Below are 54,770 nucleotides of genomic sequence, written 5' to 3'. Positions count from 1 at the left end.
GGGGATTAAGTATTAGAGCAAGTTGTGTGAGTTGAAATTCTTCAAACACAAGGTATGTTCTTCATCTCATCTCTTGTGTTAAGTGGATGTGAAGGTTTAGCAAGTCTTAAAAGTGGAAAGAGTTATGGGAAAAAGTTCAAATATGAATATTGATGATATTTTGAGTGTAGAGTAACTTGAGCTATAATTGTTAGCATATTATGAGTACAATCTTGTTATGAGGGGTACTAATGATATTGACAAAGTGATGTATACAAGAGTATAAGGGGTTGTATTGAATTTGTTGTTATGGATTGTTTATGAAAAGAAGTTTTGGGATGGAATTGAGTATAATTTGAATATAATCTTTTGATTATGGGATTGTTGCTATCGATATTTGGGAGTTGTTTATCATATGGAGGAAGTGGTTGGAACAAAGGAAATGCTGCCCAATTTTCGTTAGCTCTTAGTCATTTTAGTTTAGACTCAAGTATGCTTCCAATTATCTAATTTTAGTACGAATCTCTTGAATGTAGAGTCGTGAGCTTGGAGGGAAAACGTTTAGTCGATAAAGTTAAAGAGACGTAAAGGTATATAAGGCTAGCCCCTTTCTTTCAAAGGCATGACTCCTATACTATGATTCTTTTATATTTCTATGACTTCCTCATATCCCAAAGTTGAAAGCTAAAGATTTCTAAGAGCTTCCTATGAGAAAGGGATGAGATATGTTCTATGATAATGACGATGATTATGATGATTTTATCCATCGAGATTCTAAACTTATGAAATGATGCTATAATAAGACTAATGATCCTATTGCATGATTTTCTTGATATTACTCATTGTTGGTAGTCTCACCTCATAATACTAGTTCCTTCAAGGTGAGACATGGCGATCATGATTATTCCATAATATAATCGGAGGTTACCGACCTTACGTCACTCCGATAGAATTGTAGCTTTTAATTGGACTCTTATGCATGCTTATTTTTATGTATCATTTACACCGGGCCTAGTTGGCCGGGCAGACACCACTTCGGTGTGCGGGCATGGATGATGATAGTTACACCATGCCTAGTTGGCCGGGCAGTCACCACTAGTGAGTGGCGTGAGATGATTACCCCGGACGCGGGCTGGTGATGATATTATGTTATGTATGTATGTATGAAAAAAATATTTTCTTAAAAGGCTAAGCATGCATGGTATTCGCCTTAAGAGGCAGTTTGATATACAGGTTATCTCTTTCCCTCATGTTTCCTTATTGCTTTACTACATTATGGTTCATGCCTTACATACTCAGTACATTGTTCGTACTGACGTCCTTCCTTTTATGGACGCTGCGTTCATGCCCGCAGGTAGACAAGGAGATGGACCGGATACCTAGGATCTCTATCAGCAGTCTTATAGGAGCACTCCACTACTCCGGAGTTGTCGCTTGTTGGTATATTTTTTGTGTACATATTTGGGGCATGGCGGGGTCTTGTCCCGTCCTTATGATTCTAGTAATCTAGTAGAGGCTCGTAGATACATGTGTGTGGGTAGTAGATGTCTCATGATCTTATTAGTGCATGTTCGGTACATCATTTTGTAGCCGTGTGGGCCTATGTATATATGTATATAGATGTTTGGGAAGTAAATGAAGGTTGTCTCGTAATGGGTTTTATGATGAGAGCGGTGTATGTTCAGATTGAATGTGATGACAAGTGAGTTAGGTGGTGCTCGGTAGGGTAGCTCCAGGTACCCGTCATGGCCCTCTAGCCGGGTCGTGACACATGTCCTTTTATTTATTTATTTATATTTATTTATGGCCTTTTTAGATGAAAAATGGCCTTTTAAGTATCATTACTTGTCCTAAAACTCTTTTGATCATGTTTTCAATGGATGAGGACTCTCATATGATTTATTAAAGTGTTATTATAATGTTTAAATTGTGATATGTCATTTTTTATTTTATTTATTTAAGGCTCTTTTTAGACAAATATTGGCCTTTTAAGTATCATTACTTGTCCTAAAACTCTTTTGATCATGTGTTTAATGGATGAGACTCTCATAAAATGTATTAAAGTGTTATTATAATGTTCAAATAGTGGTATGTCCTTTTTTTTTAAAAATAAATTATTCATGGCTATTTAGACAAATATTGGCCTTTTAATTACCATTACTTGTCCTAAAACTCTTTTGATCATGCATTTAATGGATGGGGACTCTCCTATGATATATTAAAGTGTTATTATAATATTTAAATAGTGGTATGTCCTTTTTAAAAAAATTTATTTCTGGCTATTTAGACAAATATTGGCCTTTTAAGTACCATTATTTGTCTTAAAACTCTTTTGATCATGTGTTTAATGGATGGAGACTCTTATATGATATATTAGAGTGTTATTATATTGTTTAAATAGTGGTATGTCCTTTTTTTAAATAATTTATTTGTGGTTATTTAGGCAAATATTGGTCTTTTAAGTACCATTACTTGTCCTAAAACTATTTTGATCATGTGTTCAATGGATGGGGACTATCATATGGTGTATTAAAGTGTTATTATAATATTTAAATAGTGGCATGTACTTTTATTTATTTTATTTTATTTACTTATGGCTTTTTAGATAAATCTTGTCTTTGGTCTATACATAACATGTGGAAAATAATTGACCATGCGTGAAGTCGAGCCTAAATGATAACTGTTAGCTATTAACGACGGTCGGTTTATGGTATACCTATCCATGATCCCTTAGATTTGTGCAATTTGGGGTTTGGGGTTTGTGGTTTTATTTTTTTATTTTTTTGTCCGTACACTCTTCGTCATCACTATCAGGATCATCTTGTCGCTTGCTCATAGAAATCCAATTCCAACATTTTGAGGTGTCCTCTCATTCACCCATGTAATCACCACCTACTATAATATATTCTGCAATCGACGCCATAATAAATCTATAATAAACTGCAATTATAGTTTATGACTGCAATCGATGACATAATAAATCGATAATAGACTACGACTATGGTCTATGACTGCAATCGACTCCATACTAAGTCGCTGGGGACTGATTTTCTGATGAAAAGCCGGAAGTTTCGCCGGAATTTTTACCGGAAACGGGATCTGAGAAGTGGATAAATCGGGAGCTTTTTGAGGGAAATATTTTTTTTAAATTTTTTTTTGGGGTAATTAAAATGTTGGGGGTTGGGAGCCAAAGTGTAATTTTCAAAACTTTGGGGTTGGGATTTGACACAAGACATCTCTGACATGCTTACTTCATAAATGGTGACCAAAACACTAATTTTTGAAGACTTGTGGCCTTTTGGCAAAATAATTTTTCAATATGGCCTTTTGGCCAACTCCCAAAGATTCCAGCTAAAATGGTAAATACGTAAAAAGCATTTTAAACGTAGTTTTAGTTGTGCAGTTTTGTAATGTTTATAGCTTTTGCTAAAAGCAAGGTTGGTAAAGCATGAAGTCAAGAAAAAGAATATCTAGTCTCCTTTTATTTCGCGTGTTTTAATTGGATATAACTACAATGTTAATCTTTTTGGGTGCTAAATATAATCCTTAGCTAAAAATATGTCACAATTGCTCTGAATTGTATATAGGTGTCAATATCCCTTGATAATATGACATCGTAGTGAAGAAATTGCATGGTTTCCCTTCAAATGAGTTGGTTTTAAGTTTTGTGCTTAATAATCAAACTTATGCCTCGTGAGACTGTTTTTTAAGGACATGGGGCATAACTTGTGACATATTATGATGCGAAAATAAAAACTTATATCCCACAAAAAATTATTTGTTATAAGAGACTAAAATTAAAGACCAACACAAAATAGGGCCATAAGTGCCAACAACCCCATTGTGGTATGGGCAATTTGTAGGATTGCCCTTCCTTTGGGGTGGTCTTTTTTTAAGGCCTCAAATTGGTTGCTTTAATTTTTTAAAACGCGTTGCAATTTTAAGCTTTGCATAGAAATCATGAGGTTCTGGGTCCGCTCAAGCATAAGATTAAAAAAAAAAAATTCGCAATGCAAGGCAAAAGCAAGGCTTGGACGCGTGTTTGCCTATACCGGCATAACCTTGTTAAAAAATAACTAAAGTTATGCCGATACCGGCACAACTATAAGTTCCGCCTTATAAGTCAAAGTTTATGCTTTGAGGAAAAGTTCCGCCTTAGGGGCATAACTAAAAGTATGCCACATAAGGCGGAACTTTTTCTTAATGCATAACTAAAAGTTTGCCTTATAAGACAAAGACTATGTCTTAAGGAAATGTTATGCCTTATGGGGCATACTTTTAGTCATGTCTTAACTAAAAGTCTACCCCATAAGGCATAACTAAACTATGCGCTTATAGAATGTACGGACTTTTAATTAAAGCGTAACTAAAAGTAATTAAAGGCATAGTTATGCTAAAAGTCCGCCCTTTAGTTATTTTTTAACAAGGTTATGCCGGCAGTGCGTACACGCGTCCAAACCTTGCATTGCGAAAATATTTTTTAATTTTATGCTTGAGCGGGGGTTCAAACCAGAGGCGGATCCAGGATTTAAATTTTATGGGTTCAATCTATAGATTTTTAGCATTGAACCCATTATATTTTTAAAGTTAGGGGTTCATATCTACTATTTATTGCAATTTTAATAATTTTTTACATATAAATTTTGGTTCCGCGTCCAAAGTTTGGAGTTCAGTTAAACCCCAACCTTATAGGCTACATACGCCTATGGTTCGAACCCAAAACCTCAGTATTCGCCCACCTTTTTAAGCGAGGGGTAAAACGTAAAGACCACAAACATGAGAGGCAATATATAAAGAATACCCCAAAGGAAGGGCAATCCGCGCAATTTTTTGTTGTGGTATAACCCTCAAATATATGAGGTCCAAGCCTCCAAGAGAGTACAAAAATCTGCAGGGCTTTGATATTTTTTACGTCTTTGGCTAAGGCTGCTTTAAAGTTGCAAATTTGTCTATTGGGCTTTATTCCCCTTAGGCCTTAACCTAAAAAAAAAATATCTAGACATTTTCCCACTTATAAATATGAACGTTAGTCTCTTCAAAAACTCAAAATCTTGAAAAAAACCTTATCTTTCTATAGTCAGTACCTTAGCCATTATCTCTATAGCAACTCAACAATGGCTTCTTCCGTTTCTTCTCTTCAATTTCTCTTTGTCACCCCACAAACCCTTTCTTCTCTAAAACCCCACCATTCCACTTCAACTTCATTTTCTTTCTTTTCTTTACCATCAAAGAATCTTTCTTTATCTTCTTCAACAACAACACCTTCTTCTTTTAAGCCTTTTGAGTCATCTTCTAGGTTTGTACGTAACGTGACGTTGTCTGAATTTGACCAACTGGAAGACGATGTTGAAGAAGTGGAGCAACCTAATTTCTCACCAGACCTTAAACTGTTTGTTGGTAATTTGCCATTCAGTGTTGACAGTGCTGCTCTTGCTGGTCTTTTTGAACGTGCTGGAAATGTCGAAATGGTTGAGGTAAATTTAGCTAACTACTCTGTGGGTTTCAATTTGTTTGTTTTACTTTCCTTTTTAGTTTTGTTTAAACAAATCTATTTTTTCTTTTTTTGATAACTCTTTAATTCTAACTTTCCACGTGACATGTTTGAGACCACAATAGTAAAGAGTGTTTTGGTACATTTTAAGACCACAAAACTTAGTTTTCTTTAATTTCTTAAATTCCGTGCCAAGTCAAGATAGACAAACAAATTGAAACTGAGGGAGTTATATTTCCATATTTCTGTAATTTAGCTAAAAGCATATAATTAAGTAAGTAAAAGTGTGACCTGTCATAGCAGATATGAGTTCATGGTGCAAGTTTAGGATAAGGTATTTCCATGTAATTGGCCTAAGATAAAAGAATTAGGCACATGAGGGAGCATGTTGTTAAAACATACTTAATTAAATAATTAAGTGTCTTTGTTATAACAGTTTAAGCCTTTAGCTGAGTTGGTTTACTCAATGTAACACTTAGAAAGAGTAGTAAGCTTTGATTTGAAGTGGAGTGCCTTTTAGATATTTCTTTGACGTGTTGTGTTGTCCATGCTTGGATGTTATTAATGGGAAATGAGATATTTTAAGGTTCTTAATGTATAATTAACTGTATCCTCAAATGTAGCACAAGGGTTATCTGGGAGGATGATGAAGTACTGAAGTTGTTACAATTGTGCAGGTTATATATGACAAGCTTACAGGAAGAAGCAGAGGGTTTGGTTTTGTGACAATGTCTAGTAAAGCTGAAGTGGAAGCTGCTGAACAACAATTCAATGGATATGTAAAGTCTTTGCCCATTTTGCTTGCATCCATTATATCTTCAGGCTCACTTATATTACAATGTCTGTCTAATGTTTCCATGGTCTTGGCTATCTTGAAGGGTGATAAAACAAGCTTTAGTTTTTACTTTTGTGGTGATAAGTGAATACAACTTGCAATACTAATTAGCTGATGAAATTTTTTTGGGTTAATAACACTTGGTTTCTTAGTTATTAGTAAATTTTGATTTAATACATGTGATGTCTTACTAAGCACATTTAACCTTCAAGTACTTGAAATGTGCACTTTTGATCCCTTTGCTTGTACAACTATATATTTAATTACCTATGTATTATGTTAAAGTTGTTTTGTTACTCCATATTTGAGGGCTAAGTTACTCGGACTCTTCGAAAGTGTTGCCGCACCCGTGTCGGATCCTCCAAAAATACATTACTTTTGAAGGATCCGACACGCACCCGACGACATTTTAGGCGAGTCCGAGTAACTTAGTTTGAGGGTAATGTATTTCAACAATAGGCTAAATATAAGATATTTCTACAAAGGGACTGAAATCACACATTTTAATTACTTGAAGGTTAAATGTGTTGAGTCATATATCACAAGGACCAAGATTAGAATTTACTAAAAACTGAGGGACCAAAATACTATTATCCCAAAAACTTTCTAGTTTCACTTTCAATTTGTCATTTGTGTAATCTAAAAATCTTGTCTTTCCAAAGAAGTGCTTGGACATGCATCCCTTTCAACCATTTGTTTTAGATTTCTAAGCAAATGTTTCTGATGTAACTTTGCAGGAAATCGACGGGAGGGCATTGAGGGTGAACTGTGGGCCACCGCCAGAGAAAAGGGAGAATTCTTTTGGAGGTGGACGAGGTGGAAGAAGTGAGAATTCTTCTTTTGGAGGTGCACGGGGTGGTGGGAGAAGTTTTGATAGCTCCAACAGAGTCTATGTAGGAAACCTTTCATGGGGTGTCGATGATCTCGCACTAAAAGAATTGTTCAGTGAGCAAGGCCAAGTTGTGGATGCCAAAGTAGTCTATGACAGAGATAGTGGTAGATCAAGGGGCTTTGGATTTGTAACATACAGTTCCGCTAAAGAGGTCAACAATGCAATCGATAGCTTGAATGGCGTTGTAAGTATATTCTTACCAAGCCTGATTACATATCTTAATTTGTGGGTTGATATACACATGCCTGTTCTCAGTATTTGTCGATACTTGTTGTTATTGTCCATTAGGTATCTGAAAAGAAGTGTTATGAATTTGTTCACTGCTGCAGTTTTTTGCATCTTTCCTCCCATATCTGTTGGACTAGTTGATTTATGTTTGATTTCTTCATCAGGCTGTTCTGATACTAATACTATGCATCTGTGTGATATTGTGGTGCAGGACCTTGATGGCAGGTCCATACGTGTAAGCGCTGCTGAAGAGCGTCCAACCAGGCGTCAATTTTGAATGTGTTAAAACTACATCTTTTTGGCTGGTATAAAAGCTTGAGGTAAACAACTAACACGTCCTGGTTTCAAATTTCTGCATAGTCTTTTCCAAGGCATAGCTGAGAATGCATCAATATTTATTTTTTAAACTTGAATGGATTTAGTAACCTCTGATGAAATTGTCCACTCACACCCTTCACTCCAACAAGGGTCTATTTTTTTGATAATGGTACTATGAAAGTGAAGAAAAAGGAGGATGAAAATTGAAAAAGCTCAAAATACCATATGCACAGTGTCTTTCCCCTCTTAATCCCGTGTCCATTTACTTGGTTATTTTTTAGGTTCAGCATTCCTACAGAATGTGTTTTTGTTCTTACAAATGTATAATCTACATGGCAGGGCCTGGAAATGCACATCAACTGTGTGCACCTTCAACACCTGCTACTTTCACACCAAAGTTGGTACAAAATTTTGGTATCTGCATCTAGACTAATGAGAGTATTCACAAGTATATTTTCTTTTACAAGTGTATGTTCTAAAATTGCCTCGGGAAAAGATTTCGACCTGTAATTTATATCCATTAGCTGATAATGGACTAGACGATGACATGTTAGATCACTTTTTGGGATGTATCTTGGTGTGAGCCATTCTTACGGCACAAACTTAAGAGTCTTCGAAACTTGATTTGTTGGACTAAGGAGTTTGGTTATCATAATGGAACAATCAATCCCAATATAAAATCCCACATGACATAGTACAATGTTTGGTTGGCCGTATAAGAAAAAAATAATCACTATATAACTAATATAGGGTTTGTGGTATTAGATAATACTAATATTAGATTATGCGGGATAAAATGTGGAATAAGAATATGTATTAGCAAATGTGGAGATTAAACTATTTAAAGACATTCTCTTTTAAAAGTAAAAATTCATGTATACCAAGTCCTTCACCGTTCCTGTTCTACAATTCCTGCGTAAGCTCATAACTAGTAAGTGAATCAAACTACCGCGAGGTTGAATATCACCTCAGGTTGAGGCCTCGAACTAAATTCTAGTCAAACAGCGGAAATAACTGTGATAGAGGAGAGTTTTTCATGCTTGCTAGCTCAAATTGCAAGTGGTGTGTGTGTGTACATATATTGGCTAACAAATTGCTTGTATCTGCCATGCCTCTTACTAGAGCCTGGAAATTGTTAAAAGAGTGACTCTCAGCTAGCTCAAAACCTTTTTGATTGTGAAAAATCAGAATTCAGAAGGCATTGAGAGTTGACAATGGTTTATGCTCTTTGCTACATTCAAAAAGCTTAGTCCAAATTATTGAGCATTTACTTGGAGTATGCGTGATGGCCTATATACAATTCCCCAGATGCAATCACATCGAAAATTCTGTCGCTTGGCTTGAATTTTCTCCTTTCATCAAGAAGCAATCATCTTATCAAACTCTCTTGCCAAAATGTCCTCACAAGGACGCTACTAAATGTGTTCTACACGAAACAAATAAGTACAGGGAATGTCTAAACTTACTAGAATCTGACTTGTTCATAAAAGCATTGCTGGGTGAGGGTGTACATGGACCGGGTTGGTTCGGATTTTTTAAACACCAAACCAAACTAATTGCGTCGGGTTTTAAAATTTATACACCAAACCAAACCAATAAAATTCGGGTTTTTCAACCTCGGGTTTTCTCGGGTTGTTCGGTTTTCTCGGGTTTTTTGGGTTTTTTTACGAAATAATCTTGATACAAAACATATAACTTTTACTTTAAATATTTCTTTAGTCCTAGTAAGATATAATTATATAATTAAGGTGTTTCTTAAGAAAATAACACAAAATGTGAGAAGACTGACGACATTGTATTAAAATATTCAACAAAAGCTAATATAATCGGTTAAAATAAATATTGCTAATTAGCAAGCCATAAAAGAAAATGACCATAATCTAAAAATACTTAGTCATGCTAAAATAAGTATTAATTATATGACAAAGAAAAAAAACTTAAGTTATGTATTTTTACTCTCTAAATCAATTATGCAAAACTAAAGACTAGATATCCATCATTATTGTCATTTCTAGTGGTAAATTGAATTTCTTTTGTTAGGATTAGTGTTAAGTTGGTTTGGTTTTGACTTTATTTGAGTTTACTAACATCCATAGGATATAAAACTTATTGACATTCAAAATTCGAGTTCAAATAATATGATAATAGATAAAAAATTATGAAAAAATTTAAGAAATATTTATAAATTACTTTGCAAATAAATATTTTTATGTATAAAATATTTTAAAAATTGAATACATGTAATGTCGGGTTGGTTTGGTTCGGTTTGACTTTTTTTAGTTAAAACCAAACCAAACCAATTATGATCGGGTTTTTTTTTCCAACACCAAACCAAGTCAAACCAAACCACTAGTCGGATTTTTTTCTCGGTTTGACTCGTTTTATCGGTTTGGTGCGGTTTACTTTGTACACCCCTATAATGCTGGGTATGTCCTAGATATTCTCTACATGACAACAATACCCTATGACATAGCGTCTAAAGTGAAAGGGACATCTAATCTTCACGTGCTTTGTACTCTAATAGTTCATTCACCACCCTGTAACTATATAACCTGTTTTACTGCTTTTCTGGAAACCATATACTCGTCTTGTAGAAAAGCAATTGTAGCTGGCAATGCTGCATTCCAATTGATAGCACATAGCCAGAAAGAGCAAACAAATATATAGAATTCACTCATCCTATTAACAAAAACCCTCAATCTTGTCTTTGTCAAATGTCGGACCAATACCCATGTAGATAAAAACTTTCCCAGAATTATTGAACTGCTTTTTTATTGTACTTGCACCTTGAGTTCTGTTTTTCTAAATTTTTCCTAAAAGTTAAAGAAATCCACCCTTTTAAGTACCTCAAAATTTCACTGTCCACCACTGTTCTTTGTTTGAACATGCCTATTATCTACTCAATACGTTAACAATTTGTTAAACACCAGGACGATTGCAAACCATAGCATACATAGAAAACACAGTAAACCACGTACAGCTTCAACTAGAGTCTCCATTTTTGTGATTTTTGTGCTCATTAACATGTGGAGGATGTAGCTTCAAGGGCTTTACTGAATTCAAGTCACACTCAGATTTTCTTCCACAAAACACGTTCCACTTTTTCTTCGTTTTTACCACCTTCTTAAACTCCTGTTTCATGTTGTTGCACTCTTTTTCTAGCTCTGCAACACGCTCTCTCATGTCATTGATACTTGATCCTCTGCCATTTCCTGTGTTTGTGTCACAGTTGCCTCCACGGAGAGAAGTTTGGGAGTTGTCAAGATTATCAGAGACGAAGAACCATCCTGATATTGATGTACGTAGCCGAAGTTGTTCAAAGAACAAGACTTGAACTATGACCCTAAGAGGTAGCCTTTCGTTTTGAGCAGCGTGTGTGCAAGCTTCTAACGAGAGCTTTTGGCAATTCATCAGTCTGCAGATTTGCTCTCTTTCTGAGTCTGTGAGCCAAGGATGTGCCTAAAATTGAAATGAGTAAGCAAGTGTGCATAAGTAAAGAAGAGATTAAGTCCAACACACCGACAGTACAAAAATATTTACATAGTATCAGAACACTGAAAATAATACATGTAAATCTCAACAATAAACATTAGTGGGTAATCTAGTAAAAATGGTAACTAACTACTATCATAGATTAAACTACACTGATAGTGTAAAAGAAAGTAAAGTTGACTTGGGAAAAATAGGTACAGAAATGAATATTGCCAATTCAAGTTCCTACTTTACCATAACTGTGTACTACAGTACTAGCCAGGGGCGAAAGTAGCCTTTTGGCTACGGGTTCATACATAACTTTTGACATGTAGTATAGATATATATGTAAAAACATACTAAAATCACAATGAATTCAATACTGAAAATCTTAAAAGTTGATCACATTAAATTAAAATTCTGAATTCGCCTCTGGTACTAGCTATTTAGTCAGTATTTTGACTCACTGAGATTTTCAATGCTGCTACCATGTCTGATTTCAAAAGAATCATTTTCAACCCCGATAGCAAGACACAGTGAAAGTAAGAAGGATCATGTATCAGTTAATGGAAAATATACCTTCAAATATATATCGATTGCACGATAGATACCATCAGAAAGTGGCCTTGCAAAATCTGGGATTGTGGCAGCAAGAGACTGAAATTTCGGGAACTTGAAATTAACATCGGGCGCCACCTCAGAAAGATATGAATCCACCAGATTCGCCACCCTTGTTAATGAAGTCAAGGAATGTGAACCTTCCATCGATTGGTTTTCTTCCATAATACATGGAGAAGGTGCAGAAGAAGCCTGGTCTATTGATATAAAATGGTCCAGAATTCTCTGAAAACAGTCTATGTCATATAAAGTCTCTACTGAATATCCCATATTTGGTATTAGCAAGTCATCTAGTGCGGATTGATCCAACTGCAATCCCACTCTTCTCTCCAAGTTTTCCCTGCAGGATGGACTCGCCTGTAATATCATAGCGGAACGGAGCAGCCTAAGAAGAAACCTGTAATGAGACATAATAAAGTAATTAAAGGTGTGCTCTTTATAACAACTTAAGCTTCTAAACAAGATAGTTCACACAACTCAATGTAAGTGAGCAAAAATAGATTGTCCCAAGAACATTTATATGTAATTGGAGGAGGGGAGCATGGGTAGCTAGGGAAGAGACAATGAACTTAGAATGCTACTTATGGAACTTGTTTTCCATTTTCCTCTAGGCAAGTCAATTTCCTAATTCTTGAGGAACTTTTTTTGCTAGAGAAAAATATTTTCCAATACATTTTGATCAACCAAACATGGAAAAATTGGAAAAACAGTTACTCCATACAAAACACACCCTTATGGCCTTAAGTTCAAATCTCACCGCCACCCAAAAAGGAAAAAAGTGGTAAGACATACAATTTGATTAAGTAATTAAAAATATGATCTCTCTGACTGTTTAATAACCTGGTTTCTGTTACTCCTTTCTGATTTGGTAGCAACTCCATTATCTCCTCTAAAAGTGCCCTTTGGTCTGCCTCTGATGGAGTGGAAATTGTTGACCCTGATTTATTATGGCTAGTAGCATCCTTGAAACTTGCTTGTCTATTCATCAAGGGAATATATTTCTTGGCATAAAACACAAGGGCACCCGCTACATTTTCCGGCCTCATTCCTCCCGCTTCAACCGCCTGAATCAACCGTTTGTACAAAGGTAAGCTAAGGAACGACACGTCTTCATACCACCAATCATCGGTCACGGGCTGTGTATTCGATCCGGTGCATATACCATTCCACACATCCGCGCCTGTGGTACCCTCGTGACCATTTTCGGACATAGGCCAGTTAAACAACTTTGTATCAGTACAAGCTTTCATTGCTAAGGAGTTTATGCATCTAGACACAATATGAAGCTCTTCAGCATGTGGTAAAACTTCTTCACATGTTTCAAGAGCCTTTATGGTATCTGTCCAATTCCCAAAAACATCGTTAAGAAAAGCCTCCGTTTGTGCAATGAGATTTCCATCACTATATTCATCTATCATTTGCAGATACTCCGATGCACATCGAAGACTCACTATGTTTAAAGGAGTTAGTTCTATTTTGACACCATAACAGAATTTGGCTACTAGCTCAAATGCTTTAGCACCACCAGGTATGTCACTGAGCTGCAGGATGCAAACTGATGCGTCGTCGTTGCATGATTCTTTAATTAGCTTTGCTAGTAGTCCACTTCTTGATATCAATGGGAACTGCAAAGTAACATGCAAACAAGATAAGGCAAAAACAATACATTTGAATAAAACAATACTCCCTCTGTCTCAATTTATGTGACACTCTTTCCTTTTTAATTAGCTCCAAAAAGAATGACATAGTTTTATATTTAGTAAACAATTTAACTTTAAACTTCCTATTTTACCGTTAATGAGATGGCCTATAGTCATATGAAATTACAAATATGTATGACTTGTTTTAGACCACAAGTTTCAAAAGTCTTTCTTTCATTCTTAAATTCCATGTCTAGTTAAACAACTTCACATAAATTTTGGGACGTGGGGAGTAATTGATTAGAGAAAGAAAAGGTGTACCTTGTGTAGATAAAAGGACATTTCTCCAATTTCAATTGTAACATCACTGGGAAGGCCTGATGTGCAATGCCTGATGAAGTTCATGATTAAAGTTCATAATTCAAAGAAAACATTTCTAACTTTGCTACTTGCAAAAACGAAGAAAATCAATCAATGTTTGTAGTTTGGATTGTTTTACCTTATTTAGTCTACATATTCAAGAAACCAAATGGTCCATATATGGAATTCTGTTTCTTGTGATTTATACATTACTTACCTAGTCTACCGCAAAAAAAATAAGACCAGAAGAGTCAAAATTCTAACTAAAAACCAACCGAACGCGATTGAACTTTTAATATATGCTGAAATGCTTATGTGAGGCTGAACTCCTGTTAGGGAACAGAGAGATTATAAGCATATGTTTACTTTTTTATGTCAAATTTGGTAGCTTTCACAGGGTCTGATACAACAAGAACTACGATACTTGGCAATATTGTTCTTATTATTATCACAGTTATTGTTAGTTTTACAGTAGTCACTCCAAAATACACATTAGAAATTATAGCACAAAAAAGTTGATAGAACCTAAAATATAGTAAGATAAAGCAACAGTAATTCGATTGTTGAGGAAGAAGGTGTAAAATTTAAGCCCATTAACATAAAAAAAGATATGAAAACCAAATCACCAAAGATTATGGTTAGATAAAATACAATCCCTCCACCCTTGATAAGATATCTAAGGTTCGAGCCTCGAGAATGGAAGAAATATTAATAGGGTGCACTTTTACTTTTAATAGGCCTTATGCAGCACGAATCCGATATTAATCAGGCTCTCACATCAGATGAATATCGGGTAAAAAATGAAAGGCTGAAAAGGCCGGACTTACCAAGCCTGGCCTTCACGACGGAAGGCCTCGGATTTCGAGCCAAGTTTCACAAATGCCATGTATCCAAATGGAAAATGCAACAAGTTGTTTTCAAGACCGACAAAAGTTTCTTTTCTCTTATACTGAGTTGATCCTCTCTGCTGCAAACTTACACAAAAATGAAGTGTCCTCTCGCAGAAAATGAAGATAAACACACAACATAATTAGAAGAAAGGTTGTAAATCATGATAATCTAGGATTCGGGGAAAGGATATTTGAGAAAATTATTATACGTTATTTTTTTAAACAAGTTCTTTTTTTTTTTTTTTTTTTTTTACATGTGTGTTACTTTTAATAATTCGGATTAGAGTGCAGCTACACTCTGTGTGATGATAGTAGATCCGTTTCTGCAGGTAGCAGAAATATTTTTGCATGGAGAGGGAGCATTTTGTACCGAGTCTATGGTAGTAGCGAAGAAGAGTAAAAATCGGATTTTGGGTTTTCGGCAGTTGAAAACAACTGTTTTCCTTTTCCTCTTATTTCTGGCCGGTTAATACTCAGCATATTCACACCTAACGGCAAAATGCGAAATCAAAATTTTCACTAAGGGGTTCAAACTTTGTAAAAGTGAACACCTGAAGAAGTAGAAGGGGTTCAAGATCTACTAAATATACATAAAAAATCATTTTATCCATATATAACCAGTGTAATTTTACGCAAAAGGGGTTCAGATGAACCCTTTGGCTATGCCTGGCTGCGCTCCTGGGCGGAACCAAAACTTTCACTAACGAAATTTAGAAATAAATATATGAAGAAGCAAAGGGGATTCAGAACATTTATTATACAACCATAAAATAATTTAATTTTATATATCATATAATTTTATGACAAAGGAAGTCTCGATGAAGCCCCTTGCGCCCTCTGGGTCAGCGGATCAATGCTTCTTTCAACTTGCAAGCGAAGACTACTATAATCTACAAGGTTGTGAAATTTATTAGACGTTTGAAAAATGTTTGGTTTTTTAAATTGGAAAAATGAGTATTCGAAAGTGAAATTAAAAAATAATAGTACTGTATTTGGTTCCTTCAAAGACATACGCTCGTTTATTTAGTGCTTGAGTTAGTAGCCAGTAATCAAAATGATATACGTGACATAATCAATTAGTACTAGGAGTTGATTAATGTCAATTAAATACTTCCATGCATGATCCCAAAATAGTTAAAGTAAAATAAAAAGCTATATCAAACATTACAACGTTAAGACTAAGAGTGTGATTGGTCTGTTTTCCAATTTTCCCATATTTGGTTGGTCAAAATGTCTTGGAAAACATTTAACAAGTTCCTTGAAAATGAGGAAATTGACTTTCTTAATGGAAGTAGGAAAAACAAGTTCCACAAGTAACATTACAAGTTCATTATCTCCTCCCCACCCACTAACACCCTCAACCCCTACCCCTCGACCTTCCCATACACGGCCATCCTCGAACCCCCACTCCCCACCCCATACACCACCCTTACACCACCGAAACTACCCCACCCCACCCCACCCCACCACTTAAGCACCCCCTCCTAGCCCAACCCCTACCACCCCCACTACCTCCCTCTCCACCCCTCTAACCACGTAACCCCAACCCCTACGTCTCACCTCCCTACCACCAACCCCTATCTCGTAACTTTGCAAAACTAGGCACTTTGTGAAAGTAGTAACTTTCAAAAATAGCAACTTTACAAAAGTAGCCGCTTTAAAAATATTACTTGTGAAAAGTAGCTACTTTTCAAAAATAGTCATTTTGCAAAAGTAGTCACTTTTAGAAAATAGCCGCTTTGTGAAAGTATATACTTTTTAAAAATAGTCACTTTTTGAAAGTAGCCAATTTTCATAAATAGTCATTTTGTGAAATTAGTTACTTTTAAAAACTAACTACTTCGCAAAAGTAGCCATTTTAAAATAGCCTCTTTTTGAAAGTATTAAAATAATCAATTTTGCAATGTTCCCTTTCTAAGATAGTAGCCACTTTTGTAAAGTAGCCATTTTCAGAAGTGACACAAAAATGACTATTTTTCTAAAGTTGCAATTTTTTGAAAAATGACAAAAAAGTTGCTCTTTTTGCAAATTTGCATTTTCGGTCGTTTTGCAAGAAATATATTTTTGCAAAAATGACTTTTTTATGACACTTTTCAAAAAATGACCTATTTTACAAAAATAGTCATTTTTATGTCACTTTTAAAAAATGGCCAGTTTACAAACATAGTCACTTTTTTGATTTTTCTTTCAAAGTGCAAAGTAGTCATTTTTTTTGTTGTCTTAGAAAAAGGCCACTTGCAAAGTTATGCACATATTTGGTTATCTTATAAAAATAGCCGCTTTGTGAAAGTAGCATCTTTTACAAAATGCAAGGTGGCCATAGGGAAGGCTGGTATTGTTGTTGTGGGGGAGGGGGAGTGGGTAGGAGGTGGGAGGTAGTGAGTTAGGGGTTGGAGGTGCGTATGGATAGGGTGTTGGATTGGATATATGTCAAACCAAACACTAGAAAATGTTTTCCACATTCAACCAAACACAAGAAAACAAGTAGAAAAATCACTTGTTTTGCCAAGAAATTATTTTCTAGGAAAACGTTTTCCATCATACCAAACGCACCTAAGTGAAACTGGTGTAATCCTTAATATTTGAGCTAATGTGGATCTCCTCTATTACCGTAAAACAAGATGCTACACGTATTTGTAAACAGGAATTTATTTGCTAAATTAATTAAGGAGTAAGCTGTCATTTTCCATTAAGAATCTGAATATTACGAGTATTATGGTTTTGGTTGATATTGATTTTGTATTAACAACTGCATAACATGTCAAATCTGGATAGGCAAAATCAACTAAAAGCTTAAAGAAGAAAGTAATATGTGTCCATTTGATCTAATTTGAGGTGAGTTTCATTTTGGGCTTCTACCTTATTGATGAAGGCCTTTTTAAACTGGATATGAGGCCTCTTCTTTTGTGCAGATTAGCCCAACTTCTAACTGTTATTTCCAAGAAAATGATATAATTATTGTAGACTCAACCTCTAATCTAGCAATAGAAAGATTTGAAATCAAGATACTCTTGAACCAATCAAAAAATACCTTTACAAAAGAATAACAAAGCAAAGAATTTTTGGGAGCGTACATTGTGTAAATTACTCAAATAGCAAGGCGGCTAAAAATATTTAGCTCCCCTAGCCGTATCCTTTTTACCCCACACAAGTGTATACTGATGTATAACAAGTATATATTATATGCATACTGATTTTACATATATAAATTATATAGTCATCATATTGGCTAAATCTTGTAAGAAATAAAAATTAAGATTTTTTTTAAAAAAATTGCCCACTTTTAAACTTACTGTATAGTGTAAAAATAATAGAATTTATGCATAAACTGAGATCACGCTAAACATGAGAAATTAACTGAAGTAGGTGCAACTTCTATGACTCAAAAGACAAACAACGAAATTATCCATTTTCATATGAAAGTTATGAATGAGTGATAGAGCGATCTTATCTCAACAAACAACAACATATCAGGTGTAACTTCTGATGATGCGAAAAGGATAAAGTATCTTCTTTGGGAGGTTGAGAGATTGTTTCCAAAAGAACATAACTATCTCAAGTTACCAATATGACAATGAAGCCATACGAATTTCACTTTGAAGACTATCAACGTGGCATGAGCTATTATAAAGTGCCCATGTCGTTTCACTACAAAAATAATTAAAATATTACTAGTCCGTTCTCGTTTGAGAACACAATATTATATCGATCTACTGTTCAACAATTGGATTTTCTTATAATTTCTTCTTCATGCGTTAATTCAGATGCTATAAAAGTTAAAATGACAGTTGTAAATGAGGCATTATATATTGGGTTGCGTAGGATGAAAATCACACGTAAGTCATGTCGCAATATCATGCATTGCTTACGTGTATCCATGTGTTTTTTCTTTAAGCAAAATCTGACTGAAAAGCTTAAATGTTCACACTATTATTTTTTTCCCTTTTTCTATTTGGATTGGACCTAAATACTTCCAATAATTTATTAGTAGTAAAATATATATAAGTATGAAATATGCCTTTTGACCGAAAAAAGAAAAAAAAACTATGAATTACCCCTCCCTCCTCAGGCCCCTAAAATTTGTTCTATCTTGTTACAGGCATTAATTATTTGAGAAACAATGCAAACAATTTTTTCCTTCTGTTATCTTTTTGTTTCCTAGTTAGAGAGGCTAATGGAGTAATTGTACACTAATTATTTGCAACAGTCAAGTTAGCAAAAGATATCTCTTCTTCTTCTTTTAAATCTCAAAAAAATAAAAAAAAAAATAAAAAAAAATAAATAGAGATACTTTTCTGTGAGTGAAAAGATTTTCTGAATTTTGTAAACATGTTTGTTTTGTCATTTTCTAAAAAAGTTTATCCGAAAACAAAACAATCTCAAAAGGTAAATATTCCAAGAATCTCTTTTTAAGTTAAAACTTGTCTTTTTTTATTTAACCTGGGAGGCTGGGACTTTTCTATATTTTATGTCCACTCATTTTATTTAAGACATAAAGTTGGTATCTTTTTCAATTTATTTCGTCAATTTCGGCTAAGAACTTAGAAGTCAAGTTTGAACTCACACCCGAAAAGCTAGCCCATATGGAAGAGGATCGTCCAAGCCATATAAAGAATTCAGGGTTCTCATCCTTCACAGATGTGGGATTCATTCCATTCATCACCCCGTCCCCCCTTACGCCTAGACCTTTTTCGGACTGGAGCGTGCATAATCACAAACCAGGGGTATTTCCACCCCGTACCGCCACCCCCACCCCCACCCCATGTCGAATCACACCTGACTCTAATATCATGTTAAATTAGGCTTTCAGCCTAACTCATTCCTCAAAAGCTAGCTCATAGGGAGAAGAATTGCCCAAGCCACATAAGAAGCTCAGAATTCTCACCCTTCACCGATTTGGGATTCATTTCCTTCATCAAACTTCTCAGGCATTCAAAATTACAAAGTAATACCCTCCAACCCCCTTATAAATTCATGTAACACTATTTTTCTAATAATTCATTTTAAAAAGAATGAGACACTTTTATATTTGAAGACAGTTAACTTTATACTTCTCGCTTTATCATTAATGAAAAGTTTTTATACGCAATATTATAGCATATACAAGTCTCAAAAGATTTATAGCTACACTAGTACTACAACATTTTTAAATTCACAAATTTTAAAGATATTCATTATTTTCTTAAATTTCATATCAGATTCAAACTGTGTCATATTTCTGAATATCAACATAGGACTACACTGGGTATGTTATTGTATTCAAAAATACCCCTCTACTTTGGAAAAAGGGCTAAAAATATCCTCCGAACTTATTTTGGATCAAAAATACCCCTCCCGTCATTAAAGTTTTTAAATATCTCACTGTCTTGATGGAAATTATCCCCGAAATAACTTAGAAATCATTTTCTAAAGCACAGCTCCGTCATTTAAAGCCGACCAAACTAAATAATAACCCAAAGATTCCATTACCAATTCCCTCAAACTTCAAACCTACGTATTGGGGGAATAAGGGGGGATTATTTTGGGTTCAGCTTTAAATGATGGAACTGTTTAGAAAATGATTTGGGTTATTTTAGATAATTCACAAGACAGTGGTATATTTGAAAACTTTGGATGGGAGGCTTTTTTGGCCCAAAAATAAGTTCGGAGGATATTTTTAGCCCTTTTTCCAAAGTAGAGGGGTATTTTTGACCCTTTTCCCTATTATTAATATAGCTATTTTTGTTTATTGGGCAAAATAAGTGGTCCACAGAGAAGAATAGGTGCGTGATTCACACAGTGTGGAAAGACTTTTGTTGGAGGGTTCCAAAACGACACAGATTCTGAAGAGAGTCGCATACAAACGGCCAAACGAAGCATGTCATCTTACGACCACCTATATATGTCCATACTTTTGTTTTGACATTTATATAAAAGAAAAGATTAGTCAACCTTCTCTGTTTCCACAGAACTCTCACTGCGGCACTTCTATGTGACTACAACTCGCCCCACACAACGTAAAACATTACTAACAGTATTAAATTACTAAGATTATTAGCAAGAGTTTAAATATAAATTTGATTGAAACTTCAATCTCTTAAATTTTCATGTCTCTCTACGTCAAATAATTATCTTTTTACTTTTTGCTGCTGATAAGTTACAAGTTAGTACTCCAAGATGATATGTTGGCAAAAACTTGTGGATATCTCAAGGAAGTGTCTTCATGAATTAGGAAAAACACATTTTTCCTAGCAAAAAAAAAAAAAAAAGGATTTGCGCATATAAGAGAGTTGGGTTGTAAGGCAAAATGGGTTAATATTACTTTATTATTTTTCTCAATTTATAACTATAGTCGCGGTTGTTGAATCCTGAAAATTACTCTTAATTATATTACACCACATTATATTGGCGAAATATCTTTAAATGATAGGAGTCGTTTATACACACCCCTCAAGCTAAATCTGATTCTCCATATATATATTAATGTATGATATAGCTACAAAAAACCATCATGTCATGTCTAAATTAAGGTGACATTTGCACTATTTTATTGTCTTGGCTCCATGTGAGTTTATTAGTACTTATTAGCTGTCTCTGTATGGCGAGGAGTGGAGACAACTTAGTCGTATGGTGTAATATCAAGCACTCGAGGGCCATTTTTTGCATTAACTAAGAATTACAATTGGAGTAGATTTTTGAGTTGTAAAGAGGTTAGTGGAAGAGTTCCACTAATGTGGTCTCACCGATCCATTTTTTGAACTTTCTTTCTTACGAAACAAAATTTGGGTGGGTCAGGTCAGAGGTGTAGGGTAAGTTTGCAGGCAGATATTGCAGGCAGATATATGGATGTATTTATATGGTTAAAGAGTACCTTTCTGGGTGTTGTTTTATCGTCAGTGCATAATAATGTGTCAAAAGACTAGACCCATATGGACCTGGTATTTTAATTTGCTCTGTTTTGGCCACGTCTCATTTTGAATATGCAACTGTTATTTTCTTTGTCTTTTGAGTATACACATTTGATGGCTGGAGATGAATCGGAAGTTAAACAGTGAGAATTCTAAATATTTTTTAGGGAGGGGAGAGGGATTATAAAGATGTTTCCTAGAAGTATCGACGTAATTTCATAGTCATTAAGTCTGAATGCTATATGAAGAATATAAGTGAGATGATGAAATAGAAAAACATTGATATGTGAGTATTTCCGACTCGTATATATATCTATATATATATATGGAGTACGGACATGGTACATGATATGTAAGTATTTGTGACTCCTATGTGTGTGTGTGTATATATATATCATATATATATGGAGTATGGACATGGTACATTATATATCGCATGAAGGGACGGACCTAGAATAATGGCGGCCAATGCATACACGTTAACATTCTAAGAAAAGCATATTTAATTCAATTGACTCTAAATTATGAATTCACCTCTGATCACATGATTCAAAAGCGTAGTTTGATATCGTTGAAACATGCTATTTTTATACATTCAGAAGTAGGATCGTCAGAAGCCTAACCTAATTTAGGTGTAATTATTTGAGTAAGAATATTAACTCAAATTATTATATCTACATGTACCCAAATACATAAACATTGTAATGCAACTTTACAAGTCAAACAGCACTATTTGTATGTTCACTTAACACAACAAAATCTTCCAAGCAGTATGAAATTAACCACATATAAGAGTTGAAAGCTGCCAAGTGTTTCAATTTTTACACCGTACCCCATGCATTATTATGTGTTTTATTTTTTGTCCTTGTAATATCTCTTCTATGGACAGTCGATACTGGTTGTCGCATTCATGCAAATTCAACTCTGGCTCCATTCACAACGTCCTTTTTCATCTACATTTTCTAATTTATTCTGTAGGATCTAACTCATATATATTGAATTTTTTTACACTTAATGTCTATTTTAACATGTTGTAGTAAGTAATTTGCTATATTTTTAGGTTTTTGATTTCACTTATTATAAACTTTTTCTATGTAGTTATTTTTTAGGTGATTTACGATTCAATTCTCGTAAATGTATATAAGTTAAACTATATGGGTATTTCATGTTGGCATTATACCTTTTTCGGCATTGTTATTTTTTATAATGCAAAGAATAAAGAATTCTTGTGGGTTCCTTTTTTCCAACTTTTTCTTTCTCTTACGTGAAAGACCAAAAATACCGTATATGAAGATGGAAAACATTAGGAGCACTTCATATACTAATTTCTTCTTTTGGGATTCGTTGAGTTTCCTCCATACTTGTTGAGTTGAAACTTGGCAATCACAGATGTGCGCTGCTACCGCCGTCCAACTCGGCTGATGCTCATGACATGTGACATCAAGGCAGTGGCTCGACAAGACACAGTATTTTGATCTTATCATTTCTTACTATTTTTTATTTATTTCTGTTCTACATCAATATTCTAGTATTATCCAAAAAACTGAAAGCAAATTTCTATATACAATATTGATCAATGGCTATTTCTTTGGACAATACTTTTCCTGATTTCTTAACTTGTGTGTTTTGGACAATGTTGGTCTTAGGAACTTCTGATTTTCTTCGAACAATTTGAAATTGATTGTGTTTTATTTAAAGAACCTCCTATTGATGTTTCTAACACTATTGTTGGTTCTAGCACTATTGTGGTTGTTGATGATGCTACTAAAAAAGATTGAAAAAAATAATAATAAAACTGTTAGAGGACATCTGCTTAACCAAATGACCAACCTGGTTTTCTTTTTATTTGTTATTTATAAATCTTCTAAGGATATATGGGGGCAGTTTGAAAACTAAATATGGTGTTGATAATCTAGGGAAGAAGAAGTATGCTATTGAGCAACGGGTTTAGAGTCCTAGATGGTTGACAATAAGCCAATTATGGAACATGTTCACGAGTATAAGAACTTGACTGTTGACGTTCTCAACGAGGGCATGAAGATGTGTGAGGCTTTTCAAGTCAATGTTCTGCTTGAAAATGTTCGCCTTTCTAGAGTGATTACAGAAACCAACTGAAGCATAACAAGAAAAACTTGATTCTCTAAGAACTGATCAATTAATTACATAGGGACTGAGAGGCAAATCATCTCAAAGATAAGATGGATGATCTTTCTCTTAATTCTTCTAAAGCTAATTTTGCGGAATCTTCTAATACTTTTATAAAAGCAGGTTCAAACAAAAATAAAAGCACGTTTTGAAAAAGGCATGTGAAGAAGCACCCTCACTTAAACAAGATAGAGAGTCAAATCCAAATGGTAAAAAGACCTTGTATTGTCTGTGAAAAACTTGGTCACAAGGCTGCACAGTTCTATCAAAGATAAGGGAAAAACTCAAAGCAAGGAGGACGAGCTCCTGTCTAAGCTCATCTTGTTGAGGATAATAAAGTGATTGTTATTGTAGTCATCGAGAAAAACCTGGTAGCTAACAAGATAGAGTAGTACTAGACACAAATGCTTAAAGACACCTTTGCGCTAACTAGGAGTTGTTCTATCACACGTGTAGACTCACTTACACTAACTCAAGCTTCATTTGTTTGCACTTAATGGAGGTTTGAATCTAAATTATTCAGATCTATCCTATTAAGTGCATTTGTTTTTGTTAAAATTTTACCTCTTATTCGGTCTTGAAAGATTTGATTCAGTCAGATCTGGGGTAAAGTCTTATAATCCTTCGGAGCTTAGCACACACTTTTTCTTAATTATTAATTATTAATTTTGTATTAAATGCCTTGAAGAAAAACTGACACCAGAACCCTTTAAACCTGATTCTTCCACAACCCTTTTTACCACTATCTATTATCTTTTGGAAAATAACACCGCATCAAATCTTATATCTTCATCGGACTTTGGTTTTTATGTCTTCCACATATTCTTCAGGTGAAGAGGCATTCTTCTATGTAAATTAACAGAGTCATTGAAGATAAAGAATACTATCATGAATAGATACTTTGGGTCTGGTTTAGAATACAAGGATTAAATTATGGCAAATTATAAGTCTTTGACCTTGAATGATTTTGGTGCTATTAGTCTTTACTATTTTGTTCTCTTATTTCATGACAAATTCTGATGGGATTAACCTTTTTCGTTCGAACTTTTGGTGGTATATAGGAACACAATATATAAGAGGAGAGATGAGAAAAGAAAGGAGAGGGAACAATGTTTGGGAGAGAGGCCCCAACGTACAGGCTATTGCTTTTCAATCAAATCTTGCTTGCATCTACATATTGTTTGTAGTTTATATATATTGAATTGTTATCAAGATGTTATTTCAAATTTAAATTTTATGATTACATTTTATTACAATAATCCTTTTTTATCGATATTTTTTTTTAGTAATTTAGATAGTTCAATAATTGTATCAAATATAAAATATCTATTTATATCTTTAAACACTTTAATGTATCTCTCAAATAATAATTTTGGGGTTATTCTATCTAATATTTTCTTGATATAATGTTTAGTTACTTTTTTATTTGAATTACATATTTATTATGTTTAAATATTAATATATTATGCACATTCAAATGATGAAAAACAAACAGACTTAATCATTCAGTCTTCATATCTATAAACAGAATCTTAATATTCAGATATTGCAATCATATTCAGAGATGTTAATCTTACAAAAAAACAGATGAATCCTTAAAGTACTACTAGCAAACATCTACCAAGTAATCGTACAACCAAACTCTAACCCAACTAACCAAACTTTGAACCTGGAGTTAGGCAAAAGTACAGTTAGTTAACGCCCGTAAAAAGTTAAACTTCTTCCTAGCCATGATTTACTAAATTTTTACTTTCATTAATATGCCTACTTAATTAAGCACAGCATTTGCCTTGCTTTTAATTTTTTGTACTGTTGAGTGTTGACTTCACCTTATTCACTCACCATCACATCTTGACATAGTCAAATATCAGGATAATTACAATAAACTATTCCAACCTCTCTTATAATTAAATCAAAGAGAATAAATATATTAATTTTTTATCAATGGAAGAATTATAAATATGACACCGGAGACATGTAAGTACATATTATTAAATAAAGTGAATTGGGTAGCTTGCTTTAAGATCTTTGTTGTTTTGTTGGCTTCTGGAAGATACAGTATGCTTTTCAGATCCGAAGAAAAAGGTCAAAAAATCATTATTTAATCATGAAAATAGAACTGTAAATAACACTTCTAAAGAGAGAGAAACCAAGAAAAAGACTGCTACAGTACTTCATCCATATTTTGACACATAAATAAATGTCAACATGCATATATATAGTACTCCACATGGTTGTATGAGATGAATCATGAGTATTTCTTTTTTGAAACATAAAGCTGACAAGAATTTTTTAGCAAAAAAAAAAAAAACACATCAAGTCCACCTCTTCCGATTTTCACTAGGGTTCTCTTTTTTTTTTTTTTTTGGTGAATTGTTAGTGGTTTCTGTTTTTTTTTGTTGGTGCTAGAGAAACAGTGTCAAAGTTGGTTCTTGGAGAAGTGAATTGCTATTAGTTTGGATTCTTGATTTTGGATTCTTTTTTCTTGCTTGATTTTGTACTCAAAGGTGAGTCATAGCAGTTTAGACTTCAAGATTTTGGATTTTTTTTTTGTTTCAAATATGTTTTGCTATTCTGAAGAGATCATTGAATTCTTTTTTGTGTTAAATTTGCAGCAATTCAACAAACTTTTTGAGTTTTGGAGGTACTTTTCAAGAATTTGACTTTCAGATACTTATGAGTGGTTCAGATATAGAAAGGTATGAATATTTCTAATCCATTCAAGTTGAATTTATTTATTTTGTTTACTTTTGTTTCCTTCTATTTTGGTTTTCCTATTGGTACAATATACCTAAAGACTGTGTTCAATATGATGATAGTAACATATTCGATTACAAGTGTGAAAATAAGTCAATTAATGAAAAGGGTGTTTTGCATTTCTACAGAATCTGTTAATTTCGAGATGATTACTTTTATGGATTCAAAGGACAAAGTAATGGAAGAAGCGAACTTGTTAGATTCTCAATTGTGGCATGCCTGTGCTGGTACTATGGTGAAAATGCCCGCAATTGATTCGATAGTGTTCTACTTTCCTCAGGGACACGCAGAGCACGCGTGTGGAAATGTAGAATTTAGGAATGACATTAGGATTCCATCATACATTCCTTGTAGAGTCACGGGTATTAAATACATGGCAGAACAAGAAACCGACGAGATTTTTGCCAAGATTAGGTTGACACCTATTAGTCATAATGAAGTCGAAATTGCTGACGATGGGATGGTTGCGAAAATCGGGTCGGATAATCCGCATAAACCCCCTTCATTTGCTAAGACATTGACTCAATCAGATGCGAATAACGGTGGGGGTTTTTCTGTCCCGAGGTATTGTGCAGATACAATTTTCCCTCTCTTGGACTACGATGCAGATCCTCCTGTTCAGACCCTCATAGCGAAGGATGTTCATGGGAAGACATGGGAATTCAGACATATTTTCAGAGGGACACCAAAGCGTCATCTTTTAACGACCGGTTGGAGTAATTTTGTGAATGCAAAAAAGCTCGTTGCAGGTGATTCAATTGTGTTCCTAAGGGCTGAAAATGAGGACGTTTGTGTAGGCATCCGCCGGGTAAAGAAGGGAATTACAAGTGGTGGGTTTCCACCTGGTTGGATACCATATGAGAATAAATTGATGAGATATGGGAATACGAACTTGAACGAGAACTTGATGAACAGGAGAAAAGTGAAGGCAGAATCAGTTATTGAAGCTGCAAATCTTGCAGCTATCGGAAAGCCCTTTGAAGTTACCTTCTATCCCAGTGCTAGCACTCCGGAGTTCTTTGTGAATGCGTCGCGTGTGAAGGCAGCATTGCAGATCCCTTGGTGCTCGGGGATGAGGTTCAAGATGCCCTTTGAAACCGAAGACTCAATGTTGAGCTGGTTCATGGGAACTATATGTTCTGTTCAAGCTGCTGATCCCACTCGATGGCCAGATTCGCCCTGGAGGATTCTTCAGGTAATATGATCTCTATTCAGTGTATCATGTTATGATCTGTCATACTACATCTAATGTAACTCGTTAGCATTTTTGTTAAAATCATTTATTACTTCCCAAACTTTGTTAAAGAGTCGGTGGGCTAGGATTCTAATGTGATTGACTTTCCCGTAGCTTATATAAATTTTGGCTTTTGAATTACAGCAAAAGATGCTTTTCTAGTCTCCCAAAGTAGCTTACTATGTGTTTCTGGATAGCACTAGGATAATTGATAACCACCTTCTTGGCATCAAACTACCGGAAATGACCCACAATCAACATTAAAATGATGAAACTGCTAGCAAAATATCCTTCTTGAAGGGTTTGATTTAATGTCATTATCATCAATCTCTCAGTTATTAATCTGCAATTACTGTCACGTTTATTTTTAAATGTATTACCCTTTAATATAGAAAAACATAGACTCCTGTTGCATGTCAAGGATAAACCAGTGCCAGATTCTTAGTTCCGACTGAACCAAGTGGTTCAGAGTAGACTGGAGATTGCTTGATGTTAAAACTTAAACGTTCCCCAAGGTTAGAGGCTGTCATTAAACATGCATAATTTATAAGAGGTCCACTTCTTGGGTATTTTGCTGTTTCATGCAACCTTACAAGCCTTCATCACTCTAATAGCTGAATGGGGAAGTGTAGTGGATCTTGTTTTTTCTAGCAGAGAAACATTTACCCTGCATTTAAAGATCCAAGATAACTTATACTATTCTTTGATGCATTATATGGTTTTGGTTTGGCCATATTTTTGTTGGATTCTCCATAGACAGTTAGAAACGTAAGACTAGTTATATTTGTTGCAATATGTATTTGCTAGTGCATATCGCTGTATCTCATTGTTCTTCTGACATTATGTTTAGGCCCTTTAAAATCATTTGAGAAAAAGGAAAAAAGCTCCATTTTGATTGTGAAACGTGTTTGCTCTCTGCTGGAGTTGCTGCAAATTATACTCTTGTGTCATATGACCGTTAAGTCGTCAAATCCACATTCCTTTAAACTGGTTCTTGGTCGAATTAGCTATTTGCTTATAAAAGGTTCAATGGTTTAAGAGCTTTCCAAGTTTTCGCTTTAAGATTTGATGTGGGTCATTTCGGACAGATTGACACTAAGGAGGTGTTGTTCAACTACCTAGTATCTCCAGGTAAATCTTGTAGGCTGCAGTCGATGACCGTGTAAAAGTAGGTTTTAAATGTCCTACAAAGACATCTAGTTATGTGTTCGTTCTTGTTATTGTTACGTTAATTGTAAACAATAATGTTAATTCAGTCGTGTTTAGTCATTGAGCTTTTCGAAAAACCCATTAGGCAATAATTTTATACATCTTTTTGCTGGCTCTTTCTTTCTCTTCCTTAGGATTCAAGTCCATCTAGACCCCACTTGTGGGATCACACTTGATATGCTATTGTTATTAAAATCTTTTCTAAGGAAAAAATTCTCTTTTTCTTATCTTTGTTATTCAGTGAGCTTTTATGCTACAACGAGCATTTTGATGAGTTGTGACCTATGTTACTCGGACTCTCCTAAAATGTCGTCGGGTGCGTGTCGGATCCTTCAAAAGTAGTGTATTTTTGGAGGATCCGACACAGGAAATCTTGATAACACTTTCGAAGAGTCCGAGTAACTTAGGTTGTGACCTCATGAAGTTAGAGAGTTGGGATAAGTGTTATGTGAACTCAATTGAACAATAACCGCAAACTTTATCTGTATGACTCTGTATAGTATTCCCTTGTTCAATCCTTTACCAAGTGGTAAAAGATGTTAGGTGTTATTTTCCAAATAGGGAGCTGATTTACCCAATGATTCTTTTTTTTGGTAAACTTTTAGCAAATGATAATTCATTTCTAATGTTCAATTCAAAGTTCACTCTTTATGCTTCTTTAATATGTTTAGCTCTTAGTAAAGGTGTATTGTTGCAGGTGACATGGGACGAGCCAGAATTGCTTCAAAATTTGAAATGTGTCAACCCATGGCTTGTGGAATTAGTCTCAAACATGCCCGCAATCCACTTTTCTCCCTACCAGCCTTCACTAAAGAGACTTCGATTACCTCAAGATTCATATTTTCCTTTTAATGGTCATCTTACTATGTCAGGTTTTCGTGGCAACCGCCTTTTGAGGCCCAATGGCCCCTTTGGTTGTCTTCCTAACGACACCCCTGTCGGCATGCAGGGAGCCAGGCATGCTCAATATGGTTTATCATTACCGGATCTCCACCCCAATCAGTTGCACTCAAGTCTGTTTTCTCTTGGTTTTCCTCCACATGATCATGCAGCTACAACCTCTACCCCCTCTAATAGTACAATGATTCCCAAGCCAAGTAACAACCATCATATGTCTTGTTTGCTAACCCTTGGAAGTTCCACCCAAACTGTGGTGAAATCTGACTGTGAGAAAGCACCACAGCTCGTACTCTTTGGTCAACCCATAGTTATTGATAATCAGATCTCTCTAAGCAGCCCAGGGGATACGATTTCTCCTGATCGTGCAGGGAATAGTTCTTCCGATGAGAATGCATGTAAAAAAGGGAACATATCTGATGAATCGGTTATGACATTTGATCACCGCAGCCTACCAGACTGCTTACCATGTGAATCATTTCAATCAAAGCATACTGTGGAGATTGAACACTGTGAAGTTTTCATAGAATCAGAAGATGTAGGAAAAACATTGGATTTATCATTGTTGGGATCATACGACGAGTTGCACACGGAGTTGTCCAATATGTCAGGCATTGAAATTTTAGAGATGCTTAATCAAGTCATTTATGAAGATGTCACTGGTGCAGTGAAGCAACTTAGTGATGAACCATTTAGGTATGTGTTTAACCTCCCTAAGTGTGATACTCTATACTCCGACTTCACAAAAATTTACTCGAATATTTCGCAGTGTTGGTGTTGTAAGGAGCTATCATTGATGCCCTTTTTTTGTGTGTTTGCATTTATTTTGCAGTGACTTCGCGAAAATAGCACGGAGGTTAACAATTTTAAGGGATGCAAGCAATGATAATATAGGAGCTAGGGAGTAGAGACATCTCCTTTTTCATATCAAACTGTATAGCTGATGATTGTGAGCGCTATTTTGCAACTTTTCAGTCTAAATCTCCTTATGTTGGTCACATTATATTTACTAGGTTTCACGATTATTTTACGTTTTGTTTTCAGACAATACCTAGAACAAACATGATATGTGCTTTTTGTAGGCTGTCTGCTCATTCTAGAGTTGTTGATGAAGCCTTTTAAGAAGAGGCTGCTTTTAGCGTGTTTGTTACTTGATGGTGGAATTGTTTGTATATGGTTTTCAGTGTAGTGCATTTAGTGCTTTATGTACAATTTAAAATTTGAGAAACATAAACTACCATGTTGGCTTTGACTCTTGATCAATTATTTCTTGATAAAAAATTCATGATCATACTCATGAGCAAGGCGGGGCTAATAATATAATCAAATAGGATTATGTTAAAAGAAAAAATTCCACGAGTTACATTTTATTTCAATGAATGAATTTGGAATAATTCGAGTTGACTTTGTTAATTGTGTTAATCTAATAATATAATCAAATAAGAGGTCAATGGAAAGTGATGAAAATAATATACAGAGGTGAGGAATATGCGAGTACATGGTAATTGTGAATTGAACCTTGGTAGAAACATTGGAGTCCGGAGCCAAAATGGCTTATTTTTACGGCCATTACACAAAAATGGTATGCCTTTTTGTTTTTAGACCAAAATGGGTATTTCGTTGGTTATCCAACGAAATACCCACACCTTACTGTTCATCCCCGAATTATTTCAGTCAAATTTTTTTTTTTTTTTAATTTTGGTGCATTTCGTTGGTAGTCCAACGAAATAGCATTAAATTTTTTTTTTTTTTATTTCGGTTATACAAAAAAGCGAAAGTAAAAATAAAAATATTTTTAAGCTATTTCGTTGGCAGTCCAACGAAATAGGATAAAAATATATATTTTTTTTTTTAATTTCGTTTTTGCTAGCCAAATTGTTAGCCAAATTAAAAAAAAAAAATTTAATGCTATTTCGTTAAGCATTTCACGAAATGCAACCAAATTAAAAAAAAAAAATTATATTTCCCTATTTCATTTTTGTATAAATGAAACAATTTTTTTTTTATTTCGTTTATACAAAAATGAAATAGGGAAATATAATAATTTTTTTTAATTTCGTTAAGCATTTCGGGAAATGCTTAACGAAATAGCATTAAATTTTTTTTTTATTTGGCTAACAATTTGGCTAACAAAAACGAAATTAAAAAAAAAAAAAAATTTGTCCTATTTCGTTGGACTACCAACGAAATAGGATAAAAAAAATATAAATATTTTTTATCCTATTTCGTTGGTAGTCCAACGAAATAGGACAAAAATATTTTTTTTTTTTAATTTCGTTTTTGTTGATGCTGTTATCAAATAAAAAATTTTTTAATGATATTTCGTTAACCATTTCACGAAATGCAATCAAATTAAAAAAAATTATTATATTTCCCTATTCATTTTTGTATAAACGAAACAATTTTTTTTTTTAATTTCGTTTTTTGTGTAAGCGAAATAATTTTTTTTTATTTCTTTTATACAAAAATGAAATAGGAAAATATAATAATTTTTTTAAATTTGGTTGCATTTCGTGAAATGCTTAAAGAAATAGCATTAATTTTTTTTTTTATTTCGTTTATATAAAAACGAAATAGGAAAATATAATTTTATATAGAACCTGATATTTTTTTTAACGGACAATAATGTAGGCTCAATACATCAAGGATACATAGACGTTCGGATAGTCATTTTAGGGGTTGAAAAGGTGCCTGAAGTAAGTTTTGTTTGACTGTAAGGTTATTTTAGTCAACTTTATATGTCGAGAAAATTAGTCGACTTTATTTTCAAAAATTGAAACGCGAAGTGAAATTGACATTCACAACTACATTACCCTGGGATTTTTACGTTGAAATCTATTGCGTATCATCATCTTATAAGTGAATAAAACTGAAAATTTCAGGCCAATTTGGGGGAAAATTGAAATTGAATGGGATAAAAGGTGTTTTTTTAAAAATCGGCTCGGCCGTGGCGGTTTGCCCTCATAGATCTCGAAAAAATACGCAAGTTCAAAAAAAAAAATGCGTAAATCGGACGTCCGAGCGCAAAGTTATGACCATCTAAAGTTTGACCACTTTACAACTAGTTTTTCACCTTATATTTTTTAGAATTAGAATTAGATTTATATTCAAAATAACATTATGTCTTGATTAAAAAATAACACGCTTAAATCAAAACCTTAAAAATAAAACACTTAAACCTTAAACAAAATTTACTTCGGCTACCTTTTTCAACCCCTAAAAACGACGATCCGAACGTTTACGTATCCTTGATGTATTGAGCCTACATTATAGTACGCGAAAAAATATCGGTTCTATATAAAATGTTGACGTTTTAGAGTCTTGACACACGACTAATCGTCGGTCAAAGTATGAAAAAACACTAAGTTTTTTCAAACAAAACTTACTTTACACCTTTTCAACCCCTAAAATGACTATCCGAACGTCTACGTATCCTTGATGTATTGGGCCTACATTATTGTCCGCAGAAAAAAATATCAAGTTCTATATAAAATATTAACGTTTCGGAGTCTTGACACACGACTAATCGTTGGTCAAAGTTGAAAAAAACACTAAGTTTTTTCAAACAAAACTTACTTCGGGCACCTTTTTAACCCCTAAAATGACTATCCGAACGTCTACGTATCCTTGATGTATTGAGCCTACATTATCGTCCGCAAAAAAATATCGTGTTCTATATAAAATTATATTTTCCTATTTCGTTTTTATATAAACGAAATAAAAAAAAATTAATGCTATTTCTTTAAGCATTTCACGAAATGCAACCAAATTTAAAAAAATTATTATATTTTTCTATTTCATTTTTGTATAAAAGAAATAAAAAAAAATTATTTCGCTTACACAAAAAACGAAATTAAAAAAAAAAAATTGTTTCGTTTATACAAAAATGAATAGGGAAATATAATAATTTTTTTTAATTTGATTGCATTTCGTGAAATGGTTAACGAAATATCATTAAATTTTTTTTTTATTTGATAACGAGATTAACAAAAAACGAAATTAAAAAAAAAATATTTTTGGCCTATTTCGTTGGACTACCAAAGAAATAGGATAAAAAACATTTATATATTTTTTATCCTATTTCGTTGGCAGTCCAACGAAATAGGACAAAAATATATTTTTTTTTAATTTCGTTTTTGTTAGCCAAATAAAAAAAAAAATTTAATGCTATTTCGTTAAGCATTTCCCGAAATGCTTAACGAAATTAAAAAAAATTATTATATTTCCCTATTTCATTTTTGTATAAACGAAATAAAAAAAATTGTTTCATTTATACAAAAATGAAATAGGAAATATAATTTTTTTTTAATTTGGTTGCATTTCGTGAAATGCTTAACGAAATAGCATTAAAATTTTTTTTTTTTATTTGGCTAACAATTTGGCTAGCAAAAACGAAATTAAAAAAAAAATATATTTTATCCTATTTCGTTGACTGCCAACGAAATAGGCCAAAAATATTTTTATTTTTACTTTCGTTTTTTGTATAAACGAAATTAAAAAAAAAAAAATTTAATGCTATTTCGTTGGACTACCAACGAAATGCACCAAAATTAAAAAAAAAAAAAAAAATTTGACTGAAATAATTCGGGATGAACAAGAGTGTGGGTATTTCGTTGGATAACCAACGAAATACCCATTTTGGTCTAAAAACAAAAAGGCATACCATTTTTGTGTAATGGCCGTAAAAATAAGCCATTTTGGCTCCGGACTCAGAAACATTGAGAAGATCAATGATGTGGATCAAACCTTGGTAGAATGCTAGCCATGTGTTTGCAATACATTACCTCGGATGTTATCGTAAACTTAAATTATAATATGAAGATTAAAGTAGTTTAATTTAAAGATCTCAAATATTTTTTAGGTTAAAAAAATAGTACTTCCTAACCAGGTAACCAAACAACTCCTTAAGTTTCCGTCACTATCGGTTAGTAATTTTATGAGTTGAGCTTGGAATTTCACTTGGAATCTTGAGTTGGGAGACTTGGGGTGTTGGAACAATGTAACCATGATAGATTTGGTAAACTTTAGCAATAATAGAATATAAAATTGATATGAGTAATGTTAATTATGAATTATTATGGAGTTATTTGATTAACAATTCCTAGGTTGAGTTTGTAGGAACTGGTAAAATACTAACCGCACATGTTACACCAAATTAAATAATTTAACTATAAGTGAGATACATTCATCCAAGTGTCAGATAAATTTTTATCATAGGAAAAAATTGTAGAGCTAGGATTGATGGGGAGGAATAGCCTAATTAAGGCCATTTCGAGTGGCTGAATGGCTGTACATATTTAATTAATTACGAGTTTTTCTCCTAATCTTTGATTTGACAATTTCTTAGGAGCATCTCCTATTTAATGGCTCCTTCATCATTAGCTTTAGTGTCCTGTTTTTTCCTCTTTAATTCTCTCTCTCTCTCACTCACTTTATTTACAGAAGCTTTTAAGGTAAGTTCTTTTGTCGCTCATCTCGATCCTTTGTTTCCTTCTTTTTCATTTCGTTTTCCTTTATTCCGTCCATCTCGAAAAAGAATGGTGAAATTCGAATTATGATAATTTACCATCTAATTTTCTTTTTAATTAGAATGTTTAATATATATATTAAAACACTGCCAAAAAATGACGAAGTTTGAAGAACAACGATCCTCGACATGCACTTGTTTTGAGTGTCTATTATCTTCTATTTGTATCTCTGAATTATCACAAGTTGAAATATAGTTAGAGCTCTATTATGTGTTTTGAATTTACATTGGATACGGTTAATATAAATTTTGTAACATTTTCTTACAATAATTGTACCTTTTCCTTTTGATAAAAAGTAAACTACATTTTATGTATTGATTTGATCATCTTATTGTTCAATCAATGTTGATGTCTGCTTCTTGTCTTTTATCAATCTAACACTGTTAGTTTCGTCCTGATCGATCTCATTCTGGTCTCATATCAACTTTTTTTTATAGTTCGTAAATTCATATAGCTCTATAAGACTTTGTTATCTGATTGGCTCCATGTAAATTTTTGAATCTGCTTGGTTATCAATATTGTATCGCAGAGGCAGATCTAGAAGAGAGCCTAGGGGTTCATGAGAACTCAGTATGAAAAATCACTTAATATTTATAAATATTTAATTTTGTGAATCTAATCATTATTATATAGTAACTTGAAGTTGACGTAGTATCCATAAATTCTAAATTCTGGATCTACCCCTGTTATATCGTGATCTAATGATGATTTTTTTGGTATGGAAAAAGCGTTTGAAAGTTTTCATAATATTTGTGTCATTAGTCAAGCCTAAATCTTAATATATCATCTATTTTTTTAAATCTCGTTCCTAATTGTATAGTCTTATCATATACTTAGTCATACTACCTCTCTTTCATCGATTGTGTAAAAAAATTCAAAGTGTTTACAACGGCCTTACTACTTCATCTATTGCCTGATTAGGATTTTGAAGATTATTAGATTCTTTCACATGTTATTAAAGGCATTCTTTGGTATATCGTTTTCAACAATCGCTTTCTCCCTATGAATTCAACATGTAATAAATAATTAGCAATTGTTTTAGACAATATGCTTGTCTCACCTCTGTTTTGTAAAGGCGTTCAAAGGAGTTTATTATGTGGTTAGTTACTTCACATGCATTTTTAAGTTGTTGAGTTTAGATGTTCAATCCTTTCACACGTTCTAACTTTTTCATTTTTAAATATTAACACCCTTTAATTGAATATTATTTAGATTATGTTTGCCATTTGAATGTATTGTAATAAGTTATTGTGCTCTATACTTAATAATGATTTTCTATAATATCAAATAGTTTCTCTTTTTGTATGCAATTCCAGATGCAAATCTTCATTAAGACCCTCAATGGAAAGACCATAACTCTCGAGGTTGAGAATTTTGACATCATTGATAATGTTAAAGCAAAGATTCAAGATAAGGAAGGAATTCCACGAGATCAGCAAAGGCTGATATTTGCTGGAAAACAACTCGAGGATGATCGATCACTTGTCGATTACAATATTCAAAAGGAGTCCACCCTCCATCTTGTCTTACGTCTTCGTGGAGGTTATAGGGAAGATGAAGTTTATCCAATTATTATTAGAACATATAAAGCGGAAAAGTACATCTTAGAAGTCAGGACTGGCTTTACAATCGAAAACATTATAAAGGAGGTTCAAGAAAAAGGAGATTGTAAGGATAGGCTACATATGCTCTTAGATGGTCGACATCTAGTAAATGACAAGTGTCTTTCTGAGTATCACATTCGAAAAAATTGGACACTCCATCTTATACGGCGATAGAATGATGGATTTCAAATCCTTGTCAAGAATCAGAATGTGAAACAGTGACAGGATTTTTGCTCGAGTTTTTTTGTGCATGTTATTGTCAATGTGATTCATTTTGTAAAATAAATTAGACCTTTTATTTTATCTAACACTAGGTCCCGCACTTCATGAAAACTTTTTAAGTTATTGGGTTAGAGCTGCTCAATTCTTTCACATTTTCTAGCATTTCCCTTTTTAAATGTTGACTCCCTTTAATTGAATAATGTGTTTTCCAATCGACTCTACATCCATTTCATAAGTTATAGGCTTTATGGAGTTTAGTTTTCCTTCTCTTCACTTAATAATGATTTTCTATAATGCCCAATATTTTCTCTTTGTATGCAATTACAGATGCAAATCTTTGTTAAGACCCTCAATGGAAAGACCATAACTCTCGAGGTTGAGAATTTTGACATCATTGATAATGTTAAAGCAAAGATTCAAGGCAGAGAAGGAATTCCTCCAGATCAACAAAGGTTAATATTTGCTGGAAAACAACTTGAGGATGATCGAACACTTGCTGATTACAACATTCACAAGGAGTCCACCCTCCATCTTGTGTTGCGTCTTCGTGGAGGTTATAGGGACGATGAAGTTTATCCGATCATTATTAGGACATATAAGGCGGAAAAATTTATCTTAGAAGTCAAGACTGGCTTTACAATCGAAAACATTATAAAGGAGGTCCAAGAAAAAGGAGATTATAGGGATAGGCTACATATGCTCTTAGATGGTCAACATCTAGAAAATGAGAAGAGTCTATTTGATTATAACATTCGAAAAAATTGGACACTCCATCTTATACGGCGATAGAAAGATGAATTATAGATCCTTGTTAGGAATCTGATTGGGAAGTTTATTTGTTTTAGAAGTAGAGAAAACTCAAACTATTGATAATGTAAAGCAAAGATTAAGAATATATTTAGTGTTGTGTACGCTCCTCTATCAATTGGATCTGATCTCATTCATCAAAAAGAACAAATGTTCTAAATACTTGAGTGCTTTAATGTCCTGCTTAGGTTTTTTTTGTGATTAAACAATTGTTTCAGGTTCTGAGCTTCGTTGGAATAAATGAGCTCTATAGTTTGGGTACATTTCTTTGTTCTATTGGGGAAAAAAAAGTTGGAGATACACATACAAGGTTTGCTTGTTACTAATATATTCTAGCCTCTCTTCTTCTTCTTCATATCTCTTGTTTCACTCCGATAGTAGTATTGATCGTGTCAATGCAAAGGAAATGAATATATTTACATACTATTAAATCTTATAAGTGAACTAGAGTACAAGGACACGATAAAAGTAGCAGCAGAATAAATATTCAGTCTAGATGTCCTCTAGTTTATATGAACAAATACGAGACCTCAATCACAAGAGCCAATTGGAACGGGCAGAAGCTATAGCGCACACCAAATTAAATATGGCAAGGTAGAAATAATCAATCACAAGAGATATTGAATTTTATATGAAAAAACCGTTTCAATGTGAAGAGTAAAAAGTTGCCCGACTAAAGCTCCTCTAAATCAATAAAAGAATTACAAAAGTCCTCCAAAGTGACGAGCCAAATTTGGTTTTGTTGATTTCGCAGTTCATGTTATCCATTCTAATTAAGCTCATGAAGTACTATTACAGTTTTGTATGTTTTTAATGTTTAGTGGCTACTTCGTCTATAGTACAACTTTTTATACTGAATGTTTAGATATTTATGTTAATTATGCTGGATTAATTTGGTTGTTTTCACTTTAGATTTTTTGGTTGTATTACCCAATTTACTGTCTAGAATTTTTGGGTATATTACCTGTTTATCCTTCCTTTTTTTTTGGGTGGGGGGGGGGGGGTGTTGGTTTTCTTACGATTTCCAGTCAACTTTGGTTGGATTTAAGAGGTTATTTATATGTGTTGAATGTCAATTTTCCAGGTGAAACAACGTTCACGACATAAACTAATTTTAAAAGGTGATAAATGAGACTTGGCCCAGAAATAGTCTCTCTATCTTCCGAGATGGGGGTAAGGTCTGCGTACATTTTACCCTCCCCAAACCCCACACTGTGGGATTTCACTGGGTATGTTATTGTTGTATAAATGAGACTTGGAGGTCCGTTAATGTATAGGGGCATAATATAATTGAGTAACTTTGTTATCAACGAAACACATTTTGATCACATTCTTAAAAGTATAGAAGAATTTTTACCATGAATTAAACTAAAAGCATTTTTATCTTATTTCTAACAGATCATAGCTATTTTTTCCTCCGTTTCGAATAAAATGTGTAAGTTACAACATGTTTGAATGGTTGCGACATATAATTTCATAGTGTTTCGTATTATATCAAATTGTTTTGATGAATATAACATTTGGATAGTTTTATTATTTTTCATCGTTACATAATGTTACACACCAGCAATCTAAAGGATAAATATATATATATATATATATATATATATATATATATATATATATATAAAAGTGTGCGTGGTAGAACTATTATTAAAAGAGAAAAAGATCAAATATGCCATCCAACTATCAAAAATGGCTTATCCATACCACTCCTTAATAGTTGCACACAAAAATGTCGTTGTCGTGACATATTTGGCCCATTCGTGCCACTAATTAACCACTAAATTATCCTTATTTAATCTTTGATCTTAATTAATGCTACTCTTTTTTTCACCACATTCATCTCTCTCCTCATTTATTGAGCAAGATAAAGATGAAAACTAATGGAGTAGTTAAGTATACCTTGATTTTCTAAAATGACAACTATTCCATCCATCCACTTTTACTTGTTATGTATTGACTTGGCACGCCTATTAAGGAGCCAAAAATAGAATGACAATTTCACTATATCACCATTTGAATATAATAAATGCAATATTTTGGGAAATGCATTGATAAGTGATACTTATAATAAGGGTAAATTAGGAACTAAGTGGTAAATTTTGTCTTAGTTTTCTAAACTGGAAAAGTAAAAGTAGACATTTCTTTTTAGTTAGAGGACAAGTAACTATAGACGGAGAGAGTATTTTGGACCAGCTATTTTAGCAAGTACGGCAAGTAAAGTAGATCAGAGGGAGCAATTTATAACAATATACAATAATATACAATACAATACTATGTACTCCCTCCGTTCACTTTTACTTGTCCGCTATACAAAAATAAATAACTTCACTTTTATATCCACTTTAGCATATCAAGAGAAGATAATTGTTTTTCTTGTTTCCCTTGTCATTAATAATTTTCCAAATCTATTGAAACAATACACCAATAAATATGAGTATTATAATAAAATATATACTTTATTTATTAATTCTTAAGAGGCGTGTAAAATCAAAAGTTGACAAGTAAAAGTGAACGGAAGGAGTAACAACCATCCCAAAATAAATTGGTCGGTTCATGTATTCTGCCTTTTGTTATGTTCCAAAGTAAGCAAGGGGACTCCAAATGCCATTTAGTTTGGCAAATGTCACTAATAAGTGCCATTACACGTCCAAAAGACCAAATTGGCTTGCTTCTCTTTCACTAATAACAAACAAAGGACAAATTCTCACTTCCAACTCTCCCCTTTCCCAATCCAATTAGGGTTCTTCTACAAACTTCCTAATTCTCTATACTGAATTCCCCACAAATGTCTAAACTATTAATTCCAAGTATAAAAGGGGACACGCGCAGAGAGAATTATACTAGTGAAAGTTAGCAAGTACTCATGAAATATTTGAGTTGCAATCAACTAATTAGAATTGTAAATAAGTCATCTCGGATAGTTTTTGTGAATATGTGAATTAATGCAATTGCCATTTTAGCAATTTTCATGCGCATTTTCTCTTGTCAATAAACGAAAAATAATATGTGTATATATATATTCGTAAAATTAAAAGTTAAATTACTAAAATACCCCTTTCAATCCACCTAAATACCTTATTTAATTTTTTCTTAAAAATTAGCCAACAAAGATACTCAACGTTTCAAAGTTTTGAAGAGAAGCCAGAAACGTTGTTGCTCTAGCAACAGTTGCCACCGCTTGCGATGACGGTACACTAATTTTTTATTTTGTGTCAAGCGTTGCTACCTACCTTTCCAAAGAGAAACTGGTGGTTGGTTTTATAAAATGAATCCATATTTATGCCACTCTTTAAATAATTATAATGGTCTAAGGTGCTTGATTTAGGCTTTGGTCCGAAATGATATGCGTGATATACAACTGTACATGTTAGAGGATACCTTCTTTAATTTTCGGTGTATGAACATTGTGTCAGTTACATGTGCAGTGTTTCTCATCTTCATAATAATGGTCATTACCCTTGTTCTCAATAATATACTTGCCTACAAATGTCCCTTCTAAAAATAAATGAAACAGGGATACACATTGGGGATTCGAAAGGAATATAATTGACATACAGGTGAAGTATGATGACCAACATTATGTGGTTATAAAGGTTTACATGGATCTATGTATTTATTTATTTGCACGGAGAGACGGATTTCTTGCGCATGATGTCTTTGCCATGTTTCAGGTTCTTCAACCATTCGGACAACAAATCTTGTAAGAATATATATCAAATACTCTTCGCAATCATGCAACGTTAGATACATGAGATACCGACCAATATATCTTCATCTTAGCGAAATAATCAATTGTGGTTGTTTTATAAGATATATGATTTTGATTTCTTGTTCTTCATTCAGGCCATGATAAGAAATATTTGATGCTACCACTCTGGAAGATCATCTTTGGAGAAAAGGATTGTAGAAAAAGTGATAATGAAAATCAGATCCAAAAATTAATTCTTAGTACTTTTTTTGTTTTACTCATATTAATTTCCTACCATCTGTGAAATTTATGAAAATCATTTGCATGAATATTATTGTAGATGAACTACTTCATGATGATCATGAAAGACATAATGTTAAGATAAAAATAACATTTATGATATATTTTAAATTATTATTCCTTCTTGGACAAAGTATTAAATTAACATACACATATAATTATATGTTTAATGTATGAAATCATGTAGAGTTTACTTTCTTTTGCCCCTCCATATGGAGTTTACAAGCAGTAAAATGATATGATGTACATTCTTCAAATATATAATATCTATAATTGAAAGTTCTTGTCACATCCCTTTGAGATCTTGAAAAGGAAAATGATGACATTATATATATCTACTTTTAAAAGGTTAAAATATGGGTTTATGTTAAATAACGTGTGAATTATTTACAACTCCAAAATTATTTTGAAGCTAGAATATTATAAATAAGCTAATAAAGTTATGTGTCTCGTGTTATAATGTATTTTAAGCTTATGCTTATCAGAAATCAAATTTTAATATGTGGTGAAACATCATATTGTTACATTGGTTGAATCATACGAAGATAAGTAAAAAATAACATTTGGTTGAAGTTTTCTATAAAATAAAATTATTATAGGTAAGCATGTATTTCTTCTCTCTCTCTCTCCATATATATATATATATATATATATATATATATATATATATATATATATATATTGACATGATAAACTTTAATGTGACTGTGCAATAGTTGCTAATGAAAAATGCAACAAAAAGATACATTTAAATGAGCAAGAGAGACATGCAAGCTAATTAAGATAGCATAATGTCGACCACCAAAAGATGTGGTGCAGCAGATGAGTTGCTCCTCCCTTAACCAGAGGTTTCGGGTTTGAGTCTTGGGTATGAAAAAATTCTTGGTAGGGAGCATTTCCCCTCCGAATGGGGCCCTACTCTGCGCAAATTCGGATATAGTCGAGCTCCAGTGTGAATACCCGACACCGGGCGGAAAACAAAAAAAAAATAGCATAATGCCAAATTAAATATTTCAGGATACTTGCGTTGAATTATATTCCTTATTCAATAAAATATTACAGATCCGCTCATGAGAGAACTTGCCAAAAAGCAGACATAGAAATTATCGAACGGGGTGGGACTAAAGCCCTATAATAAAAAATTATCGGCGGTGACAACCGAATCTTACTAATTGAAGATATCATGACGAAATTGTAGGCCCCGTTTGTCCATAGATACCAAAAAAAAATTCACTTTTTTTGGAATTTTGGAGTTGGAGTTGGAGTTGTGTTTGGCCATAGTTTTTGAAATTGTAGTTTTTGGTGAAATGTAGTTGTAAAAAAGTGAAAAAATTTGAAAAACAAGTTTTCAGAGTTTTTGGTATTCCGGAATACAACTTCAAGTTGTATTCGGAATTCTCATGGCCAAACGCTGATTCCGAAAAAAGGTGAAAAAAATTTCTGGAATAAAGTGAATAATTCTTATGGCCAAACGGGGGCTTAATGTGGTAACATTGTCCAGTAACATGATAATTGAGGCACCATAACTTTTCATATTACCTTATTCCCATCTAAATTAATTTGTGTGGTACTTAATGTAACCATTCAAAAGGACACAAAGTTTGATTGAATTCTTCAAAAATTATAAAGGGTATTCTTCCGTTACACTTCCTTGGAGAAGCAAACAACAACATATCGGTGCAATCCCACAAGTGGGATCTGGAAAGGGTAAGATGTACGCAAACCTTACCTCTAACTTTATGGGGTTCATGGAGAAGCAAAATTGAATATTATATGATAGATATACGTGCAATGTGCAGACAAAATAGTATATAAGAAATAAGTGAGGTTGCCATTTTCTCAAGCAGCAAAAGAATGTGTTTTAAAAGCTGATAAACAAGAATAGAAAGTCTCAATGGGATAAGGGCATAATGAGCCAGTTTACTATCAGCAAGGGTAATTTGATCATATTTCTAGTTAATTCAAACGTATTCTTTTACCAAAATTAAATGAAAGGCATTTTTGTTTTACTTTCTCTAGTTAATAAGGATTTCGATCATATTCCTAATAAAAATATGTTCGTGAAAACAAAGATCTTACAGAAATACAGAATAAGACTGCGTATAATAGATCCTTGTAGTCTAGCCTTTTTCCAGATCTCATGCATAGCGGGAGCTTAGTGCACCAAACTGTTTTTTTTCCTCCTAAAAACCTGTCATGTTAGATTCATGTATGTAGCCTTTTGTTGTGTTCCAAAGCAAGGGGGGCAAATGTCACTAAAGTGCCATTACATTACACTTTCAAAGTCTCAAGTTTCCAAAGTCCAACTAAAATTGGCTTCTCTTTCACTAATAATAACAACAAAACAAATTCTCACCTCCACCTCTTCCTTTCCCTTTACCTTTACCAAAATCCCATTTAGGGCCTGTTTGGAAAGCTACCCAGGTAATTGGAATTGGGTATAATTACACAGTTTGACCTGTTTTTTAGACCAAGTAATTACTTGGCTAGGTGGGAATTGGGTGTAATTTAGAGGGTGTAATTACACTCTCTAATTCTCAAGGAGGGGTTGAGAATTGATTGTAATTACATATTGTAGTTACAGGGTTACTTTTTAGTTTCTTTCTTCTTTGTTTCTTAAAATTAAATACGGATGGAGTTGTACTCACTATCAAACATGTATAGGATACCGAGGAGTATTTTTAGGACTTAAATTGTAATTGGATTTTGGATTTGCTAGACTGTCTTCTCACACATACATCTTGAATATTGAATTATATGCCCTATACAAACGCTTACAAATTGCAGTACAACACAACTTCCAAAAGTTGGTAATCTCCATTGAAGCCAAGGAAGTAGTAATACTACTCACATTACCCACCTTACACACTAACAATCTGCTTCATGACTGTAGGTCCCTCATGCACAATCTGGGCAACCTAATCTTCTTCCATTCATATAGGAAAACTAATAGTGTAGCGGATAAGTTAGCTAGTTATGGTAGCCAACTACGCCCTCCCACAACTATCCTGTATTTTAAAGAACCATAACCTTTTCTAACTAGACTTCTCAAGAAGGATGCAGCAGGCAACCCACTCCCACGTAGTATCAATATGAGCCACGAGAATACTCTCCCAGAAGTAACTTTTGAGAAGCAGTAATGCACCAAAGGTAGAGAATATACCACATCATTGACGAACGAGAACCCTGGATTTTTTATAAAGCTTGGGCAATCCTTTTCCTTTTGAGCTAGCTTTTGGGGTGTGAGTTAAGGCCTCAATACCTAATTTGATATGGTATCAGAGCCAGAACCAGGCCCAATCCGATGTGAGTCCCTGAAAAAAAAAACAAGGGGCAAAATGTCCCGGACATATTGACCGGTCCCGGACCGATGAGAGGTGAAAATGGCCCCGACCCATGAATGTGCACGCTCTAGACCGGACATCGGACCCCGGATAAAAAAATGTTTGGATCTGGGCGTGAGGGGGATGTAGAGAAATATACCACATCGTTGATGGTCGAGAACGCTGGCTTCTTAAAAGGCTTGGGTAATCCTCCTCCCTTTGAGCTAGCTTTTGGGGTGTGAGTTAGGCCCAATGCCTAATTTGGCAACTATTATTAGTACTAACACCTCCCCCCCCCCCCCCAACTTCCCAAATTTTGTACTCATACTTCCTTTGGAAGTTCTCCCCTTTTTATCTCGAATAGTAGTAGCAATACCGTTCCTTCTATTTTTTTTCTAGTAATATTACCAGTTATTGCTTACTTGCTTTTCATTTTCATGTAATATGCCCATACATGTGTGTATAGGCCCCTCTGTAGGAGTATAACATAATATCGATATTTGTTTGGAAAAAAAAAACATTTTTATCTTATTTCTAATAGTTTATAGACATTTTTTACTCTATTCCGAGTTGGCGTTTGGACATGAACTAAAATCATGATTTGAAAATATTAATATGGGTAAGGTTGATTTGAATTTGACATTGTATTTGAACGTGCAATTTAGATTTAAAAAATTATACTTTTTCTCATAAACATGAAAAGTTCACAATTTATAAAGATTATGAAAACTTCCCCGAATTACCGTCAAAGAGTTCTGTCGCAAATGATGGTGCTGCTAGAGATAACTCTTGTCGGTGGATTGGGACAACCACAACTTAACTGAATTAAGCAGATTTGACCGTTTGTAGAAGAAGATTTGAGAGTAGTGGGGGCACTAATAGTCTGTAGTACAAAAAAGTCGGGAAATTTTGTTTGTGCGGATGCTCGAGTGGGAATCTATCCTAAGCCCGCAAACAAAGGATCATTTGTTCACTCTGTATCATCTCATGCGGCTATCGACCTTTGTGAATGAGGGTGTCTATCAAAAGATATACTGTTTTTAATATCTATACATATATATATATATATATATATATACACACACACACACACACACACACATATACATATGTATTTTTTGAGACACCCGGGTCTCCTACTCTAAGGGTAGGTCCGCCTCCGTGGCGAATTATTTGAAACACCTTAAAACTCCTAATATATATATATATATATATATATATATATATATATATATATATATATATATATATATATATAGACACACACACACACACACATATACATATGTATTTTTTTGAGACACCCGGGTCTCCTACTCTAAGGTAGGTCCGCCTCTCGTGGCGAATTATTTGAAACACCTTAAAACTCCTAATATACTAGGAGATATACTCCTACAAAGTTGACTAAAAATCTGCCCAAAATCCTGCCAACTTTTTCCAAATTTTCGTCAAACTTGTTTTCTTCGATTTGCTTGATTCCGAAATCTTCCGAAACTCTCCAAACATGATATTTATCACTAATCATACTTGATAATGGTTTGTCACACCCCTACCAGGAGTATGACGGGCTCCGACCCATAGGCCGGGAACCACCTGACTTATCCGTCACTTTGAACATTATAAACCATAACTCAAAGAACACCTGCACGCAGAAAAGGCCCAACATAGGAATATCCGCTCATTCAGAACATATGTACATATGCAGAACGACAAGGTCGCCACAACATAACGTATATCATAAAGCCGGCAAGGCTAACAGTAAAGTATCAAGAGCTCAAAATAAGACCGACAAGGCCACCAATATATTATACAACAATATGAACCGGTGGAGCTATAAAACATCTAACCGTACACACACGTCTGTGAGCCTCCACATAGAATACAAATGATCATAAGGATAATACCAAATAGACGCAACTCCGAAGTAAGTGGAGTGCTCCCCCGAGAATCCGCCGATAGAACACCTACGTCCGATCCGTCTCCCCGCCTACCCGGACACGAACGCAAGTTGTCCACAAGAAGGACGTCGCACGAATAATGTACTGAGTATGTAAGGCATGAATAACAACATAATATAGATATGAAAGGTAACATGGAATAAGAGAGATAACCTGTACATCTGGATGCCTCATAAGATGGATGTCATGCATGTTTAGCCTTTTAAAAAATATATATTTTTATACATATATATAGTACCATACCCGGCCATTAAGGCTCGGTGTCATATATATAGTATCATGCCCGGCCATTAAGGCTCGGTGTCGTATATATAATATCATGCCCGGCCATTAAGGCTCGGTGTTATCATCATTAGCCCGCGTCCGGGCCTCCCGCGTCCTGGGCAATATCATAACATGCCCACTGCAGTGGTGTGCACATCTACGTGTCATGCCCGGCAGACTATAGCGCGGCGCGGTGTGAGAAAATACATACATATATATAAAGCATGCATGAGAGCCAAATAAAAGCTACAAATACATCGGAGTGACGTAAGGTCGGTAACCTCCGATTATATTATGGAATAATCATCATCGCTCTATCTCACCTTGAAGGAACAATTATTATAAGGCGAGATCAACAACAATGAATAAAAATCAAGAAAATCACGAAAATAACTCAACATTCTCATATTCACATTGACATCATAAGCTTGGGACTTTTAAACATGAAATCATCATCATCACCATCGTAATCATCATAGAAACATTCTCATCTTTAGCATCGTCGTTAACATTGTAAAAACATGTCCGTTGTTGTTGTCATAAAAGTTTATAGAATTGTCACGACCCGACTAGGGCCATGACGGGTACCCGGGGCTAACCACCGAGCACCACTCATTCTATTACTCATCCTACATTCATTCATATTTCTTATACTCGCAATCATAGAAATACTATTTTCATTTAAACATATTTACTTTATATACATAAGCCCTTCGGCTATCAAAATAATATATATACATACGATGAGAATCTGTGAGACCATACTGCCCACAACTGTGCATCTACGAGCCTCTACTGGAGTGCTAGACATAGGGACGGGACAGGACCCCGTCATGCCCAAAACATATATATACACAAAAGAATAATCAATGGCACCTCCAGGACAATGGAGTGCTCTCAAATCAGCTAATAGCTCCTACGAGTCTGGATCACTTCCCTGTCTACCTGTGGGCATGAACACAGCGTCCAAAGAAAACGGACGTCAGTACGAACATTGTACTGAGTATGTAAGGCGTAAACAATAATAATACATCAATGAAATGAGGAGCAATCTGTAACTGACTGTCAATTATAAAAGAAATAATGCATGCTGGCTTACTTTATAATCATCATCATATCATGTATGCATATATGTATAAGCTGCCCGACCATATAGGTACGGTGTGATAATCATTAGCCCGCGTCCGTGCCTCCCGCGTCCGGGTACCATCTCATGCCGCCCACTAGCGGTGTCCGCCCTCGCCATCCGGCCATGGTGTATACGCCGCCCGCCTTAGCGGTGGGTCGCCCGCCATATAGGCGCGGTGTAATATCATCATCATATACTCATCATAATGTACTCATCATAATGTGCTCATCATAGTATACTCATCATAATGCATGCATGGAAACACAAGGACAACTATACTTTATCGGGGTGACATAAGGTCGTGGACCCCCGATTCCATTATGGAGCATTTATGAGCATTCTGCCTCACCTTGAAGGAATTAGTATATAAGGTGAGTGTATATCATAAACAACATCAATGGACTATAGATAGCATCATTAGCTTTATAGGAACATTATATCATGGACTCTAGAATCTTTAGACTTAAGCTCATCATCATCATTATCGTATTCGTAAAGCATCTCTTATCTCATATGGCTATTCATGAACATAAACTCTTAGTTTCCGGAAGATAGGAAATTCTTGAAGAAAGATGAAAATCATGCCATAAGATTCATGCCTTAGAAAGAAAGGACTAGCCTCACATACCTTTTTCGTTTAACTATTCTATCGCTTGCTCGTCCTCCTTCAATGCCCACGTTTCTACCTTCAAGAGAATGCATATTAACATTAGCTAAACGATTATAAGAACGTGCTTACTAAAATTAAAAAAAATTGGGCAGCATTTCCTTTGTTTATACGACTTTCCTCATATTACATATCGACTGCCAAACCTCCATGACAACGTTCACAATATCATAGGCAACAATCATCATTCATCCACATTCTCCTCATTTCACAATTTCACTTCAATTCTTCTATAATCATGGTCATAGTTCACTATCGTGTTTTCCCACATATAACACTTATCCCATGTTCTAAATGTCATTCATAAACTACTTACGATCACAACATATCAATAATCATGACTCAATTCAAGCTTTTATTCAAAATGACACTATCCATACCTTCATGACCCATTTTCTATACTTTTCTACAATCCAAGTGTTTCAACTTTTCAACACCTCAAATAACATGGAAATACCATAAAACTCACCTTAGATAGTGGAAGAATAAGTCTTGAGTGGAATACTCTTCTTGCACCCAAAACCCTAGTTCACTTCCCTTGAAATTTCTTGGCTTGGATGAACTTTGATGTGCTTCTTACACTTGAATCACTTGAATTCTTGATATTGATCTTTGATTCCCTTTGTATTCTTGTAGATGAAGTATATGGAACCTTCTAGAGGTCCTGAGAGAGATAAAGAAGTGTGGAAAAATGAAATTAATGAAGTGGGAACACATTTATATAATTGAACTTACTCAGCCCCTCGGGACTTCCACGGACACTTATACGGTCCGTGGAACATTGCACGGCCCGTATAAGTGGTCGTGGTTCACCACTAAGTAGTCATCATCTCTGCTGGGTGTTATACGGACCCTTATACGGACCGTATAATGTTATACTGACCGTATAAGTCGGTCGTATAACTCCTTCTCCCTGAAATGATCTCCGTCGTTCGTTCTCCAATCCTTATGGAACCTTCTTAACACTTGTTTAACACCTTATTACCAATATAAGAGATGTTATAGCTCTTCTCCAAATATCATTAAACTTTCATTAATTTGATGCTCGTAAATCTTGCCCGACACACAACACATACCTTACTTTCCTTAACAACTTTCGTCTCCTACTTCAAATGTCTTTGAAATCTTATTTAGAATCATCAAATGCTATTTCTTACTTATCAAAACATCGTATACGTCATTCCCTTTGTTATTCTATTCACTGTACGTTAATAGGAAATTTTCGAGGTGTAACAAGAATCATAAATCTTTAACTCGGAAAATAGGGACATTTTGGAAAATATTTATAGATTATCAAGAAAGAAGTCATGCCTTTGAATCATGAACTCTAACTTTTGGAAGTAAGGAGGTTATGAAACATATGTAGGAATTATAACATAAGAGTTTCTGGAAGTAGGATCATCGTCATCATAAAACATGTTTATCTTTAGCATCGTAAGAACTCTATGAATCATGAATCTCTAGCTTTTGAGAATAAGAATATTCTTGGAAAACATTTATGGATTCACAGGAAGGGATCATGGGACATTTGGAAAACACCTAATGGATTCATAAGAAAGGAATCATGCCTTTGGAAGAAATGGACTAGCCTTAACATACCTGTTCAACCTCCAGTTATCCACACTTATTCGTCCGAATTCGTGAGTCTACATTTAAGAGGATTCACACTATCATTAGACTCATCATAGTATAATTATACTAGACTTTCAAGTCAAACTACTCTATATTCTGCCGAAAATCGGGCAGCATCTCCGCTGTTTATATGCCTAGCCCGAAATTCCAATTCAGCAACCAACAACATCAACAACAATACCAATAGTAATAACATCATTTCTAACACCAATATATACCCTAAAATAGCCCACACGCTGTTTTTCAACCTCCATAGCTAACCAACTTACTATACAATTATTTAACTACTCTATCTTCGTGAATAAGCCGGTATTAACGTAAATAGAAGGAGATTCATACCTTATTCTCGTTGAAATAACAATATCTGCGATATCTGCTTTGAATCCATGCTAGAATCCACCACCCAACAATACTAGAATTACGATTATGCGCTACCCGAGCCTTGATTACTCAAAATCACTCTAATTCCTCACTTATTTTGTGACATAAAAGCCCCTAATGTTTGCTGAGCTTACCATATGATTTTTAGATGAAATTGAAGGGGTTTTGGTCCTTTTATAAGGTTCAAATTCGTCTCGGTACTGTAGCATTTTTTTACCGTAGCAAAGACGCAGGTCGGTACGTAGCAATACTTGTAGCACGCGTTTCTGCTCTGTCAGCCAAACTTGTAACGTCCATAATTCTCTACTCCGATGTCATATCAACGAGCGGTTTATTGCGTTGGAAACTAGACTCGACGAACTTCATTTTAGGCTTTTGAAACACCTTAAAACTCCTAATATACTAGGAGATATACTCCTCCAAAATTGACTAAAAATCTGCCCAAAATCCTACCAACTTTTTCCAAATTTTCGTCAAACTTATTTTCTTCGATTTGCTTGATTCCGAAATTTTCCGAAACTCTCCAAACATGATATTTATCACTAATCATACTTGATAATGGTCATGCCCTTTGGTTCCAAGGTTGTCCTTCCCGAGTGCGACTTACAAGATCATAATTCATCCTTTACTTAAACAATATACTTAATAATGTTTCGTTCCTCACACTCCAAAGTTGTTTTATGTAGCCATAACTCGACATACTTACATGCAAATTTAACCAGTGCTTCTCCGAGGTACGGGGTGTAATACTAAAAGTGCGGGGTGTAACATTCTCCCCTCCTTCAAAAACATTCGTCCTCGAATGTTGAGGTAGAGTTCGCTCCGAGGTAGATATCAATGTTCTTACCTGTATTTGTCGGTATTTACTTTACATACTTGCAGTTTTACTTGCTCATTTAAAATTGAACTTATCCGAATTGTGCAGTTTATCCTTCTTCTTTTGTGGCCAAAATTTACGCCCGTACTCAAGGTCGTCTCTTTTCTTATTATATGTCTATCTATTAACTCTTTATGCTTTATCATTCTCATTGTCTCTTCAGCCTTCGTTGTTTACATTCTTGTATGCCCTATCATCCAGTACTTACCACATACTTTTATCCAATTTTGATCCCATCTTCTTTTTATTCAGAAATCCTTGTTCTCTTTGATCTCCACGTATCTTTCTTACGTTTCTGATGTCCTGTGCCTTTGTCTTCTTGGAGTTTACTTACTCTTATTCTTCCTCCCTTAAAAATAACCTCAAGACTCGGTCACATTTTAGCATCTTTTACTTTCTATAGCAGTCGGATTAATCTTTGCGGTACTTTATCTTTCAACTAGTTTAAAACAGAAATGTCTCGCTTAATTTCTCTTTCCTTCAATTGGACTTCTGGCACTTGGCTAACTAACGCAGAATTTCTTGTACTTATATCAAAACATCTCAAATCTCTTCTTTAATGATTCCTTTCCTTCAATTTACTTTTAAAGTTTCTGATCCTTAGTTCGATTAATAAATTGGGGGTGAATTCAGAAATTTATCGAAGAATAACCAAGCTTCCTAGTCATGCAATGAATTCGAATCTTTTCATTCTTTCCTTTGTCTGTAACCTTCATTCATTCTTTTTTCAATAAGAGCCATCATGTTGCTTGTTCCACGAGGTCTCATTGTCACCCGCTTGTTCCAATCAAACGTGATATCCTTTGATCATTTCCTTTGGGGTTCGCCTTATACTAAAAATGGGGCTATCACATATTTGAAATTCAAATTCTGACGTTTAGAAATGTTTTATTCAAAATGTCATAAATAAATATAAATTTCAAATCAAAACTTCAAATTCAAAATCTAAATTACTTGTCAAAATTCCAAACACCTCGTAAGTGACGGTCATGTATTCTGCCTTTTGTTCTGTTCCAAAGTAAGCAAGGAGACTCCAACCGTCATTTTGTTTGGCGAATGTCACTACTAAAGTGCCATTACATACACTTCCAAAGTCCTACTTGGTTTGCTTCTCTTTCACTAAAATAACAAGAAGGACAAATTCTCACCTCCACTCTCTCTTTCTTTCCCCCTTACCTTTACCAATTTCATTAGGGCTCTTCTGACAAATTCTCCATACCTTAATTCCTCACAAATGTCTAAAACTATAATTCCAACTCCAAGTATAAAAGGGAGACACACACACAGAGAAAAATACTAGTGGATATATATACTCCAAGTATAAAAGGGAGACACACACACAGAGAAAAATACTAGTGGATATATATACACACACACTTCATTTTTTTCAAGCATAATTATTTCTCAAACTTTTGTTTTGATAATATCAATATTATTTTGTAAAATCGTGTAGTGCATGACTCGGTATACACGTGCAATGCACGTGTCGAGAAACTAGTATATATATATATACACACACACCCTATGTTGAATTACCAAAATGTTCATGCAAAGTCGAAAGACATTTTTGCCCTTCAATCAATAATCAGTACAATAATATTTTTGTACAAAGAGGTAAATGTAAATCTAATAAAGATGATAAAAAACTGAATTACAAATTAGAAAAAGAAAACGTGGGACATTAAATGGTCAAGCTTTTGGTTTTCTTGAGAAAAATGTATCTAATTTTGGAGCGATTTATTTCTTTAGAATAATTAATAACGACTATCAACATTTTTTTCCCATCTTCCACGTACATATCACTTTGTCAAAAATTTACATTTGAGTTTTTTGCCTTATATGTTCCACGTAGTAATAATCAGTAATAAACAACCATTTTCACTTACACATTTTCTTTCATCTTTCACTGTACAAATGATATTTTTATAGCCTTTTTACATGCTTTATTTTACACTATAAAGTGCACAGCAATTATCGAAGCACTGCATCATTTTTTTTATCGATTTTGCAACAGGTATACTTTTTTGCCCTTTTCCTCTGTTTTCTTTATTCACTTGCGCCTTCATCTCTATGTGTGTGTATGGGTTACTGGGCTTGGAATTTTTTTGCTGAGAAAAGGCCCAAAATAATCCAATATCTTTAAGCTTTAGCTTAAAATAGTCTCATATCTTTCATATGGAGCACTAAACCCGTCAACCGTCCGTTTAACCGGTCAAACCCAGAATCGGACCAGCAGAAAACAAAACCGGCTGAACCTGCTAACCGTATATTACTTACCGGTCCCGTTTCGATTTTTTGAAACCTTACCGTGCTAAACCGGTGAAATTAAAAAAAAAAATTAATATAGCCGTTGGGCTGTCCGTTATTGGACCGTTGGCAACGGTCCATTTGCAAAAATGGCCGTTGCCAAACGGCCATAAACTCATTTTTTGCCCCCCCAACCTCCCAAACTTTTTTTTTAACACTTTAACCCATCCCCCACCCCTATATAAACCCTTCTTCATTTTCATTTTAATCCACACCAATTCACTCT

The 54,770-nt window shown here is 34.2% G+C and overlaps 5 protein-coding genes across 6 annotated transcripts; 4 read left to right on the top strand and 1 right to left on the bottom strand.

The window, feature by feature from the left end:
• The first annotated feature begins 5,027 nt into the window (after positions 1 to 5,027).
• On the top strand, positions 5,028 to 8,313 carry LOC132049699 (29 kDa ribonucleoprotein B, chloroplastic-like). The gene is made up of 4 exons (XM_059440604.1): positions 5,028 to 5,453; positions 6,148 to 6,249; positions 7,043 to 7,381; positions 7,637 to 8,313. The coding sequence occupies exons 1-4, from the start codon at positions 5,094 to 5,096 to the stop codon at positions 7,700 to 7,702; spliced, it is 867 nt and encodes a 288-aa protein (XP_059296587.1). The 5' UTR covers positions 5,028 to 5,093; the 3' UTR covers positions 7,703 to 8,313.
• A 2,050-nt stretch (positions 8,314 to 10,363) lies between these two features.
• On the bottom strand, positions 10,364 to 14,927 carry LOC132050935 (BTB/POZ domain-containing protein At5g03250-like). The gene is made up of 5 exons (XM_059442262.1): positions 14,660 to 14,927; positions 13,794 to 13,863; positions 12,673 to 13,457; positions 11,794 to 12,229; positions 10,364 to 11,202 (listed from the first exon to the last, which is right to left on the bottom strand). The coding sequence occupies exons 1-5, from the start codon at positions 14,716 to 14,718 to the stop codon at positions 10,726 to 10,728; spliced, it is 1,827 nt and encodes a 608-aa protein (XP_059298245.1). The 5' UTR covers positions 14,719 to 14,927; the 3' UTR covers positions 10,364 to 10,725.
• An 11,037-nt stretch (positions 14,928 to 25,964) lies between these two features.
• On the top strand, positions 25,965 to 31,108 carry LOC132049696 (auxin response factor 18-like). Of its 2 annotated transcripts, none has more exons than XM_059440600.1 (5): positions 25,965 to 26,261; positions 26,370 to 26,453; positions 26,640 to 27,706; positions 29,652 to 30,547; positions 30,684 to 31,108. In XM_059440600.1, exons 3-5 carry the CDS (start codon positions 26,657 to 26,659, stop codon positions 30,757 to 30,759), a joined length of 2,022 nt encoding a protein of 673 aa, XP_059296583.1. In that variant the 5' UTR covers positions 25,965 to 26,261; positions 26,370 to 26,453; positions 26,640 to 26,656; the 3' UTR covers positions 30,760 to 31,108. The 2 variants fall into 2 exon arrangements, with proteins under 2 accessions (XP_059296583.1, XP_059296584.1); XM_059440601.1 differs by having other exon boundaries at positions 25,967 to 26,261; positions 27,076 to 27,706.
• A 4,089-nt stretch (positions 31,109 to 35,197) lies between these two features.
• Positions 35,198 to 37,495, top strand: LOC132049697 (uncharacterized). Its single transcript, XM_059440602.1, has 2 exons — positions 35,198 to 35,304; positions 36,696 to 37,495. Exons 1-2 carry the CDS (start codon positions 35,215 to 35,217, stop codon positions 37,155 to 37,157), a joined length of 552 nt encoding a protein of 183 aa, XP_059296585.1. The 5' UTR covers positions 35,198 to 35,214; the 3' UTR covers positions 37,158 to 37,495.
• A 25-nt stretch (positions 37,496 to 37,520) lies between these two features.
• On the top strand, positions 37,521 to 37,994 carry LOC132049698 (polyubiquitin-like). The gene has a single exon (XM_059440603.1). The coding sequence runs from the start codon at positions 37,521 to 37,523 to the stop codon at positions 37,992 to 37,994; it is 474 nt and encodes a 157-aa protein (XP_059296586.1).
• The last annotated feature ends 16,776 nt before the right edge of the window (positions 37,995 to 54,770 follow it).

This window comes from Lycium ferocissimum, chromosome 3 (genome assembly GCF_029784015.1).
Source record: "Lycium ferocissimum isolate CSIRO_LF1 chromosome 3, AGI_CSIRO_Lferr_CH_V1, whole genome shotgun sequence".
NCBI classification, from domain to species: Eukaryota; Viridiplantae; Streptophyta; class Magnoliopsida; order Solanales; family Solanaceae; genus Lycium; species Lycium ferocissimum.
This window is presented reverse-complemented; position numbering and strand designations above follow the sequence as displayed.

What these genes read in the sequence shown, in the direction of transcription:
- LOC132049698 (XM_059440603.1), top strand. Translation starts at nt 37,521, where the DNA reads ATGCAATTACAGATGCAAATCTTTGTTAAGACCCTCAATGGAAAGACC.
- LOC132049696 (XM_059440600.1), top strand. Translation starts at nt 26,657, where the DNA reads ATGATTACTTTTATGGATTCAAAGGACAAAGTAATGGAAGAAGCGAAC. An exon ending in CGCCCTGGAGGATTCTTCAG is followed by an intron (nt 27,707 to 29,651) that starts GTAATATGATCT and finishes GTATTGTTGCAG; the next exon opens with GTGACATGGGACGAGCCAGA. An exon ending in CTTAGTGATGAACCATTTAG is followed by an intron (nt 30,548 to 30,683) that starts GTATGTGTTTAA and finishes TTTATTTTGCAG; the next exon opens with TGACTTCGCGAAAATAGCAC.
- LOC132050935 (XM_059442262.1), bottom strand. Translation starts at nt 14,718, where the DNA reads ATGGCATTTGTGAAACTTGGCTCGAAATCCGAGGCCTTCCGTCGTGAA. An exon ending in TGTCCTTTTATCTACACAAG is followed by an intron (nt 13,458 to 13,793) that starts GTACACCTTTTC and finishes GTTACTTTGCAG; the next exon opens with TTCCCATTGATATCAAGAAG. An exon ending in CAATCGATATATATTTGAAG is followed by an intron (nt 11,203 to 11,793) that starts GTATATTTTCCA and finishes TTTCAATTTTAG; the next exon opens with GCACATCCTTGGCTCACAGA.
- LOC132049699 (XM_059440604.1), top strand. Translation starts at nt 5,094, where the DNA reads ATGGCTTCTTCCGTTTCTTCTCTTCAATTTCTCTTTGTCACCCCACAA. An exon ending in GAAATGTCGAAATGGTTGAG is followed by an intron (nt 5,454 to 6,147) that starts GTAAATTTAGCT and finishes ACAATTGTGCAG; the next exon opens with GTTATATATGACAAGCTTAC. An exon ending in AACAACAATTCAATGGATAT is followed by an intron (nt 6,250 to 7,042) that starts GTAAAGTCTTTG and finishes GTAACTTTGCAG; the next exon opens with GAAATCGACGGGAGGGCATT.
- LOC132049697 (XM_059440602.1), top strand. Translation starts at nt 35,215, where the DNA reads ATGGCTCCTTCATCATTAGCTTTAGTGTCCTGTTTTTTCCTCTTTAAT. An exon ending in TATTTACAGAAGCTTTTAAG is followed by an intron (nt 35,305 to 36,695) that starts GTAAGTTCTTTT and finishes ATGCAATTCCAG; the next exon opens with ATGCAAATCTTCATTAAGAC.